This window comes from Myotis nattereri (assembly GCF_964212035.1).
Source record: "Myotis nattereri genome assembly, chromosome: Y".
NCBI lineage: Eukaryota > Metazoa > Chordata > Mammalia > Chiroptera > Vespertilionidae > Myotis > Myotis nattereri.
The window spans coordinates 38023642-38095730 of record NC_138094.1 but is presented as its reverse complement, the minus strand read 5'-3'; the positions used below and the strand labels follow the sequence as shown (position 1 = coordinate 38095730).

The 72089-nt window shown below is 45.4% G+C and overlaps 1 protein-coding gene across 1 annotated transcript; it reads right to left on the bottom strand.

Moving 5' to 3' along the window:
- Positions 1–52892: 52892 nt before the first annotated feature.
- Positions 52893–57915, bottom strand: LOC308512485 (cyclin-Q-like; the record flags this gene model as incomplete). Its single annotated transcript, XM_081082216.1, has 2 exons — positions 52893–52914; positions 57158–57915. The coding sequence occupies 2 exons, from the start codon at positions 57913–57915 to the stop codon at positions 52893–52895; spliced, it is 780 nt and encodes a 259-aa protein (XP_080938342.1).
- Positions 57916–72089: the final 14174 nt, after the last annotated feature.

Genomic DNA, 72089 nt, shown 5'->3' with positions numbered 1-72089 from the left:
TATTCAGAGTCCTAATTTCCATTATTTCCAACAGCAGCCAGACCTTGTCACCTTCCTGTTCCTTGTGCACAGGATTCCAGTTGTTCTAAATCCCCAACATTTCCTGATGTTTTCCTCTTCAAACATTGGAACCTACTTAGGAATAAAGTATCTCATTTTAGTTGATTGGCACTTCCCTAATGACCCATCCTTTCATGAGCTTGTTAGCTGTTTGTGTATCTTCTTTGGAGAAATGTCTCTTGAAGCCTTCTGCCCATTGGCATTTTCCTATCTGTGTAGTCAGAGTGTGTCCCTGTTCTGTATCTTAGAAGGTGATTTCAAAATACTTCTGCTTTATTTCCTTCAGTTATTCCTGCAGAGCTGATCCAGGTTCCCGAGTCAGGAAGCATTATGGCCCACCATCTAGGGAGGATGCACACTGTGACCATGGCCTTTCAGGTTCTGGAGATAAGCACTCCTGTAGGAGACACAGGTGTTTAAAAGCCTTCTCTCTTTTTATCTAGTAGCACACTGCAGTTGTTAACTTGGACAAAATTAATACCGTGTTTTTTTAACGTAGTGATCGTGATGGCTGTGGCAGCAGTCCTGGTAGATATTATTCTGAATATCGAACTGGAGGCTCTTACAGAGGTTCCTATGAGAGCTATGGTAAGTGTCCAGACAGACTGTGTGTAAGTGACAGGATTGGATTTAACAGGCCGCCTTGTGATTTACTCTAATTTTACTTCCATTTGCCACAGGGAGGACTATATGCAGTATGGGTTTTGTATTATCTGTGAGGTCTTGTTTTCTTTTGTTAGCAGCTCATTTGGAACAGTGCAGTTCTTTCAGGGGTGAAGGATCACACTCATTTATTGTCTTTATTAAAGAAACAAAGTACAACATTTTCTTTTTTTTTTTTTTTTCTCACCTGAGGATATATATCATTGACCTCGGGAGAGTGGTACGGAGGGAGTGGGGCTGAGAGAACTCTACATCAATGTGAGAGAGATACTTTGTTTCGTTTCTTCATGTACAATCCCCATCCAGCGACAGGAATGGACCCTGAAAATCAGGGTCATGCCCTTGACCTGGAGTCAAACCCGGTATCCTGCAGTGCAAAGGCTGGTGCTCGACACACTTAGGCACAACATCCAGGGGGTTCTTTTCACTGTTTTCTTTTTCAGAAGGAGAATTTGACAGTGTGAAGCATAGAAATAATACGAAGGTCAGGCCTTCGTATTTCAGCCTGTTTCCAGAAAATGTGCCTTCACATATATTCATAAACAATTATTTCAGTTAAAACATTATTCTTCAGCTGTATTTTAGATAAATGTAAGCTCCCTTGCCTGCCTCAGCAATACTGACATATTTTTAGCACAGGTGTATGTATAAAAGCATAGGTTTTCCAACTATTTAAGGCTTTACTAGGGTCATGTCATACTGACTTAAAATTATTCGTTAAGATGTTAAAGTATTGTTATCTGGTCACTGACTTTCCAGGAAGCTCAGGTGGAGCACCACCAACATGAGGGCCCCTCTGACTTATGGTGGAAGGAGTCGCTGGGATGATTATTACAGCCGCAGACGAGATGGATATGATGGAGGGGGAATAACAATTACTGCAACAGCCGATGGGACACCCGTGTAAGAGGTCCTGAGCGTGGTGCTGGCGGGGATCATACGATTCACCATCTGCGCAGGAGAGAGTGAATCATACAGTGCAGTAGCTAAACTATTGGGCTCCTCTGGAGGTGTCATAGGGGAAGCCCCTGTGACAAAGGAAGTAGACACTGAAATAAAAAATAATGCTAAGGTTTGGTTGACATTTAATTTGTAAGGACATTGTCTTCTGTTATTTAAGAATGACTAAAAGCAAACTGTGGGATGGGGAAGAAGCAAGAATTATCGACACTTTATGAAATTTCTGCAGAGAATGCAAAATTTGAATTATTCAAGGTTTTTTCATAAGTGTTAATTTAATTACAACATACTTAAATGTTTAATTTGAATACTTGTTGTGTTAAAATTTTCAGAATAAAGTTTCCCACAAAATTGCATTTGTCTGACTTTACTACAAACATACAAAGCAATGTGCTTGGATGGTGAGTTATATTCATGGCCCAGATTTCCCAGGGTGTCTATGACCATACGTACATAAAGTCTTGAAGTGAACTGTATACAAAATGAAGCACTGTGTTTCTGCTTCAGGGCATGCTGCCCTGTTTTCCAGTTAGGGAGGGTACACAAATGAGGTATTCTCCTTGGAAAACCTAAATGGATAAACGGATTGAAGAACCTCTGACAAGGCTGCAAAACAAGGATTCCTCCAGCTCTGTGGCCCACACTTTGCCCCCGAAGATACTGATAAGGAGCAGGCCGATCCCACTGGCCCCAGGAGGAAGAGGAGACCTTGGGGAAATAGGAGATGGTGATGAGCAGCAATAGGGCAATGTGGCGTGGCAGCGCATCAGCCTAGGCCTCGGCATGAGGAGGATTTGCAGACACCTGTGGAAAGGAGTATAGGAAGAACATGTCATGGCAGCCCCTGTTGAGGGCCAGGTGGCAAGGCCTGAAGGTGCTGTGGGCGGCCTAGAGGGAGAGCTCAGAGGAGTGGCTCAAGGAATCTGCTTTGACTCTGAGTGACAGTGGACATGCACACTCCCTCCTCCTGCCTAAGCCCCCCTGCCTGAGCTGGAATTGCACTGCCCTTGTTGTACTGGTAGTTCCTGTCTCAGGCACACACCCTGCGGCCCTGGTGTCACAGGCTGTATCCCTCCCAGCATCCAGGTGTCCCTGTGAGAGAAAAGCAATGGCCCAGGAACCTGGCAGCACACCGGGGGAGACCCAGGCGGCCCCTCCTCACCCGTCCTGTCCGCTCACTGGGGGCCATCGCCCACTCATAGTTCTTCAGGGGGTTGAGCCACAGGTCCTTGTTGATGATCTGGTAGGGCAAACAGACCTGGGTTAGGAGAGCACAGGGACCCGAATAGAATCCCAAGCAGCAGGCGGACACAGGAAGCTGTATGCTGGCATGGCCAGCAACATCCCACCTCAGCAATCCTACCAGATGCTGCCACACTGTGGTCAGAGAACTAGTAGAAGAAGCTGGGGCTCCTGTCCTGGTGCCTGTGCATGGAGTCTTCTCATTCACAATGCTGGTACCACTGAATGGGAGAGGAACAGGACACCCTGTATCCTGCAAGAGAGGGGTCTGTGAAGCTGGGCACAGCACCTTCCAACCGTGCCCACCACCAGCTGCTATTTTCATTGGGCTTGGAAATGCCCTGGAGAGACCCAGAATGAAGCAATGCAGATTTCTGCTAGTGCTGGATCTTGGGATGTTTTTAACATTTTTTTCTGATGCCAGCTGCTGCTTGTTTGATAGGTGTTAAGAGAGTCTGAAGCCTGAGCCAGGCCAGGCCATGCATATGGAAAAAGCTGCTACAAACAGCTTGGCTGGAGCTACTAATTAGATGGGGTGCGGACTCAGGAAACCACTCAGGTGGAGGAAAAAGTGTGGGCCATATATATTGATTATTAAAAGTTATGCAAATGCCCCCTAGAAATAAGCAAAGTTTTACATGTCTCCCATATGATGAGAGATTACATGCATTGCCCTCTCTTCATTTTTGCATTGTCAGCTTTTATGCATTTTAAAGTGTGCCCAGGTGGTCAACAAGTGTGTACTAGCTTGGAAATAAAGTATTGAATCATTCGTTCAGAGTGATTTGTTATTTTACTTATAGTCTGTATTATTTTTATTATTTCTCCGGTTAAAATGCCAGAAGTAAAAATTCTCCATTTGAATTGCATTCTTTGCTTACAGTTTAAAATGATTTCATCTCTTCTATTATGAAATAGAATCATTACATAATCTATCGTATGTTTACATCACTCAGCTATTTTTACTTAAATGGGTCTATGAATATAACATTTTAAAATCTTGCATTTTCATTATCATAAATGCTTAAATTCGCTGATGTCCCAAAGTCAAATTGGCTGTGTAAACATAACTGATGGGATAGTAACTGATGCACATAAACAACTTCAGAAGGAAAATTTGGTATTACTTTTGTAAACAAATCCCAATAAAATTTCTGCCACACAGGGGCCCTGATACAAAGTGACAGCCATAAGAGCCATTCACATATTCTGGTTCTAAAATATTCCCTCAAGATCTACGCACCTCTGCCACATCCCCAACATTCAAGATTTAGCTAATACCCTTGGTTCCCTTGATTTTTTATGAATAAAAGCGTTTTCAAGTGCCCCCACTGATTCTGCCTAAATTACCACCCTTATTTTCCTTCTCAACATTCTTGTGCATAATAGTACTTACTTTCTTTTCCTTGAATATCTGTTGTCTTTACCACAAAACTCATTGCTGAATAAAATATGGTGTTTCTCGTACTTAGCACTCAGAAGGCACACGTGTAAATATCTGTTGAAAGAAGAAATTGAGGAATAACGTCTACACAAACTACATTTTGTTGTGCTTAGAAAGTAGCAAAAAGGGAATGACCATCAATTATTCTTCATAAGTCAAATAAATGGATCTTTGAACTCAACAAAAATTATGAGGCAAATCTAATTATTAGCTACTACAAAACCCTAAATATGAACGTAGAGTATAAAGGTCAATATGTAAAGAGCACGTTCAACACACCAGAAACCAAAAGGACACTGAGCAAATTAAAAGGACAATGAGGAATCACCTCACTCCTGTCAGAATGGGTACCATCGACGAATGACAAGTGCTGGCAAGGTTGTGGAGGAAAGGGAACCCTAGCACACTGATGATGGGAAAGCAGACTGGTGCAGCCATAATGACAAACAAAATGGCATGTCCATCAAAAAATTGAAAACGGAACTCCCATATGACCCTGCCATCTCACTTCTAGGAATATATTTTAGGAAACCCAAAACACACATCAGAAAGGATATATGTTCCCCTATATTCATAGCAGCATAATTTACAATTGCTAAGATTTGGAAAGCACCTAAGTGCCTATCAACAGGTGAGTGGATAAGACAAAGAAACTGCTGTACATTGACACAATGGAATACTACTCAGCAGAAAAAAAGGAAGAACTCTTTCATTTGCTAAGCATGGGTGGACCTATAGAGCATTATGCTCAGAGAATAAGCAAGCCAGAACTACACAAGTATCGTGTGATCTCACTCTTATTTGGAATCTCATGAACAAAATACATTGATTTAAAAATCATGGAGGCGGAGACATGGAAGCATGGACAGGCTGTGGAAACTCACAGGGAAGGCAGGGGAGGGTGAGTGGGTGATGGCTGAGACATAACCAACCAAGGACCTTGTGTGAATGTATGCACAACCCACAGAAGCAGACAATGGGGGTGGTCAGGGCCTGGGGAAGGGAGCTGGAGTGGCCTGGAAGGGTCGCTGGGGGGAAGGAAACAGACATATGTAATACTTTCAACAATAAAGATTTTTAAAAAATAACTGCCATGAAAAAAATAATGGAAAGAAAAAGGACATGTTATACGTTTTCAGGGGACAGGGGCTGTGTACACTTCAGGAGGACAGGGGCCTGATGTTAGCTCCCGGTCCATAGCTTCTCAATACCTTTGACTTGGGTAGTCACTGACATTGCAATTTTCTCAGACACCTACCCTTGTCAGCACAGAAGACAGGTGACGTTTTCTAGTTGCCATCACTGCTAAACCAGAAGCCGTGGAACTAGACCCAGAAGGTAGCAAATCTGATCGTCATGGTTCGCTGGTTTGTGGATAGCTGACATGAGCTAACCTCTAGGCCAAGCTCCATGGGATTCTCATTACCCAGAGACCTGTGGGGAGTCGATAGTTCCATGCTCTGTCAGAGGTCTTCTCTGGGCATCAGAGGTGGCTTCCATCCCCTCTAAGTTCCAAGGTGTTCCTACCAAGGTGGGGAAACCATTAAGGAGAGGGTGCTGCTGACACATCTCAAAATGGACTGGGGTCTGTGCGAAGGTATATCCTTGCTTTCAAAGAAGAAAGGCTTTACCATGGGCGACACATCTTTGCCCAACATAAGCCTTTCTGGCGGACTTTAAAGGATCATGAATTGGATCAGAGGGGCCCGGGCCCTGGTCATGAGCTGGGGAGGGAGGACAGGAGTAGGAGCAGAGCATGGTGCTCCGTATTCACTATCTAAGGCCGCAAGGGGTCAGCAAGGGCCTGTAGTTGGGAAAGGTACTTTCCTTGTTATCCTTTGCTGTGTAGAGTCTCATTAGCTGCATGCTGAGCCATTCCTAAGTGGGACACAAAGAATGTTTACTGTTTATATCAATGTTGATTGTGTCAGGATAATTCCTTTTCTGGAAGTGCCAGTAAGCATCTCCCAACAGAGCGAGATCAAGAAGGGGTTGAGGGAGAATTTCCAATCTCCAGCTCTGCCCGTGGTCCCTGAGAAGGGCAGGATTTGGATCGCCCTAACCCCAGCCATCCTGTGATCTTCTTGTTACCTTTGTCCCACACAGCAATGGGGGATGTCCTATGATCCTCTGCCTTCAGCACTGTAACTCCTGCAGTAGGAAAGTAAGGACACCTTAAGGCGGGCTTGATTCCCTCGGCTCTGTCATTGGGCTCCGTCTGTCCTGACTCAGAAACACACGGATGGGGCACAGGCAGGTTTACAGCTATGAGTATGGGAAACACAGAGTTTATGCCTGTATTATTATTTATTAATCATGGTATTCTTTTCCACATGAACAACTGTTAAGCTACTTTTGCTCCACCCTGGATATATAAAATAGGCTCTCACATGGTTATTGATTACTGAGGCAGGAAAGTCCCAGGAGCTGCCCACTAAGCTACAGAGACAGGAAAGCTGGTGTTGCCACTCAATTTCACTACAAAGGCCTGAGAACCAGGGGAGAAGATTATGTAAATTTCAGTCTGAGGGCAGGAGAAGGTGAGATGAGATGTCCCCATTCAATCCATGAGACACAGGGGGGGTCAGATCCTTCTTACCTGGCCTTTTGTTCTTCTCAGATCCTCAGCGCGTTGTTTGAGCTCAATCTCACGGGAGGGCAATGTGTCTGCTAAACTGAGTCAGCCAGTGACATGTCGGTCACAGCCAGGAACACCCTCACAGATACACCCAGATATAATGTGTAATCCCAGAACCCCGTAGCCCACTCGAGATCACCATGAAATTAATCTTCACCATGAACACCTATCCTAATTGCCCTGAGAATGAGGACCTTGCTAAGATATACGCTTAAAGTGCTAAAACCGGGGAAATCCTGGAAAAATGGCAAGAATCGGTCACAGTGCAGTTTTCCAGTGCTTCTGCCAGGCTGATTGAGACATGCAAACAGTTCTTGGCATTGTATATACACAGCAGAAATACATATATGCCAGGTAGAAACTCATCGACGTATTGCAGACCCCTTGAGGGTCCTTGCAAAGAGGGCACACACACACCCGGTATCTCTTCCCTTGTGGGGAAAAAGGAGCCCTTTTGGAAAGAGGCCAGGTGATAAGGAGACAGGCATTGTGAGAACCGCCTCCAGATTAGGAGTCCATTGCTCTAAGGGAGAGGACATTCTCCAAAAACAGAGTTGCAACTCCAGACCTTTACTGCTCAGCCTCCTTGGATATGGTGTCACAATGAGGTATCCCAAAAAACTGAGAGCACCTGACTCTCCTCAGTCCCTCAGCAACACAGTCCCCTTTTCTCAGTTGCTCTTCTTTCAGCAACGGGCCCAGAGAGGGACCACCCACTGAGGAGGGCCATCCTGCCAAGAGAGCCTGGGCACTCAGAATTGAAGTGGGCAACAATAGAAGAAAATCCATCTCTGGCACTCTGCTCTGCGGTAGTGATGAAAGCACTTAAAGTGGAGATTCTCCTGAGAATGGTAAAATGGCCCCATGCATGCTCGCCCTCTTCTCCCCATGGCTGCAGTTGAAGAGGTGGAAAGAGTTGCATGTTCTGGGACTCTGACACACAGGTAAAGAGGAAACTGTCACTGTCCCAAAAGAATAAGGGAGGGATTTTCAATCCCAGCAACAACACAGCACCAGTAACTAACTATTGGGCAGCCAGCTCTGGGCAGTGAGCTTCCACTGGACAGAGAGGCCCTATAGCCTCAGAGGCCAGCCCCAGAACACTGCCACCCAGAGGCTGACCCACAAACTGACTCTTTGCTAAACACAAAATAAGGCAGTCTGGGAAACAAATGCGGCTTGCTTTAAAATAAGGACTGTGGTTTACAACACAGAGGAACAGTGTATCGCAGGGAAACTCAACACTCTCCTGAATACCTGGCAGGTCTAAGGCGAGCCACACTGAAGAATAGAAGAACCGAAGGACCTTTACTACTGCAATTTTTTTTCTTTTTTCACCTTTTCACTAAGAAACCATTTTTTTTTCTTTTTTTTTCTTTTTTTCTTTTTTTTTCTTTTTCTTCTTTTTTCCATCACCTGATTTTACCCTTTTAATTACTACCTTCTTATTTTTAACCAGTATTATTACTGCTACCATTTTACCATTTTTTTTAAAGTGCTATTTTATTTTCTCTTTATTTTATTTTGGGATTAGTGTTCTCCATTCTATTTTCATCGTTATATTATTGGTTGTTTCTAGTTTGCATTCATCTCCAGGGAGCTGTTGCTGGAATTTGTTGGGATTAATGGCTGTTCTATAGGAGTATTCTCCTCATATAAAAAAGTCTCTTCCCCTCTTCCACTTCATTCTCTCTTTTCCCTCTTTTTTTTTCTTTTCTTTTCTTTTCTCGCTTTTATTTTCCCCCCTCCTTTTTCCCAATTTCATTTTTGCACTCCTTTTTTTTGGTCCCTACTTTTCTTTTCTTTTCTTTTTTCTCTTTTATCTTTTTCTCTTCCTTCTTCCTTATCCCCTAATTCTCTTAATTCAGGTGGTCACCTTTTTGGGGGGTTATTAATATCGTGAATATATTTGTGTATAGTGCCTGGTATGTGGTGCCTTGTTGTGTTGTATTTTGTGCCTTTAAATCAACGCAGCAGATCCAAGCAACAGCAACCTCCTGAGCACCAACAACCTCTGCTGAGGAACAGCAGCTGTACGTGAAACCTCGCCCCACCAGCCAGAAGAGCCACCACAGCTGTGAACAGCACCCACCAGAGGAGCTGCTGCCAACTGAAGAGCAGCTGCTACCACAACCGCCCGAAGAGCAACCACAGACCAAGGAGTCACTGCCACCAAGGGAGCAACCACTGAACGACACAACGTATAGATATGTCAGTGAGATCAAACATGGGTAGACAAAGAAACCCGCAAAGGAAAGAGAAGGAGGACTCCCCAGAAAAGCAGCTAAGTAATACAGAGGCATGCAACATGACAGACAAAGAATTCAGAATAAGGGTCCTAGAGTGCATAAACTGAATGGAGGAAAAAATCGACAACCTCTGCAAGAAGCAAGAAGAAACAGATGAAAAAATCAACAACTTAAGTAAGACCCAAGAAGAAATGAAGAGTGATATAGCTGCAATGAAAAACTCCATTGAAAGTATCAACAGTAGACTAGGAGAAGCGGAGGACCGAATTAGTGAATTAGAAGACAAGGAAGCAAAACACACCCAAAATGTACTGCAATTGAAGAAAAAAATTAAAAGACAGGAGGAGAGCCTAAGGGAGCTTTGGGACAACATGAAACGAAACAACATACGAATAATAGGGGTGCCAGAACAACAGAAGGATGAACAAGGATTAGAAAACGTATTAGAAGAAAGGATATCAGAAAACTTCCCTGAGGTGGGGAAGAAAAAAGTCACACAAGCCCAGAGAGTCCCAAACAAGGTGAACCCGAAAAGACCCACACCAAGACACATCATAATTACCATGGCAAATGTTCAGGACAAAGAGAGAATCTTACAGGCTGCAAGAGAGAGACGGAAAGTTACATACAAGGGATCTCCCATGAGATTGTCAAATGATTTCTCAACAGAAACACATCAGGCCAGAAAAGAATGGACATAAATTTACAAAGTGATGCAAAGCAAAGGTCTGAATCCAAGAATACTCTATCCAGCAAGGCTATCATTCAAACTTGAAGGGGAAATAAGAAGCTTCACAGACAAAAAAAGCGTAAGGGAGTTTATCACCACCAAGCCAGCAATGCAAGGAATGCTAAAGGGACTGGTATAAAAATAAGAAATAAAAAGCAAAGAAAAAAAACAGCCACACAAAAACAGAAATGGCTACAAACAAGTACCTTTCAATAATAACTTTAAACGTAAACGGACTAAATGCTCTAAACAAAAGACATCGAGTGGCTGAATGGATAAAAAAACATGACCCATACATCTGCTGTCTACAAGAAACCCACCTCATTAGAAGGGACTCACACAGACTGAAAGTGAAAGGATGGAAAAATATCTTCCAGGCAAATGGAAAGGAAAAGAAAGCTGGGGTAGCAATACTTATATCGGACAATATAGACCTCGAAGTGAAGGCCATAACAAGAGATAAGGAAGGCCACTTCATAATACTAAAGGGATCAATACAACAAGAAGATATAACTCTGTTAAACATATATGCACCCAATGCACGAGCACCCAAATTCATAAAAAAACTCCTGGAAGATATCAAAGGAGAGATCGACAACAATACAATCATAGTTGGGGACTTTAATACACCACTGACAACACTGGATAAATCCTCTAGACAAACAATCAGCAAAGAAACAGCAATCCTAAATGACTCACTAGATCAGATGGACTTAACAGACATCTTCAGAACACTTCACCCCAAAGCCAGGGAATATACATTCTACTCAAATGCTCATAAGACATATTCAAAAAGTAGACCATATATTGGGTCACAAGCAAAGTATCCCCAAATTCAAGAAGACTGAAATCATAAAAAGCGTCTTCGCAGACCACGATGGCATAATATTAGAAATAAACTACTATAAAAACAACCCAAAATACTCAAACACCTGGAAGCTGAATAGCATGCTATTAAGTATTGATTGGGTTACCAATGAAATCAAAGAAGAAATTCGAAACATCCTGGAAACTAATGACAATGAAAACACAACAATCCAAAACCTATGGGACACAATGAAAGCAGTCCTGAGAGGGAAGTTTATAGCTCTACAGGCCTATCTCAAAAAACAAGAAAAAATGGTAGTAAATCAGCTAACTCTACATCTCAAAGAATTAGAAAGAGAGCAACAACAACAAAAAAAACCCAGAGTGAGCAGAAGGAAGGAGATAATAAAGATTAGAGCAGAAATAAATGACATAGAGACCAAAAAAACAATACAGAAAATCAATGAAACCAAGAGCTGGTTCTTTGAAAGGATAAACAAGATTGACAAACCTCTAGCCAGACTCACCAAGAAGCAAAGAGAGAGGACCCATATAAACAAAATCAGAAACGATAGAGGCGAAATAACCACAGACCCCACAGAAATACAAATGATTGTTAAAAAATACTATGGACAGCTCTACTCCAACAAACTAGACAACCTGGAGGAAATGGACAAATTCCTAGAAAAATACAACATTCCAAAACTCAATCAGGAAGAATCTAAAAATTTCAACAGGCAAATAACTATGGAAGAAATTGAAGCAGTCATCAAAAAGCTTCCAGCAAACAAAAGCCCAGGACCAGACGCCTTCACAGGGGAGTTTTACCAAACATTCAAGGAAGAACTAAAACCTATCCTCCTCAGACTACTACAAAAAATTCAAGAGGAAGGAACACTTCCAAGCTCATTCTATGAAGCCAGCATCACCCTAATAGCAAAACCAGGTAAAGACAACACAATGAAAGAGAATTACAGGCCAATATCCCTCATAAACATGGATGCCAAAATCCTCAACAAAATCTTAGCAAATCGGATCCAGCAGTACATCAGAAAGATCATACACCATGACCAAGTAGGATTTATTCCAGGGATGCAAGGATGGTACAATATCCGCAAATCAATAAACGTGATACATCACATAAACAAACTGAAAGAAAAAAACCACATGGTCCAATCAATTGATGCAGAAAAAGCATTTGACAAAATTCAACACCCATTTTTGATAAAAGCTCTCAGCAAGGTGGGAGTAGAAGGATCATACCTCAACATAATAAAAGCCATAGATGACAGGCCCACAGCCAACATCATACTCAATGGACAAATCTAACACCGTTTCCCCTAAGAACAGGAACAAGACAGGGATGCCCCCTCTCACCACTCCTGTTCAACATAGTACTGGAAGTGTTAGCCATGCAATTCGGCAAGAAGAAGAAATAAAAGGCATTCAAATTGGAAAAGAGGAAGTAAAACTATCCTTACTTGCAGACGACATGATATTATACATACAGAACCCTAGAGACTCCATCAAATCCTACTAGACTTAATACAAGAATTTGGCAATGTAGCAGGATACAAAATTAACCCCAAGAAATCTGAGGCATTTCTATACACCAATAGTGAACTTTCAGAAAGAGTAATTCTAAAAACAATACCGTTTACCATCGCACCAAAAAAATTAAGCTACCTAGGAATAACCTTAACTAAAGAGGTAAAAGACCTCTACTCAGAAAACTACAGGACGTTGAAAAAGATATAGAGGAAGACATAAACAGATGGAAGAACATACCGTGTTCATGGATTGGTAGAATCAACATCATTAAAATGTCCATACTACCCAAAGCAATCTATAAATTCAACGCACTTCCCATTAAAATACCAATGGCATACTTCAGAGATCTAGAACGAACTCTCCAAAAATTCATCTGGAATAAAAAAAGACCTCGAATAGCTACAGCAATCCTGAAAAAGACCAAAGTAGTTGGGATCTCAATACCAGATATTAAGTTGTATTACAAATCCACTGTTCTCAAAACTGCCTGGTACTGGCACAAGAATAGGCATATAGATCAATGGAATAGAATAGAGAGCCCAGAAATCGGCCCGAACAAATATGCTCAATTAATATTTGACAAAGGAGGCAAGAACATACAATGGAGCCAAGATAGTCTCTTCAATAAATGGTGTTGGGAAAATTGGACAGATATATGCAAGAAAATGAAACTAGACCACCAACTTACACCATACACAAAAATAAACTCAAAATGGATAAAGGACTTAAATGTACGACGGGAAACCATAAAAATTCTAGAAGAATCCAAAGGCAACAAAATCTCAGACATATGCCGAAGCAATTTCTTCACTGATACAGCTCCTAGGGCACTTGACACTAAAGAGAAAATGAACAAATGGGACTACATCAAAATAAAAAGCTTCTGCACAGCAAAAGAAACCATCAACAGAACAAGGAGAAAACCCACTGTGTGGGAAAACATATTTTCCAATGTCATATCTGATAAGGGCCTAATCTCCAAAATTTATAGGGAACTCATACAACTCAACAAAAGGAAGATAAACAATCCAATCAAAAAATGGGCAAAGGACCTAAATAGACACCTTTCAAAAGAGGACATTCAGAAAGCCAAGAGACATATGCAAACATGCTCAAAGTCACTAATCATCCGAGAGATGCAAATCAAAACAACAATGAGGTACCATCTCACACCTGTCAGACTGGCTTTCATCAACAAATCAACAAACAACAAGTGCTGGAGAGGATGTGGAGAAAAAGGAACACCTGTGCACTGCTGGTGGGAATGCAGACTGGTGCAGCCAGTATGGAAGACAGTATGGAGTTTCCTTAAAAAACGGAAAATGGAACTCCCATTTGACCCTGTGATCCCACTCCTAGGAATATATCCCAAGAAACCAGAAAAACCAATCAGAAAGGATATATGCACCCCTATGTTCATAGCAGCACAATTCACCATAGCTAAGATCTGGAAACAGCCTAAATGCCCATCAGTAGATGAATGGATTAGAAAACTGTCGTACATCTACACGATGGAATACTATGCTGCTCTAAAAAGGAAGGAACTCTTACCATTTGCAACGTCATGGATGGAACTGGAGAGCATTATGCTAAGTGAAATAAGCCAGTCAATGAAGGAAAAATACCACATGATCTCACTCATTCATTGATAATAGAGACCATTATAAGCTTTTGAACAATAATAGATACAGAGGCAGAGCTGCCTTAAACAGATTGTCAAACTGCAGCGGGAAGGCCGGGGAAGGATGGGGGGCAGGAGGTAGGGGGGTAAGAGATCAACTAAAGGACTTGTATGCATGCATATAAGCATAACCAGTGGACATAAGACATTGGGGGATAGGGGAGGCTAGGGGACTGTCTAGGGCGGGGGGATAAAATGGACACATATGTAATACCCTTTGTAATACTTTAAGCAATAAATTTAAAAAAATAAAAATAAAAAAAAGAATAAGCTAGAGAGACAGTTTGCGTGCCATGGTGAGAGAGGCTCCTGCAATGTTTCTCCAGCCCATTGTGAATGAAGGCTGTGGAAGCATCTTCAGGGCACGAAGGGAGCCTTTGAGTACAAGGCCAGTTGAATTTCCACTGTCTCATGAGCTGGCTCCACTGTGTAAAGAGTGTCACTCCTTGTGTGTGAGCAACAGTAATGATCAGCCTCGTCCGCCAACTGCAGCCCAGGCATGGTCAGCATGGCTGTGTTGCCAGACTTGGGGCCAGAGAAGTGCTCAGGGATTCCTGAGGGCCAGTGTGACCCCATAAATCAGGAGGTTAGGGGCCATGTCAGAGACATAAACGGTACCAGGAGACATAAATGTAACACCCAGTGCCATCACTTCTTCCAGCAAGCAGATGGTGACCTACTTTCCAGGTGTGCCGGACAAGGCACAGGACCCTGAGGGCAGACAAGGACACAGGACCCTGAAAAGACCAAGAACACAATCTGGTGAGCCAACCTGAGAGAATGGGAATAGTTTGAGTGTTTCTTCTTACTCAGGACACACTGAGACCTGGTGACTGGATCCAACCTCGGATGTCCTTGTCTTTCCTCCTGTGGGCATCAACATGGTACTTGACTGAGGAATTGAGGACTTCCCTCATGTGACATTGGGAGGAAAGTGCGGACAGTGACTGAGGTTGTCTCGGAAAACATCCAATCGCTTGGTTACTCGAGAACCATGGACAAATCTGGACTCTTTTATTCTTTCTCAGCCATTTCCTTGACACTCTCAGTTGCAATGAGTCCTCATGCCCCCCTTGTCCCAATCTGCATAGTGTCTGATGCTCGGGGCCCGTTATTGCCACTTCCAGAAGTAGAAATATCGGGAAGTTGAAATGTTGGGACACAGCACACACAGGGCATACCCCTCTGTGGCAGACACAGACTCAAGAGAATCTCCTGTTAAACACCAGTGAGGACTTCATACAGGTCAGGGGTAAACCACAGCAAACTTCCTCCCCATATGAGGACAGCGGTGCCCCCTGATGGCCTAAGATGATTCAACCTGAGAGTCAGAGAAGGCAGCTGAGAGGGAGGTGGCAGACTCTGCTCTGTCTGCTTCTCTTACTCTTTCAAGTCCAATCCAGCTCAGTACCTGGCCCCTCGATAACTCCTACATGCATCTGAGCCCAGTTACCTTTGTATCCCACTTCCTTTCGCATGGGCTGTCACCTGCCACAGGAGGTGGACCAGACCCTCCCCTTAGGACCATTTTGCTTGTTTCTAGGTAGTTTTGGCAGAGGGTTAGTGCTCCTGAGGTAGCTCTTTTCCTTGCCTGAGGAGACAGTAGATGTTGAGTAAAATCAATTGCAGGAGGGCAAGTGGGTGAAAAGAAAATGGGATCAAGGGAAGACAGAATGACTTCCCACAACGTTGAAGGTCACAATACCCATGATGGAGAGAGCTCAGTAGGATTGATTGCACTGAGAGGAAAACATGAAGTGGGATCCTGAGTTTGAGATTCAGGGAGGTGACTTGGCAAGAAACCTAACCCCAGGTCTTCTCCTAAGAGTGTGGCAGGATCTCAAATGGGGCACACCATGTACCCCCTTCATGTACCCCCTACATGATCCACTGGGAATCCTCACCTCTGAGCCATGTGACTTCTGGTGGCAAAATCTGCCTCATGCACAGAGAGATGGTTGGCGGGGTGTATTCTTCTGGAAAGAGTTGGATTTGGAGAACAGACAAGTCAGAACCGAGTGGTCCTTGCCAGATTGACATGGCACTGTACTCAGGTAATGACTGGAAGTCCTATGGATCAAGATGCTCCCACAAAGCTAGGACACAAAGTTTGTATTATTGTTCATACCAAAGCACAGACATTCTGAAGAGCAAAGCGTGGTGACAACTTGGCTAAGGGAGGTCAGACATCTGTGATGGAGTAGAGCCGTGTAAATTGGATATGTTAGGCGGTGACAATATTCTATGTGATACCATGGCTTCAGTGTCAGTGCCTAAACCTGTATGTGCTCCATTAAGTCAGTTTCCACAGTAATGTCTTTGGTGTGAGATAACAGTGAAATGGTACTCATCCCTGACCTGTTCTTAAATCCATCAGCTGGACCTGTGGGCCAAGTAGACTGAATCCTCATCTCCTGGGAAAAGTGTGGGAAGCCCTAGGCACATTCCAGTTATCCTCATCCTTCCTGCAGGAAGCAGACCTCTGACCTTCATGGATTTGCACCTTGTCCTCGTTCATTGCGCCTTGTTCTGTCAGGACCACAGGGACCCAGGGCCAGTGCTGCAGGAGTAACCACTCTCATTTAACACCATCCTCTACCCGTGTGCCCACATGATAACACGTGACGTAGACATGCTAAGCATGATGGATGCCAGAGCAGGCAAAAGGACCACTTGCAAAAATAGTTAATAACCAATAGAGCTAAACAAATACATTTAAACACACTAATATTAATTCCCAAACCCATACTTTCAGGTCAAAGAAATATAATAATTTCCTTTCAGAATGCCAACTAGGGAGAAAGATGAAACATTCGGAAATAGTACATGATAAAGAGAGAGGCACCTGACACGGAGGTTCTGTGACACATGAAAGGTCATGCTCTGTGGTGCTGAGTCTCTGACTGAATCTTATGGGAGAAGAGTGATGGGTACATTGGCCATAGTGACACCTAAAGCACTTCTAATCCCTTCCATCAAAAATGACCCTTCTTCCACATCCAATAAAAATTAAACAGGTGTCCAATGGTGTTACTTGAGAAATGCAGGGACCATGTCTACCATCTGAGACCCCAAATACCCAGGGAACAATGTGCTTCTTACTCCAGCAAGGTCTCATCAGAGAGACCCTGAGCACCCAACAGCTTGTCCTGGTTCTCCTGGTAATAGTCCCTCTTTTGAAATAGTGACTACCTTCTTAAAAGGAAATGGTGGTCCACCTTTGAGGAGAAACACTAGAAGGGCCAGTGGGGGCTCCCACAGTCCTATGAACATCGAAATAACATGCAACCTATGGGCCCTGCTGTTACAGTCAGGAGCCACAACCAATCTCAGATGCCACGGTGGAGGGTCAGCAGAGCCATTACTCTCTGGTTCGTACTGGTGTCCAGCATAGCGACATTGCTCGCCCCCCGCCCCCTCACACACACACAAACACACACACACACACACACACACAAACACACACACCCTACAGGCAGGCTCACCCTTCTGACCAGCTTTACACAGATGTGGGGCTGGGACTCAGGATCTTCTCTGCGTCTTCATTAGCAGGGACTCTTTCCCACTGCGCTGTGACACAAGTGGAGAGGGTCTACATGGGTCACTGTTGCAGCTTGGACGATTAAAGCATGATGGTAAACAAAGCAGTACTTGGGAAAATGTCACCAAGTGACTTAAATGGAGAAAATTATAGCAAAGACTTAACTTCCAGGTAGGGTGATCATCCATGTCATTTCTAAGAGCTGACATCTGCAGGGCTGGAAGTCAGAGATGGCTTACAGCCTTTGGATCATGAGGTCACACACCAGGGCTTGTGGCACCTTGGCCCAGCTTCCTTCAACAGTCCTGAACTTCTTGGCCTGATAGTTATGTGTACTTTTACTGTTTGATGCACTTTAACTGGGATTATCACTGGAAATGTGTTGCAGCATCACGGAAATCTTTGGGGACCCCTGAGGAATGGGGCCACCTCCCACAGATTCTGCAAGATCCAAGCAGCCATGGGCTGCTTTTAGAAGCATCCTTTAGATACCTGAGTGCAGAGGTGATTCTGAGAGGACACAGAACCTTTCACTCAAAACCCAGCCTCAAAACTTCCTAGGTTCTGGGAAGTATTGGGAGCATAAAAGACAGAAAATCAAATTGGAAGGAGGGGAGAAAGGAAGAGAAGGAAATAAATTTTTTTCCTTTATTTTCATTCCCACTTCATTTGTGGAGAACTGAATCCAGGTGGTCTGCACAGGTATGAGAGTGTTATGCCCAGAGCTCGGGGTCCCCAATAATCCACCACCAGGAAGCCTCCTCCGATGCAAAAGCAACGAGTCTTTATTGATCAATTCTAGAATTGGCTCCCAGCCTCTATCCGGCACAGCGGTGAGGCGAGAGAGAGTGTCCCAGGACAACAAAGGTTATATAGGGCTAGCTATTTGGGGTGGGCTTTAGGGGTGGCGTGAGTTACAGAGATTGGTCAGGGTTTTACAGCATAAGGGTCAGGAAGTGACCAGCATATTCTGAAGGTTCGAGCCGTCCTCCACTGTAGCCTTATTCGGACCGTAGCTACATTTCTGAAGCTTCATTGGTCCACTCAGGTGGGTGGTTGGGAGAGTAGGGACAATACCAGCATTCTTGTGGTTACTCTCGGGGGGTGGGGGGAGCGGCTTGGGCTGAGGGTCCAGCCTTGCAAGACAAGATAGAGGAGAGGGAGAAGAGTATGTCCCTGCTTCATCCTTGAAGAGGGAGGAGGGTGCATTTCTGCTTAGTTCTGCTTAGTTCTTTCAAGTTCCGTTCTGTCCCTTCATTCCCCCCTTGTCTTGGAACTCATGGCTCAATCATGAGACAGACTGCATTTCTACCTCTCCCTCTGTCGCTAGAGGCCGGTATTTAGCTTGTAAGACCATTAATTGAACTACCCCTATGCGTTCCTTGACAAATTGAACTAGCTTGTTAATAATGCAGGGGCCAAAAGTTAGCAACATTAGGAGGATTACAAGGGGCCCGGCGAGGGCAGAAATGAGAGTGGTTAACCATGGGGACCAATTAAACAGGGATTTATACCAAGACTGAGACCGCTCTTTTTCCAACTTCCGCTTCTGCAATCCTTCCCTTATGAGGGCCATAGACTCTTTAACAACACCTGAGTGGTCAACATAAAAACAACATTCCTCTCCCAAAGCTGCACATAAGCCCCCCTGCTGCAGGAATAGCAAGTCTAGTCCTCTTCTGTTTTGGAGCACTACCTCAGATAAGGAGGTGTGAGAATCCTGTAAATGGGTAATAGATTTTTCAATTGTTTCTATGTCTAGGTCAATGGCTGCTCTTAGCGCTCCATAATTCTTGTCTTGTATGACAAGTGAGAATATTCCAGTCCCTGCTCCCGCTAGTCCCAATCCCAAGAGGGCGGCCATAGTTAAGGCTGTGATGGGCTCTCTTTTATTTCGGGGATTGGCAGCGCTGAATTTGTTAAGGACCTCTTTCTCTGAATGGTATATCAACTTGGGAATTAACTGCACGAGCACACAAAAGCCCTCCTTCTGGGAATTAAGGACCAGGGAGTGGACACAAGGAGCGAGGCCACTGGAGCAGGCCCACCATGCATTCTTGGGAGGCAAAAGGTATACTGCCTCTTCAGGGATAGTCAGAGTTTCGTTGCAGAGATGCAACTGCTCAGGGGGTACGTTGCCTACGCAGGCCCCCTGCCCCATTACTGCCTGGAGGGTTAGCCTTGCAACAGTTTGCTGCCACCTGCAGGAGCTGACAATCGTGGCGGTTGTATAGTTACCCTTAACCGCGATACCCTCATAATACGGTGGCTCAACGTCTAGACAGAGCCAGCAAGATTTGGTCAGGTCAGGCCTGGAGGCGTTTAAAACATAATAAGCTCCTATAACCATGCTTATAAGTGGGTCTACTTCAGGCGGGGGGGTATGACTCAGAGTCAGGTTCTTCGTGGTAGGTGCAAGTAGGGTGTTAGGCAGTGATGCCGGGGCCCATGCTCCTTCAGTTGTAGATACCCGGGGAGTGGTCAGCTGAGGTTGAGTAGCTAGTACTTTGTTGGGCCCCATTCCCACAGGGGAATGATAGTGAAGGGGGGTATTTTGAACCCGGAGGGTGAACAACATCCCAGGGTCCGCCCTACGCAAAGCCCCCCTGCAAGAATAGATTCGGAATCCCCAAGTCTTTCCGGTGTCCCATCCTGTTAACTTTCTACCCTCTTTTGTGAAGGGAATGCTCACGGGGTTGCAGTAGACACGGCCACTCTGGGGACACGGTGGAGCAGCCGGTCGCCCAACGGTGATTAGGTCACCCTTCTTGGGGGCCTTCCACCAGATGTGTCCGGTTAACACACATGACCAGGAAGCACAGAAGTAGTCTCCAGCACTTCCACAAGGGTCATTTCCCCGGGACTGAGCTTGTGAGTGTCCGAGGAAGACATAAAAATAGAGGGTTCTCCTTGGTTTTGAGTCCTCAAAAGCCTGGCGTATTGCCGCACCCAGGCAGTAATCGCTGGTGTCGAGTGGGTTGGGAAGGAGAGTTAGGAGGTCTACTCGCAGTTCAGGGAACCAGGTGTCTTTGGGATGGATTTGAGAAGTCTGATTAAGGATCACCCCTGAGTTAGTGTCTATGATCTGCCAGGTGATATTATAAGGAGTGTGCGGGCTCCCGGTGGCAGGAGTGTTCACGAGTAAAGTTACCAACATCAGGTAGGTCGAGTGCACCGCAGCTTGAGCTTGAGCGGATTGCGCTGGTCTTGGTCGATGCTCCATTGTGTGATGAAGTCTTCCTGGATTGCAGAGGGGTCAGCTGGGCGAACGTGGGAGTGATGGACCCAAGTCGCGATGCCGTCTACCTTGAGAGCGGTGGGTGTAGTCAGCACGACGATGTAGGGGCCTTTCCAGCGTAGTTTGAGGATCTCCCGGCGGTGTCTTCTGATGAACACCCAGTCACCTGGCTTGTACTGATGAGGCGTCGGGATGGGGCCAGCCTCGTAGATGGCGCGGAGGCGCGGCCAAATGTCCTCATGCACCCTCTGCAATTCTCTTAGGAAAGAAGATATCTCCTGATTTTCAAACTCAATAAGAAGTTCAGCTTTTAGATTAGGGTTGATAGGAGGGGGCCTCCCAATCATGATCTCGTAAGGGGTGAGTCCCAGGGTGTAAGGAGAGTTCCTCACCTGGTAAAGGGCATATGGAAGGAGAGCCACCCAATCCCCACCAGTCTCCATGGTTAATTTGGTAAGGGTCTCTTTTAGAGTTCTATTTATTCTTTCTACCTGCCCTGAACTCTGGGGCCTGTAAGCACAATGCAATTTCCAATCCGCCCCTATGACTTTGGCTACTGCCTGTGTTACCTGCGAAATAAAGGCTGGCCCGTTGTCGGAGCCTATCATAGCAGGAAAACCATACCTGGGTAAGATGTCTTCCAGCAGCTTCTTGGCCACCGTCTGGGCCGTCTCATGCTTAGTTGGGTAGGCCTCTACCCAGCCAGAAAAGGTATCTATGAATACTAAAAGATATTTATAACTATACTTCCCTGGTTTGACTTCAGTGAAATCAACCTCCCAGTTTGCTCCTGGTTTGGTGCCTCTGAGCCTGGTTCCTTGTCCACCTGACCCAGCTCTTGCATTTGTGAGTTGGCAGGTCTTACAGGAGGTTATAATTTGATTGATTTTGGAGTCTTGTTGGTGGATCTTGATTTTGGCATGCTGAATTAAGTCCTTTAACTTCCAGGCTCCCAAGTGGGTGGACCGATGCATGCGTTCTAATACTGTGACCCCAAGCCAGTCCGGTAGTATGAGTTTCCCATCTGAGGTGTACCACCATCCTTTCACTTCCTTAGCGAGGGGGAGTTTTCTGATCTGCTGCAGCTCTTCCTGAGAGTATTTAGGCTGATCTGGTAGAACTGGGGCCCCGGGGTCTGGTAGTTGCATGGCCATTGCAGGGACTGGCGTGAAGGCCGCTGCCTTGGCTGCCTGATCAGCTTTTTGGTTACCTTTTGCTACTGGGTCATCTGCCTTCTGGTGCCCTTGACAGTGGATAATGGCTAGCTTCGTGGGAAGCCATAGGGCCCCAAGCAGGTCGAGAATCTCCTGTTTGTTTTTCACTGTTCGTCCTTCTGCTGTCAACAGCCCTCTTTCCTGGTAAATCGCCCCGTGAACATGAGCCGCAGCAAATGCATAACGGCTGTCTGTGTAAATGTTGAGCCGCTTCCCCGCCCCCAGTGTCAGTGCCTTGGTGAGAGCAATGAGTTCTGCTCGCTGGGCTGATGTCCCAGGGGGCAGTGCTTCTGCCCACACAGTGTCTGTGTCGGTGACCACCGCTGCACCCGCGTACCTGCATCCGTCCCGCACGAAGCTGCTTCCATCCGTGAACCAGGTGGCCTCTGCATCAGGGAGGGGCCGGTCGGTCAAGTCCTTCTGAAGTCCATGTACCTGCTCCAGGATCCCCGCACAGTCGTGCAGCGGGGCATCTAGGTCGGGGTCAGGCAGCAGGGTAGTGGGGTTGAGAGCCTCGCTGGGATGGAACCGCACTCTAGGAGGGTTGAGCAATAAGCTCTGATAGTGGGTCATGCGTGCATTGCTCATCCATCGGTCAGGAGGCTGTTTTAGGACTCCCTCAATAGCATGCGGGGTTGTTATCCAGATTTCCTGTCCCAGGGTCAATTTGTCGGCATCCTTGACTAAGAGCGCGGTTGCTGCAATGATTCTTAGGCACGGTGGCCAGCCGGCGGCTACGGGGTCCAGCTTTTTGGACAAATACGCTACCGGGCGGCTCCAGGGGCCTAAAGCCTGAGTTAAAACCCCTTTTGCTATTCCCTTGCGCTCATCTACAAAGAGGCGGAAGGGTTTTGTAATGTCTGGCAGGCCCAGGGCTGGAGCAGCCAAAAGAGCTCTCTTTATCTGATTAAAGGCAATTTCCTCTGTCTCAGTCCACTCAAAGGCCTTTCCCTCTTTGGTAGCTTCATATAGGGGCCTGGCGATCTCTGCAAAACTTGGGATACAGAGGCGGCAATAGCCAGCTGATCCTAGGAATTCCCTTACTTCCCTCCGGGTGGTGGGAATAGGGATTTTCAGGACTGTCTCCTTCCTAGCGTCCGACAACCGCCGCTGTCCGCCCTCCAGTATGTACCCCAGGTAACTCACCCTTTCTTGGCATATCTGAGCTTTCTTCGCAGAGGCCTGGTACCCTAAGGTCCCTAGGGTGGTCAACAAGTCTTTGGTCCCCTGCTCACAGTCCTCGGCAGTGTCTGCAGCAACCAGGATGTCATCTACATACTGCAGGAGGGTGAGACTAGGGTGTTCTCTCCTGTACTCACCGAGATCCTTGTGCAGTGCCTCGTCAAAGATGGTGGGCGAATTCTTGAACCCTTGGGGTAACCGCGTCCAGGTTAATTGTCCACTGTAGCCGCCCTCTGGATCGTGCCATTCGAAGGCGAACAGGGGTTGGCTTTGAGGCGCGAGCGGCAGGCTGAAAAAAGCATCCTTCAAATCCAATACAGTGTACCACACTCTAGTGGGTGTTAAAGAGCTTAGGAGAGTGTACGGGTTAGGAACGGTTGGGTGTATATCCATAACTCTTTTATTTACTTCTCAGAGGTCCTGGACTGGTCGGTAGTCATTCGTGTGGGGCTTTCTGACTGGCAGGAGGGGGGTGTTCCAGGCAGATTGGCATGGAACCAGTATCCCTAGGCTTCGCAGTCTTCGGATATGAGGCTGAATCCCCTTCCGGGCCTCCTGGGGCATTGGATACTGTTTGACTCTTATCGGACTTTCCCCTGGTTTTAACTCTACCAGGGTTGGGGCCCTGTGAGCGGCCAGTCCTACTCCCCCCCCATCTCTGCCCAGGCGGTGGGGAATTCTTGTAGCCATCTGTCCATATTGTTCTCTCCTGGGGGCGCCCCCTGGTGGAGGCGATATTCATCCTCCAGTCTCAGAGTCAGAACCTGGATGGGATGGCCTTTGCCATCAGTGACCTGGGGCCCCCCTTGTCTGAAAGTTATTTGGGCTCCGATCTTGGTCAGCAAGTCCCGTCCTAATAGGGGGGTAGGGGCACTCCGGTATTACCATGAAGGAATGGGATACCCGGCCCGTTCCTAGATCTACTGTTCTTCGGGTAGTCCATGAATACTGGCTTATGCCAGTTGCCCCTTGCACCCAGGACTTCTTGCTGGCTAGCTTCCCTTGAGGTGTGCGTAGGACCGAATGTTGTGCCCCAGTGTCGACAAGGAAGTTAATAGGCGTCCCCTCCAGTCTAAGAGTTACCCTGGGCTCGGGGAGGGGGTCCGAACCCCGACTCCCCTAATCACTCAGTCCTCCCAGCTCCAAGACCTCCACCTGATCTGTCTTGTTTCCTTTTTAACCGGCCTTCTTTGTTCATTCCCGGGCCCAGTGTCCTATCTCTTTGCAGTAAGCACACTGGTTCCGTTGCAGCTTCTTCTTCCCGCCCCGGGCGGTCCCTTTACCTCCCTCTTGGTCATCGGCAAGCTGGCGAAGGTGGCGGGTCCGCTCCTCAGGGTTCTCCGTGGTGGTGGCCAGCAGAACCTTGGCCAGGTTTCGGGTCTGCTTGTCACTGGCAGCCACCATGGCACGGGCTTGCCTATCCTCAGGAGAATCTCGGTTGTTATACACCTTTTCAGCCACCTCCAACAAGTCCCGAAAATCTTTTCCACTAATCTATCTATCCTCTGCAGTTCCTTTCTAATGTCTGTGGCTGACTGGTTTATAAAGCTCATGACCACAGCCGCCTTATTTTCAGGAGCTTCTGGATCCATGGGGGTATAGGTGCGATATGCCTCCATGATCCGTTCTAGAAAGGCAGATGGAGATTCATCCCTTTCATGTTGTACATTCCCTACCTTGGCCAAATTGGTAGGCTTCCTAGCAGCCATACGAAGACCCCCCCCCCATCAAAGTCTGACGGTAGATTTTGAGCCTCTCCTTACCTTCAGCCGTGTTGAAGTCCCATTCAGGCCTGGTTAAAGGGAAAGAGACATCTATCTGGGCCTGGTTGGTAGTTGGATTCCCATCTACGCCGGGAACCACCTTCTTCTTTTCTGCATCCTGCAAGGCAAGTATGGGTGCCGGCTCTGGAGGGCGTGAAGCCAGGAAGGGCTTGAGCCAGGAGGGAGGGTCCTCCACGAGGTCCTGCCAAGTAATAATGTAAGGGAGTTGATTGGGATGACCCCCCTTCGGCCGAGCTACGACTTCCCTGACCCAGCGAATGGTGGGGAGGTCGAACGTCCCCTCCGGCGGCCACCCGGCATTGAGAGCCGGCCACTCGCTGGAACAGAAAGTCTGCCATTGACCCTTCTTCACTTCTGCACTGAGGTTGTTAGCCCTTCCCTTAACCTCTTTAAAATGATCAACCATAATGCTTAAAGGAGTAGTTTGAGTCTGTCCCATAGCGTCCGTCAAGTGAGTCCACAAAATCAAAGGAAAGAACACAGACACCAAAGAAACAAAGACACCTAAGAACAGCCTTCCGACCCCGCAGAAGAAAAACTGAAAAAACAAAAAAAAACAGATGGGGGCTTTTACACCCCGCCAGATGGAGGTGCAAGGCGTCTGTTGCCTCCTCCTGCCCGAGACCCGCCAGTGCGTCCACTTAGATCTTTATCAGGCCAGATTGCAGAAGCGAGCTCGCATAAGACAGAACAGATAACACATAGACACTTACCGCGGACAGCAGACTCAGGGAGTGGGGTCCCTCGTGGGTTTTTCTTGGGGATCCCGGACGCGGCCCCAAAATGTTATGCCCAGAGTTCGGGGTCCCCAATAATCCACCACCAGGGAGCCTCCTCCGATGCAAAAGCAACGAGTCTTTATTGATCAATTCTAGAATTGGCTCCCAGCCTCTATCCGGCACAGCGGTGAGGCGAGAGAGAGTGTCCCAGGACAACAAAGGTTATATAGGGCTAGCTATTTGGGGTGGGCTTTAGGGGTGGCGTGAGTTACAGAGATTGGTCAGGGTTTTACAGCATAAGGGTCAGGAAGTGACCAGCATATTCTGAAGGTTCGAGCCGTCCTCCACTGTAGCCTTATTAGGACCGTAGCTACATTTCTGGAGCTTCATTGGTCCACTCAGGTGGGTGGTTGGGAGAGTTAGGACAATATCAGAATTCTTGTGGTCACACTCGCGGGGGAGCGGCTTGGGCTGAGGGCCGAGCCTTGCAAGACAAGATAGAGGAGAGGGAGAAGAGTATGTCCCTGCATCGTCCTTGAAGAGGGAGGAGGGTGCATTGCTGCTTAGTTCTGCTTAGTTCTTTCAAGTTCCGTTATGTCCCTTCAAGAGGCTAAGGGATTTAAAGTGGGGATTTCCCAGAGGATTGTGGGAAACCTACCCAATAAGCACACCAGGGGCCTACTTGTGGCTGTTACAATGAAAGGTTGAATGAGTGGTCATCTGGAAGCACAAAACACAAGTAAAGACAACCAGCTAGTAACGGAGAGTTTGCTTTGGGATTGTGTGTGAGAGAGAACACTATCTGAAGAAAACAACTGTGCTCTCAATGCTTTGTGAGAGGAGAAAGGACAGAGAGAGGATGAATTTTCCTCAGAGCCATGTTGCATGAGCACCTGCTCGGGGTGTTGAAGCATCTTCAGAGCAAGGAGGGAGCCTGTGAGCCCAGGGCAGGTGTTGGTCTCACGTTCCCACCAACAAGCACCACTGTGGATTGTCGAGTGAGACTCCCTCCACGTTCTGCGTGGAGTAGGGTTCGGTATCTGAAAGAGGAGCCACAAAGCAAATGAGAGAAAAAGACGCGAGATAATTTTGCAATATTGGGGGACCAGGCGGCAAGTCCCGAAGGACTTCCACCTTGCTCAGGCCGCTCCAATCTTTTATTGATCTGGAGTAGCCCTTAGGGTAAGGAGGTTTCAATGACACACAGATCAGCAGAAAATTTCCAGGAATAGACAAAGTATCTGATTAGCCCATCAATAGATTTCTGGGAGTATCTGATTAACAATAATCAAGAAGGATCTACATAAGTATCTAAGGAATTAAGGGAACTAAGGTGGGGATGCTTCAACTATTATTCCCTAAATTAACTGAGTGGTTCCTAGATTAACTGGGTGGTGCACAGCCCTGCCCTTTGCTAGGACTTTCAAGCCCTGACCTTTACTAGGACTTTCAAGGGCTACTAGCTTTTGGGGGGTCTCTGTCTAAACTCAGCTAGTGAAGACAATGAATGGACTCCGGCAGTGGGTAGTGCCATGGCTCATGTGAAGAACAACAGTACTAATCAGCCCCATCCTGCAATGGCAGCCCAGGCCTGGGCAGTGTAGCTCTTTTTCCACATTTTTATCAAGAGAATAAATAAGGGATCAGTGATGGCCATTTTTGGATTTTATAAACCAGCAGTTTAGGGCCATGCCTGGTCATTCTTTTTAATAGGAGACATGATCATAACAACTAAAATCATCGCTGTGTCTGGCACAGGTGGAGGAGACTGCCTGTCCCAGAGCCCTGGACACTGAGTGAGGCTGAGTCAGGGCAGACTGGGCCAAGGGCCCTGAAAACAGCAAAAGCACTCACTGGTGGGTGCAGTGCTGGGGACCTGGTGAGCCTGAAGAGGAGGCAAAGAATCAGGCCAAGGTGAACCCACGGTCCCTTCCACAGAGGCCTCACCTGGGCCCTGAGTGAGGAGGGTGAGCAGGAGCAGAGGCCAGGTCATGGTGGAGCTACACCAACAATGCTGCCTTCTGACACCCCAAGCCTGAGCCTGGCTCCACACACTTCTCTTATCCACTCCCCTGCCTCAGAGGAGGGAGGGGCCTCCATGCAAATCTGCTTCCTTCACCTGCCTCAACACATTCCACTCCATACTGACCTGGAGTCTACATACACCTGCAACCCTGGAAAGAAGAGCTTTCCCAAGAATGAAGCTCTTGCCCTAGCTGGGTGGCTTAGTGGGTCACAGCATCATCCTGGTATGGCAAGGTTGGGTATTTGATGCCTGGCCAGTGCACATACAGGAATTCATTATGAGTGCTTAGGAAATCAGAACAAAACCTCCACGTCCTTCTCTCTCCTCCCCTCTCTCCCTAAATTCAATCAGTAAATGCTTTCAAAACAGTCAAACTCTTTCATATACTCTAAGTAAGGTCAGACAGAGCCCAGGACAGCATGCAGTAATGGAGCCAGTCAAGGGATACCTACCTTTTCTCTTCAGGGAGTCCTGGTGTCTCCTGGATGAGCTATCCCAGGACTTCCCTTTGTGTGGTGTGGGCAAAGGTAAAGACAGCTTGACTGAGACAGGTTCGGGCACTCCATTTCCTGGGTGTCAATGGCAGAGCTGGGGTCTGCATATTGCCCTCCACTCCTTCTTATTCCCCTTAGTGAGGATGGCTCCTCTGCATGGCTCCATCCTCTGTCTTTGCAGTGATTTTATTCTGAAGCAGAGCCCTTGAATGTATTAGCTCTTTTTAGAGATGATGTATCAGGCACAACAGTTTGGGGACCTCATGGGCTTGCAGGGAAGCAGCACTTCAAACTTCATCCCAGGACAGCATAAAGCCCAGCAAGTACCTTCCCCACATCCAGGCTCTTGTGCCCCTAGGGTCCTAAGACTATACATCCCCCTGGGGTCCCAAGACTGCATTCCTCAGGGAAGGCAGCTGAGGGGGAAGGGACAATTCCCAGATTAGTTCCTTCCCATCTTCTGTCCCTTCCAGCTCAGTACCAGGTTCCTTGACCCCTTCTATTTCCCGGTGAGCCCATTGCCCTTTGTCCATCAACTTCCTCTAGACTGGAAGGTGTTGCCTGCCACACCAGGTGGCCCAGATGCTATTATCAGGGCTTATTAGTATGCCCCACCATAGACTAGGCACCATGGTGCTGCTTGTGAGGCAGCTCTTGGCTCAAGGCTGAGGACACATTACCTAAAAACACCGAATAACAAGGTTGGATGAGAAACATGGTGCCAGGTGAAGACACACTGACTTCTCAAATTGTGAGGAGAAAAATATTGTACAAAGAAGCAAAGGCTCTGTGGGATTGAGAAGACCCAGGGGCTTAGAATAGCAGAAGTCAAGGTGAGAGATGCGCTGGTTCCTTGTGGAGATTCCAGGGAGAGTCTGTTTCCTGGCTCCTCCAGTTGCTAGGTCGCCAGCATTCCATGGCTGTAGCAACATGACTCCAATCTCTGCTCTGTGGTCCCATCTCCTGCTCATCTTCTGTCCCCAACTCTGCATGCACACATTGGTAATCCACTGTATTAGTCAGGGTTCTTCAGAGCAGCGGGAGGATATGAGGACTTGGCTGGTGTGATTCCAAAGACTGAGAAACCCCAAGATCTGCAAGCTGGGGGCCCAGGAAAGCTGTTGGTCTAATTTGGCCTGAGACTAAGGACCTGAGAACCGGAGGAGCTGATGGTTTAAGATCCAGTGTGAGGACAGAGGCCTGTGAGATGGGATGTGATGTCCCAACCCTACAGTGATTCATGAATATAGGGGTGAGTTCCTCTTTTTGTTCTAGTCAGGTTCTCAATGCATTGATGCTGTGCACATAGGGAGGGTGATATCCTTTTAGGGTCCACCCCTTCAAATGCTAATCTTCTCTTGAAACTAGCTCAGAGACACACCCAGAAATCATGTTTAGGTTGGGCTGCTGTCCTGTCCTGTGGGCTGTGAAACCAAGGCATACAATTAACAATCCCAGTCCCCATCTCAAAGCCTTCATCCCATCTGCAAACTCCCTTTTGCCTTATTAGGTAACATTCCCAGATCCCAGGGATTAACACCAGGATATCTTTGTGGCCTCATTACCTAGGCTCTGGAACCAGCCTTCCAGTCCTGAACAGTGACACACACACACACACACACACACACACACACACACACACACACACACGGCTCTGAGAGGCTGTTCTCAGGATGTTTTGCACAGTAGCACATGGAGGTGTTCCAGACACAGGAGCTACCCCAAACCAACTTTTAAACAGCGTTTAAATTGACCTGGCTGTCCTTTTCTTGAAATACTTTTAATATTAATGGAAACCTGAGAGTCTGTTCCCACTGCTTAGGACTGCACACAAAGTAAGGGAAGGACCTAGAAATATCCATCAGTATAATCTTGCTCACAGTCTAGCGTCTGTAGCCTTCACTAGTGCTTCCCATTGAATTATGCCTTACCATAAACCAAAGAGGACATTTTCCTCCTACAATCAAAGACATTTTAGGACGTCGCTTATGAATTCCCACACTGGTTCCCATGTGGGTCTTTGTTTAAGGAATTCCTTCCCTCCCATCACAGGCAGGAAGATGCTTTCCGTGTGGAGCCTGGGTGACATCCATTGGCACCTCTCAACTTTCTGCCCTTTCCTTCCTTGATGTCTAAGGAGGCACTGGGCACAGTACCTACCTGGCATTACAGAATTGAAGGACAGGTGATCAGGGTGTGACTCCACCTGAGAGAGGAGAGGCTCCCCCTGGTCCCTGTGAGGCTCTGCTCCAGGAGGGGCAAGGAGATTCCTCAAGCTGGGACTGATGGCTATACTCTGAGTTTGGGAAAATACAGAAGAGAGAAGAACCGGGTACACAAGGCTCCAGAAGCACAAGCCCAAGTTTGTTCAGAAGTTCCTCATAGACTCCACATTCATGACACCTGTGGGTGGATGAATTTCTTCATGCTTTCATCCTGGCAAATTAGGTGAATGCAGTTAGGAGGAAGTTGCTCACCAGACAAAGCCCCATGCTATCTTTTGATAGATGGGGCAAAGGAGCCAATTGGGAAATATTTCATCAAGATGGAAAGGACACTGTGCCAAGCTTGGTACGAGGGCAGCAGGTAGGGCCTTGGGGGGGGGGGTTAGTTCTGTACAGTGCACAGGATTTGTCCCTCCAACTCTCCCCCAGCTCAGTCCTCATGAAATATTGACTGATTGTTGTGTCAAAGGAGACAGAGAGCCTAAAGGAAGTTCTCATCTGTGGTGTCTCTTGTGGTACGCTTCTTTTTCAAGGGGCCACCAAACTGGAGTAGGTTCCTCGTGTCCATGATGAGAGGTGAGAGGAGTTCAGAGAGAACTCCAGCCATGGAGACATAAATGTCCCTGGACACAGGAAAACAGGAATTCAGTGAGCAGGAATCCTGGGAGCTCAGGCAGGTTTGCTCTCATTTCCCCCAGTTCCTTGAGGCACTGTGGTAAGTGCCACAGATGGGATATGAAACAATGACATCACCCCCCTTCCACGCTGGAGCCTAGAGATGATCACAGAGGCTGGAGTGCCGACCAGTAGCCAGAGGAATGGTCTGAGATCCCTGAAGGCTACAAACTGACAGGATCCATCAGAAGTTGAGAGGCAGTGGCCCTGCCTTATTGGGGCTAGGCCACCTCATTATAACCCGCACTCCTCCCCACCCAGTGTCACTGGCTCTTCTGGAGCTTCTGCTTCAGAGACCTGAATGCTGAGGGAGGTTGAGTCATGAAGAGAGAGTTCATGAACTTGAAAATGAAGACAAAGGCACAGGCAGATTGCAAGTCCAGGACCATGGCTCCAGTTGAGCCTCAATGAAATAACTGGTCACCCAAGAAACAAACTATGCCTGTGCAGGAATCAAGGGTGGTGAGGAGCACAGGAACCCAGACATGCTAGAGGCTCTCAGAGTGCCTCCTGAGCCCAGAGCTGGACAGGGCAGCCTACCCCTGGGGTTATTGGTCTCAGCAGGCTGTCCTGTGTTGGCGGTGGAGGTGGGAAGGTGTTCATGCCTATTCATTCAGAGGCCTTCTCTGAGCCTGGACTGTCCTCACTGTCCCCCCTCACTTCAGACCCCTAAAGGTGGGACCTCAAAGAGTGTCCTGCCTCCTTGGGACCTGGCCAAGAGGGTGTGTCTGGTATATATGTTTAAAAATAAATCTGGGAGGGGCTCCCCATGGAGACAAGGCACCTGAGCAGAGTTATTCAGGGCGAAGTGCTGAGAGCACAGGACCCAATAAGTGTGAGACAAGGTTTGTTCCAAAGTTCCACAACTGTCTAAACCAGTGTTCTCAACATTCCTAATGCTGCGACCCTTTAATAAATTTCCTCATGTTGTGGTGACCCCCCACCATAAGATTATTTTCGTTGCTACTTCATAACTGTAAATTTGCTACTGTTATGAATAGTAATGTACATATCTGATATGCAGGATGTAGTTCCATTGTTCCTGACTGAGAGGTTGACAACAGCTGGTAAACAAACATTCATGATACCTGCGCATGATTCACTTTCTCATCTATGGGTGCAAATCAAATATAAGGAGCAGTTTAGGGAGCCCGGAGCCTCACCCCACACCCCCCCCACACACCCCACTTGGAGGTTTGCAGAGCCCAGAGACCTCTGCTCAGCACAAAACTTAGTGAGCCCTGGACTGAGGTTGGGGACACTGCGGCCCAAACAAAGGTTCCCTGCTGTGTCCCTAATTGTGGCTGCAGCTGCCACACAGGCAAACAGAGCTGCAGCATCTACCCTTGCAGTGTCTTCCCTTGACCAGTGCTTGCAACATCTCCCCTGGGACCAGTTTCACCAACAGCAGTCCCTCCCCACCCCTGGAAACAAGGTACTCAGCCTTGTAGTACCTCCTGTGCTGCACATAGCAGATGGTCAGGGCCTCCCTGTCCAGTACGGTAGCCACCAACCCCATGTGATGATTAAGCCCTTGAAATATATGCAGTGCACTTGAGGAGCTGAGTTTTTATTTTAATCTATCAAGGTAACATATACTTTGGTTATTGTTTAGAACACCTTGAGTGTGTCAATGAATCTATTTTATCAAATGTTAGGGAATGCAAATACAGACTCAGCATTCCTGATTTAAAAAGATACAATTTAACACTCAATCCTTAGTGAGATGGCCTGTGAGAGACATCAAACTAAGAAGACTTTGTGCAAAACTTGAAGGTAAAATACCTCATTAACATTTTTTTCCTTTTTTTTGTTGCTTAAAGTATTACAAAGAGTATTACATATTTCTAATTTTTCCCCCCACCCTTGACAATCCCCTGGCCTCCCCTACCCCCCAGTGTCTTATGTCCATTGGTTTTGCTTGTATGCATGCATACAAGTCCTTTATTTGTGGCTGCTTGGTTCTTCTGGGCCAGGCGAATAGACAAATTAACACACAGAGATTAACAGGAGAACATCAGGGGTTAGTGCATGTGCAAGAAGGTTTCACATAGAATTGACGTAGCCATAAAATTACAAACACATTGAAGCAACATTGGGTATATGACATTTTTAAAGTTTTTAAAGCAAGTTTTTTATTGATATCAGAGAGGAAGGAGTGGGAAAGAGAGGTAGGAACATTAACGATGAGAGAGAATCATTGATCCTCAGCCTTCCGTGGGCACCACCGTGGGGATCTAGCCTGAAAACTGTCATGTGCCCTGATAGGAAAATGAATGCTGATGCCTGGCTCATAGGTCCATGCTCAACTACTGAGCCAGGCTGATTGGACTATGTAGTATATATTTTGAACAAAGGAGAACGGGGGGACGTTATTTTTCAGAAGTGAGAATGGGCAATTAGCAGGTAGTTGAGGAAGAACAGAACACACGTGTCAGGAAAATTAAGAAACCATGAGACACGGGTTATCTAGCCAACTGACACCAGTCTGAACCCTCTTAGCCAACGGTTAAGAAATAAAGGAAACCAAGTTTCTGCCACCCTGAAGCTTCTTTTGGGGATATTGATTTTCAGCTGTTTATTAAGTAGCCAAAGTGTCAGAGAGCACCTTTGGGCACCCCAGCACCCTCCTGGCCAAAAGAGAGAGAGGGAGAGACCTTCTTCAGAAGGTTGTTGCCTTTGCCTGATTGGAGTGAAACATGGTAAACAAGAGGGCTTCAGCAGATGTCTATTAGCTAGATACCCCTCCTCCCCTGTCACCATCAATCAGCAGTGTGGGAGCGGTTCCCAGACATTGTTGGTCCCAGGAGGCAGGGTTATAAATTCCAGTGGCTGCTGTGTCCAGTACTGGAAATGGTGGCAGTTCAGCTCACCCAGCACACCTCGTAGGCCCACAGCTGGACAGGGCAGAGGCTGGGTCCAGGATGGCTGGGCCCAGGGCCTGGAGAAGAGGGGGAAATGCAGAGGAGAAGAGGGGGATGACTCAGGTGAACCTGGAGGGGAGGGAGAGGTGTCAGTGCAGGCACCCACATGAACTTGCCTTGGGAACGGTCACGTGTGTCCTGAGGAGAAAGAAGGGAGTAGAGCCCAGGCCATGGGGGAGACCTCGCCCGGACAAATAATTGCCAAATGCATCTAGGAAAGAGGTGGGAGAGCTAGGCTGAATATCTAGTTCCAATCTACACTAATAAAAGAGAAACATGGTAATTGGCGTACGACCGCTACCCTTCCCATTTGCTAATCAGCGAGATATGCAAATTAACTGGCAGCCAACATGGCCGCCGGCAGCCAGGCAGTTGATGGGAACAGGGAGGCTTGCTTGCCCCAGCATGAGGATGCGAAGGTTCCCCATCTGCAGCTGGGGGGCTTTGAGCTCCTGAAGCAACAACTCCAAAAGATACAATGTTTTAATTATAGAGGCTAAAGGATGGCGGTTAATTTGCATACTCAGGCTGCAAGCTGAGGGAAGCCATACAGCCCTTAAGCAGCAGGGCAGAGAGGCCACAGGGCCCCGGGAACAGTGGAGCAGACAGGCCTCCTGGCCGGGGATCAGGGGGGCCAAGAGGCGTCAGGACCCCGGGATCAGTGGAGCAAGAGGCTTCAGGACCCCGGGATCAGCGGAGCCGAGAGGCCTCAGGACCCGGGGATCAGAGGAGCCGAGAGGCCTCAGGACCCGGGGATCAGCGGAGCCGAGAGGCCTCAGGACCCCGGGATCAGCGGAGCCGAGAGGCCTCAGGACCCGGGGATCAGAGGAGCCGAGAGGCCTCAGGACCCGGGGATCAGAGAAGCCGAGAGGCCTCCCGGCACCAGGATCAGCGGAGCCAAGAGGCCTCCCGGCCCAGGGATCAGCAGAGCCAAGAGGTCTCAGGACCCCGGGATCAGCAGAGCAAGAGGCTTCAGGACCCGGGGATCAGTGGAGCCAATAGGCCTCCCTGTCCAGGTTATCAGCTGAGCTGATAGACCTACCGGCCCCTGGGATTAGCTGAGCTGAGAGGCCTCCCTGTCCAGGTTATCAGCGGAACCAAGAGGCCTCCCTGTCCAGGTTATCAGCAGAGCTGAGAGGCCTCCCAGCCCCTGGGATCAGGGGAGCCGAGAGGCCTCAGGACCCCGGATCAGCGGAGCGAGAGGGGTCCTGGCCCCGGGGTCAGCGGAGCAAGGAGACCTCCCGGCACCGGGATCAGCGTGACAGGGGGAGCGACCAAACCCCTGATCGCCCTGCAGCTCTGTGCATGACAGGGGGCGGCGCCCCAACTCCCCAATAGGCCCTGCTCTGTGCATGACAGGAGGCAGCACCCCAACTCCCCAGTCGGCCCTGCTCTGAGCCCGACCAGGGGCTGCACCTAGGGATTGGGCCTGCCCTCTGCCACCCGGGAGCAGGCCTAAGACAGCAGGTCATTATCGCCCGAGGGGTCCCAGACTGCAAGAGGGCACAGGCCGGACTGAGGGATCCCCCTCAACCCTAAGTGCACAAATTTTTGTGCACCGGGCCTCTAGTATAAAATAATAGAGTTGGTTCTTGTTTGTTTGTTTGTTTGTTTCTGCTTTTTATCTGCTCTGCTCTAGGTGACAATCCCAGATCCACTGGGGCTGAGAGCAGTCGCCTCATTTGTCCACATTCCTCCATCTATGTAGCTGGAAACCTTAAACTCTGCTAGTTCATAGGCATGGGGAACGTCTGGAGGAATGGCAGGGTAGGGACACACAAGAAGCCAGCCTCACCACCCTGCTGTAACGCTCCGCCCCCACGACCTCCCCACAGCCTATGGTGAAGAGATGCAGGCTCACCTGCATGACAGGGACACAGTGTCCTCTGCCCACTCTCCCTCTCAGATAAGGTCTCACAGTTTGCAGAGTCTGAATATTCCCCAAGTCTGAGTGAGGAAGAGAAAGGCAGCACAATGTGTCTGAGGCTGCCTGTCACTCCTTGAGCCAAGTTAAGCAGAGAGAGGGTTGAACCACACAATGAGCGTTTATCCAAGGATGCGGTCAGTATGGGGAGAGCAGTCCCTCACCCTGGAAATTCGGCTCTCAGCCTCTTGGGGAGAAGATAGCTACCTGTAGCTGCCAGCTGCAAGTGTCACATGCAAAGGGGAGGGGAGGGCCTACTATCTGTGCTTCAGAAGCTCAAAGGCTGACCACAAGGTGGCTAATCTCCCAAGACTTTAGGAACAGCTCAGCCCTTTCCTGGGATGAGATTGGAATGGTCAGCCTTCCTGAGGAAGACCCCAGGAGGGGGACAGGGTGCAGCACAGCTGCCAAATCAAAGCCTGTCCTGTGCCTGGTCTCTTCGCAAAATGCAGTTCTTTTCTGAGTAATGGGCCATGGAGGCAGCCTATGTTTTCAGTAGAGCCTGTTTCATCCTCCAGTGTCCCAGGGCCTCGTATTTATAGTTTTTAAGTAATGATTAAACAACTGTGGCTCTATTCTTATTACAAGCCCTTCCTCACTAAGAGAAGCTGATTTCCAAGGACGCCCAGGAGATGCCTCAGGCCAGCTTGGATGACAGGGCTGGGCCTCAGCTTTGCTCTTCCCCTCTCCCTCTCTCCTCACAAGCCTGACTTTTGTCTCCTAAAGAGACTATGGAAAAGCAGGCAGCAAAACCTGCCAGACTGAGCATGCCAGGCCCCCTGTGTGCCCTGGAGGCGCCACCTGAGAGGAGAACCCTGGGTTAAGGTTCAGCTAAGGGGCAGCTCTGCCAGAGCCTGAGCACCAGGCTGTGGCTGGTGCCTCCCCACCTCTCCTCAGCTTTGTTGGCCTGCTCCTCCTCAGGAGCCTCCTGCCCAGTCGTTCTGCTTTCAGGCCCAGGTGTGACTTTGCCAAAGGGATTTGTTGGTGAGAGGAGAACCCCTTCATGAGGGGGGAGGAAGGCAGGGAGGCTGCCATCACCTGAAGGCTTAGGGGAGGTGAGCAGAGCAAAGGCTGGATTCCAGGCTTGTCAAAGAGCTCTGGTGACCCATACCCCAGGGGTAGACTGAGGAGGGCACCTGTGGAGAGAGACAATGTAATTGCATCTGGCCAGCTCTCCTCTGCCCCGGGGGTTACTAAAATGTCCCCATCCAGACAGTAGGGACAGTGGGCTAGCCCAGGGCAGGGCGCTCTTTTCTAGACAGAGGGCTGCGGTGGGGTGGGAGTGGGGCGCCAAGCCTGGCCCAGGGAACAAGGTAGGTAAGTGGCAGCCACAACCACAAAGGAAAAGGGGTCCACAGACACACAGACCAGGGGTGGCGAGCAGGAGGTAAGCTGGGGGTCATGGCCTCCTTTTTCTCCCTCCACTTCCGCGACCGCCCCCACCCTCATGCCTGGAAGCACAGGGTCTCCCTCACAGTTCCCCACCCTCTGCCACCCCTTGCAGCCTGGTGGGTGTGGCACAGGCGCCCCTGTCCCCACCTTCTCTGGGCCTGTTAAAACACGCCCCCCCTCCTGCCCCCTGATCTTGGTTTGTTCCTGATCTCCTGATCCCGCGAGATTTCGCCCTGGCAGGAAACAGGGCGCAGTCCCAGGAACCTTCCCAGGCGCATCCCCCCACCTCTTCCTTCCTGCCAGCCTCGCTGCTGTACAGGAGTCCAAGTGATGAGGAGCACGGCCTGTGGAACAGGTAAGCGCACACTCTGGGTTCTTGCTGTCTCAGGGGGTGAACATGCTGTCTCCAGGGGTGAACTTGCTCTAGTCACTGGCAACCCGCAGCCACTCCCCAGTCGGCTTTTTCCATCTGGAAATGAGTTCCCACCTGGTTGTCCTGAAGGCCTGAGGTCCAAACCTGGCTCGCTGGCGTGAGGCCTTCCGCTTGCTGTGCCAGAGTGGGAGCTCGCAGAGGAGACTTACACGGAACAATACATGGAATTCTGGTGTCGGCCTTTATTGGGTGACCTCAGCAGGCCGAGTTTGCAGTTGACCAAGGGGACCCCCACAGCCCCCGGCGCCAACTCCCCCGGGATCTGGGTCCTCAAGTCTGTGGGCTCTCAGGCCAGCCCAGCCTTGCTAAGCGCGTGGAGGGCAGAGAGGGGGCAGAAAAGTGGCTGCTGGACAGTGGGCAGTGTACAGGAGGGAGAGGTCGCTTTCCGCAGAGCACCAGGGCCGTCACTCATCATTGTCCTCTGGTTCAGCTGGTGAGAAAGCGGTGGTCAGGCTGGGACATAAGAGGTGACTTCCACTGAGAGCGGCAGAGCCCTCTCCTGGTGTGAGTGTGCGTGTTCCTGAGTGTGCGTGAGTGTGAGTGTATGAATTCTCACCTGATGATATGTTCCTGGGTTCCTTTTCATTCCTATTGCTGATTAAGGTATTACATATGTGTTCTTATCCCCTACTACCTCCACACCTCCACCCCGACCCTGCAAGCATGCCCTCACGCTCACCCCCTGGTGTCTGCGTCCATTGGCTAGGCTTATAGGCATGCATACAAGTCCTTTGGTTGATCTCTCCCCCTTAGCCCCACCCTCCCCTACCTTCCCTCTGAGGGTGATGGTCTGATCCATGCTTCTCTGTCTCTGGATCTGTTTTTGTTCATTGGTTTATGTTGTTCATTATAATCCACAGATGAGTGAGGTCATGTGATATTTCTCTTTCTCGGACTCACTGACTGACTAGCTTTGCTTAGCATAATGCTGTCCAGCTCCATCCATGCTGTTGCACATGGTCACTGCCCCTTCCTTTTTTGTGGCAGCATACTATGCAGTGTGTAGATGTACCACGGCTTTTTAACCCGCTCATCTGCTGACCAGCACTTAGGCTGTTTCCAAACCTTAGCTATTGTAAATTGTGCTGCAGTGAACATAGAGGAGCATGCATCCTTTCAGATTGGTAATTCTAGGTTCCTGGGATATATTCCTAGAAGTGGGATCACTGGGTCAAATGGGAGTTCCGTTTTTAGTTTTTTGAGGAAACTCCATACTCTTCTCCATAGTGGCTGCACCAGTCTGCATTCACACCAGCAGTGAAGGAGGGTTCCTTTTTCTCCCCATCCTCACCAGCACTCGCCCTTTGTTGATTTGTTGGTGATAGCCATTCTGACAGCTGTGAGGTAGTACCTCCTTGTCCTTTTGATTTGCATCTCTTGGGTGATCAGTGACTCTGAGCATGTTTTAATGTGTCTCTTGGCCTTCCTTTTGTCCTCTCTGGAAAAGTATCTATTTAGGTCCGTTGCCCATTTTTGTGATTGGGTTGTTTATCTTCCTTTTGTTAAGTTGTATGAGTTCCCTGTAAATGTTGGAGATGAAACCCTTATCAGAGAGAACATTGGCAAATATGTTCTCCCATGCAGTGGGCTTTGTTGTTGTGTTGTTGGTGGTTTCTTTTGCTATGAAGAAGCCTTTTATTTTGATGTCGTCCCATTTGTTTGCTTTAACTTTATTTTCCATTGCCCCAGGAGCTGCGTTGGTGAAGAGATTGCTTCAGCATATATCTGAGACTCTGCTGCCTATGGATTCCTCTATATATTTTTCTGGTTTCCAGCTTTCTGTTTAAGTCATTATCCATTTTGACCTTATTATTGTGCATGGTGAAAGTTGGTGGCCTAGTTTCATTTTCTGCATGTGTCTGACCAAATTTCCCAGCACCATTTATTGAAGAGACTGTCTTAACTCCATTGTATGTTTTGGCCTCCTTTGTCAAATATTAATTGAGCTTATTGGTTTGGATTGGTTTCTGGGTTCTCTGTTTTATTGCATTGGCCTATATGTCTATTCTTGTGCCAGTGTCAGGCAGTTTTGAGAACAGTGGCTTTGTAAAACAGCTTGATATCTGATCCTGAGATCCCTCCTACTTTGTTCTTCTTTCTCAGGATCGCTGCAGCTCTTTGGGGTTTGTTTGTTTTTTAAATATATTTTATTGATTTTTTACAGAGAGTAAAGGAGAGGGATAGAGAGTTAGAAACATCAATGAGAGAGAAACATAGATCAGCCTCCTCCTGCACACCCCCTACTTGATATGTGCCCCCAACCAAGGTACATGCCCTTGATCGGAATCGAACCAGGCACCTTTCAGTCCGGAACCGACGCTCTATCCACTGAGCCAAACCTGTTTGGGCTCAGGGTCTTTTTTTTAATTAAAGATGGATTTTTGGAGAGTTCATTCTAGGTCTGTGAAATATGCTGTTGGTGTTTTAATGCGGATTGCATTGAACGTATAGATTGCTTTGGGTAGTATAGCCATTTTAATGAGGTTGTTTCTACCAATCCATGAACAAGGTATGTCCTTCCATCTGTTTATGTCTTCCTCTATCTCTTTTTTCAACATCTTCTAGTTTACTGAGTGTAGGTCTTTTACCTCCTTAGCTAAATTTATTCCTAGGTGTCTTAATATTTTTGGTGGGATGATACATAGGATTCTTTTTTCAATCTCCTTTTCTGTAAGTTCACTATTGGTGTGTAAAAATGCCATATATTTCTTGGCGTTAATTTTGTAGTCTGCTACATTGCCAAATTCATTTACTAAGTTTATTAAATTTTTGAAGGAGTGTTTGCGGTTTTCTATGTACAGTATCATGTCATCTGCAAATAATGACAATTTACTTCTTCTTTTCCAATTTGGGAACCATTTATTTCTTTTTCTTGTGTGATCGCACTGACTAGGACTTCCAGTACTGTGTTGAACAGGCGTGATGAAAGTGGGCGTCCCTTTCTTGTTCCTGTCCTAGAGGGAAATGGTTTTTGTTTTGCACTTTGAGTATGTTGTTGGCTGTATGTTTGTCATATAAGGCTTTTATTATGTGGAAGGATGATTCTGCTATTCCTACTTTGCTGAGTGTTTTTATCAGAAAAGGCTGTTGCACTTGGTCACATGCCTTTCCTGCACCAATTGATATGATTGTGTGGTTTTTCTCCCTCAAATAGTTTATGTGATGTTTCACGTTCATTGATTTGCAGATTTTGTACCATCCTTGCATCCCTGGAATAAATCCCACTTGGTCATGGTGTATGATCTTTCTAATGCAATGCTGAATCCAGTTTGCTGAATTTAGTTAAGGATTGCAGCATTAATGTTCATCTGGAATATTGGCCTGTAAGTCACTTTCTTTGTAGTGTCTTTTTCTGGCTTTGCGATTATGGTAATGCTGGCTTCTTAAAAAGAGCTTGGAAGTATGCCATCCTCTTGAAATATTTGAAATAGTGTGAGAAAGTTTGGTTTTCCTTCTTCTTTGAATGTTTGGTAAAACTCCCCTCTGAAGCCATCTGGTCAAGAGCTTTTGTTTTTTGGAAGCTTTTTGATTACTGTTTCAATTTTATCAGTATTTATCGGTCTGTTCAGGATTTTTGCTTCTTCCTGATTGAGTTTTGAAAGCTTGTCTTTTTGTAGGAATGTGTCCATTTTATTGAGCTTGTCCAGTTTGTTGTAGTAGAGTTGTTCATTGTAATTTTTTACAATCCTTTGTATATCTGTGGGGTCGTTTGTTACTTCACCTCTCTCATTTCTGTTTTTGTTTATTTGGATGCTCTCTCTTAGTTTCTTGCTGAGCCTGACTAGAGGTTCATCAATGTTGTTTATTCTTTCCAAGAACCAGCTCTTGGTTTCATTGATCTTTTGTATTATTTTTTTTTTCATTCCTACGTCATTTATTTCTGTTCTGACCTTACCTTTATTACCTCTTTCTTTTTGTGTACTGTGGGCTTTTTTCTCTAATGGAGAGGCACTCTGAAGCCCAGGACAAAACAGCTTTTATTTACTTGAATACACATTTGTCCTTTAGCAAAGCAAACAGGCATATCAATGGTAAAGTTTGGTAAACAATTGAAGAATTTTCATGTTAGGAGGTTGCCTTCAGCCATTTTTCCCACAACAGGATAACAAAATGCTGATTTTCTGCCATGCTGAACATCAAAGTCCATTCGCCTTCTGTGGGACTTCTCCCATTGATATGTTAACTACTTTTGGACTTTACCCCACAATTTCCCCCTTTTTGTTTTCTTAATTAATTTAGAAAGGTGTATGCCATCTTCTGGGCTCAGATTCTTTTAATACTTGTGATTCTGCTTCTTCAGACTGGAAGAAAACATAGAAGAACAAGAAAGAGAGACAATATTGGTTATTCTAAAAAGCAAATGTAAGGAGATTCAATGAAAAGGATTGAGTTCTTTCATGTCCTTTTAAATATCGTTTTCAGGTATTTAAGGAATTTGTCCATAGTAGGCTTCTTTTTGGGCTATCAGTTCTTTATGGGTCCCTTTCCAGTCACTGTTCCCTTGTGACATGACAGCAATGATGTTCGAGTTCTGGATGGTGGGCAAACGGTGAGAAATGACAATGCAGGTCTGACCTCTTTGGGCTTTGTCAAGAGCCACCGGCACCTAGGCACAGCTGATGACTGCTAGCGTGGCAAGGCATGGTCACCATCCCCCATCTCTAGATGTTTCTCCTCTGTCTCCTCAGCATGTTGCTTGGGGCACTGCTATCTGTAGTTGGAGTAGTCTGGTCAGTTCCTCTCTCAGATTCATGTTGCAGGAATCCACAAAGGCTTGGAGGAGTTTTCTGGAAATACACAAGCATATCCTTGACCAAAGATTAATAAAGGGACCCTTCCTTAAACCAGACTCGGTACCTTTCCATTTAACCAGACCATTTTGCTTTGGCTTATTCTGACACCAGTGTAATTCTATGGGTGTCTTGCCATCAGCATTACAAGGGTAAAATTTAAAGTAATTAAGGCTTGGTGTGGTCTACTTACAAGAGATGTCTTCACTATTCCGCCACTTTTGTTTTCCAAGTTGGGATTTTAGAGCCCTTGTAGTAGATGTAACATGCAAGGAGGGCATTTCTTCATAATCTGTTTTGCCGGCTATACAATATTTTGGCAGGCTGGTGTAAAAGCTTGTGAAATTCTGTGACTTGTTTAATAAAATAACTAACTGACAGGCATATTCATTTCCTTTTGTTAAAGGACCAGGACTTGTTCAAATAGTATAGAAAGGCTTCGGTCACTGAGCCATTGAAATTGAATAGTTGCAGTTCTGTTTACCAAGCCAGCAACATAAGCAGATAAAGAGAGAATATGAAGAGGCTTTTGGAAATCCTGCAAGTCAACCTTGGTCGTTGCTAATTCGATTCTTTGCACAGAAGTATGACTGGTCTGCATGACTTGGTCTGAATTCATTGCAGTATAAGCAGCTTTACCATGAGATGAACTATCAGTAAAAACAGTGACTTCTCCAGGAATAGGTTTCTGCCTATTCCAACTATGTTCCCCTGAATATTCTTTTATTTCCATTTGCTAATTTAAATCAGTCTAAAACAAGGCTTATTTCCTATCTTCCTTTCTCATTGGGTGGGGACAGTGAATGACACTAATTGGATTTCTGCTATCAGTCTTTGAGTATATTGACATAATTTTTTTTTTAGGAAAGCATAATGCAAGTTGTTTTCTTTTTGAGGACTGATACATTTATTTTTATATGCAGTTTTCTAGATATTTAAAGGGAATCTCCTTCCGTTTCTTCTTCCAGAGAAATTTCTAGGCCACAGTTATGGAGTTTCTTTTAAAAGCCTTTTTCTTTCTTTTAAATAGTGCTACAAACTTGGTTTCTTTTCGGAAATACCAATTGGAGAGAGATATGCTGGCCAATGCTGTAATGCATACAGATTAAGTAAAACTATCTTTTTACTTATCGTGTCTTATTAATGGTGAGATTTAATGCTTGAATGAGTTTTTTTGTGGTTTTTTTTTTAAGATATTTTTATTGATTTTTAACAGAGAGGAAGGGAGAGTGATAGAGAGTTAGAAACATCAATGAGAGAGAAACATCAATCAGCTGCCTCCTGCACAGTCCCCACTGGGTATGTCCCCGCAACCAAGGTCATGCCCTTGACAGTCTTCTTTTTTTGCTCTGGTGAGACTTCTTCTCCAGATGTCCCACATTGGGCGCCAGAATGTTGCAACCTTTTGCTGCAATGATTCAGGATCTGGGAAAGGAGCTGCACACAAATGAATACACTAGACAACAACTATAAATTTAGAAGGCATTGGGGAGCCAGACGGAGACCTTTTTCTCTTGGGGAGAGGCTCTCTGAAATGCAGCACCCATCAGCTTTCATTTACTTGGCTGTAGGTTTCTCATATATGCCCTTTAGCAAAGCAGACAGGCATATCAGTAGTCAAGTTTAATCATCAGGTTAGCAAGATTGCCTTCAGCCATTTTGCCAACAGCCGTGTAATATAATGCTGATTTTCAGCCCTGCTGAATATCAAAGTTCATATCAAAGTTCATTAGCCCTCCATACGTACATACACACACACAAACACACACACACACACACACACACACACACACACACACATACATACACACACACATATACACACACACATACTACTGTTGGTCTTTGCCTCAAGCACTTTACTCTGAGGTTTGACAGTGTGATCAATGCTTCTTTGTGTCTGGATGTCTTGTTGTTCATCAGCTAATGTTGTTCATTATATTCCACAAATGAGTGAGATAATGTGATATTTATCGTCCTCTGACTGGCTTAATTTGCTTAGTGTAATGCTCTCCAAGTCCATCCATGCTGTTTCAAATTATACGAGTTCATGCTTTGTTACAGCAGTAGAGTATTCCATTGTATAGATGTTCCACAGTTTATTCATCCGTGCATCTGCTAATGGGCATTTAGACTGTTTCCAAATCTTAGCTATTGTAAATTGGGCTGGTATGAACATACAGTTGCATATATCTTTCCTGATTGGCCTTTCTCATTTCTTGGGATATTGCCGGGAGCCGGTCCATCCTTGCTGTTTCAAGGGACCTGGCATATATGGCATGCTGTTCTTAATATGTTTGCTCACCTTCTTGGCGCTGTGTTTTAACCAAGTTCTCTGAGAAAGGTTGTTTTCCCAGGTAGGGATTTTCCCCTGAAGTTAGGGAGGGAATAAAACCTCTTAACTAAGTGCCAGGTGGGTAATTAATCACTTTAACTACGAACAATCATGCTTAAGCTACATAATCCTTACTCCCTGGAATGGAGATAAGAAACGCCCTAACCTTTGAAATAGAGATTGATAGGATTGAATCAACTGGTATAAATACAGATGTAATAAGACAGCAAGACACAGATGTAAGGAGACAGAGAGAGAGACAGAACCTAGGCACAGAACCTACACAGAGCGTTCTCTGGGGACAGAAGAACTTCGCTGGAGAGAACATGGCAAGGGATCCTGGACAGAGTCTGGCCTCAGAGCCTAGAGACAGAACCTAGCGAGAGAACATGGCAAAAGATCCTGGACTGAACCTGACTACAGAAATTGGCAAGAGAACCTGACTAGAACCTGGTAAGTGAACCTGGCTGGAGAACCTGGACAGAACCTGGCTAGAGAACCTAGTGAGGGAACTTGGCTACAGAACCTGGCTGGAGAATCTAGCAAGACAACATGGACACAGAACCTGGCTAGAGATCCCAACCAGAACTTCACTGGAGATCCTGACCAGAACTTGGCTGGAGATCCTGGCTAGGCTGCTGATCAACTGAACGCTGTCTCCATGTCATTCCTTCTTCGCCGACTCTGTCTACGCCTTTGGGGACCCCTGGACCCGCTGGGGTTGGACTCCGGCAGGATATATACCTAGAAGAGAGAACACTGGGTCAAAGGGGAGCTCCATTTTTAATTTTTTAAGAAATCTCTATATGGTTTTCCACAGTGGTTGCAGCAGTCTGCATTCCCACCAGCAGTGCACAAGGGTTGCTTTTTCTCTGCATCCTCACCAGCACTTGTGGTTTGTTGATTTTTTTCTGACAGCTATTCTGACAGGTGTGGATGGTACCTCATTGTCGTTTTGATTTGCATCTCTTGGACTGTTCGTGCCTTTGAGCATTTTTCGTATGTCTCTTGGCCTTTTATAGGTCTCCTTTTAAAAAGTGTTAATTTAGGTCCTTTGCCCATGTTTTGATTGGATTGTTTATCTTCCTATTGTTAATTTTTTGAGTTCCCTGAAAACTTTGGAGATTCAACACTTATCCGAGATACCATTGGCAAATATGTTCTCCCTATGCAGTGGGCTTTCTGGTTGTTTTCTTCAGGTTTTTGTTTGCTGTGCAGGTTTTATTTTGACGTAGTCCACTTGTTTATTTTCCCCTCTGTGTGCATTGCCTTTGGAGCTGTATCAATAAAGATACTGCGAAGACATATCTGATATATTGCTACATAGGCAATCTTATAATTTTTTTTTTTATAGATTCTCATCTGATGTTTAAGTAGATCCATTCTGAGTTTATTTTTGTGAATGGTGTAAGTTGGAGGTCTAGTTTCATTATTTTGCATGTATCTTTCTAATTTTCCTAACATTTATTGAAGAGACTGTCTTGACTCCATTGTATGCTCCTTCCTCCTTTTTAAATTAATAATAGAGCCTAATGACTTGGGTACACTTCTGGGTTCTCTGTTCTGTTTCAGTGGAGTATATGTCTTTTCTAGTGCCAGTAGCAGGCAGTTTGGAGAATGGTGGCTTTATAATATAGCTTAATATCTGGTATTGTGAGCCCGCCAACTTTTTTCTTCTTCCTCAGGATTGCTCAGACTATTTTTACTCCATTTGAATTTTTTCGAGAATTTTTTTGTGTCTGTGAAATATTCTGTTGGTATATTAATGGAGATTACAATAAATCTATAGATTGCTTTGGGTAGCATGGACATGTTAATGAAGTTAAGGCTACCAACCCTTCAACATGGTATATGAATCCATTGGTTGATATCTTTATCTCCATTTCAATGTCCTGTAGTTTTCCAAGTGCAGTTCTTTTACTTTCTTTATGAGTCAATAAAAATGTACAGTTTTTAATTATAAACCTTGTTTTCTATCAAAATTACTTCTTGTGTGAATTGTGGGACACCCTTTACTTAGGCGACTCCTGTGAAAGGGCCATTTGACCCACAAAGGGGTCGCAACCCACAGGTTGAGAACCGCTATTCTAAAATGTCAATTAAATCTAATGGATCCAGTGTGTCCTTTAGAGGCTCTGCATCCTTGTTATTTTTTCATATGGAAGACCTATCCAGTGATGTCAGAGGGGTGATAAAAGTCCCTTACTGTGACTTTTCTTTTGTCACACTCTCTGTTAAAGTCTTCTAGAATTTTTGTTTGTTTTGATTTTTTGTTTATTTGTTTGTTTGAGATATATATATATTGAGGTGCTCCTATGTTGGCTGAATATATGATTACTAGGGTTATATCGTCTTGTTGGTTGGTCCCTTTAGTATCATGCAGTGACCTTTATGTCTCTTGTGATGGCCTTTATTTTAAAGTCTATTTTTTCTGTCATGCGTATTGTTACTTCGGCCTTTTTTTTCTTTTCCATTTGCATGGAAATTTTTCCCATTCCTTCACTCTCATCCTGTGTGTGTCTTTTGTTTTGAGATGGTGCTCCTGTAGACAGCATATACTTGCATCATGTTTCTGTATCCATTTTGCTCCACTACACCTTTAGATTGGAGCATTGACATATTTACATTTAGGGTTATTATTCATAGGTATTTATTTATTTTTTTTAATTTCGTTTCTGTGTGGCTAAGTTTCTGTCTCTGTTTCTCCTTCTCATTACAGCAATCTCTGTAGCATTTCTTGTAAAGCTGGCTTGGAGATGATGTACTCCTTCAGGCTTTTTCTGTCTAGGAAGCTCTGTATTTGACCGTCTGTTTTGAATGAAAGAATTGCCAGATATAGTAATCTTGGTCTCAGATCATTGCTTTCCATTAACTTGAGTACTTCATGCCATCTTCTTCTGGCCTGTAGAGTTTCTGATGAGAGATCAGGAGTCAGCCTTCTGGGAACTCCTTCATAGCTAAGAGTTTTCTTTTATCTTACTGCCTTGAAGATTCTCTCTTTGTCTTTAATTTTTGGCATTTTAATTATGATGTGTCTGGTCACGGGTTTGTTAGGGTACTTATTCTTTGGGGTTCTCTTTGGCTCTTGATCTTGTGTGGGATTTTCCTTTACCAGGTTAGGTAAGTGTTCTGCCATTGTTTTTTCAAAGACCTTCTCTATGCCTTTCTCCCCTCCTGCCTCTTTTGGCACACTGGCTATTCTAATACTGTTATGTAAGTGGCCCTCCTGTTTGTTTGTTTGTTTGTTTTAAATTTTAATTTTTCTGTCTTTTTTTTATTGGGTGATATTTTTAACTCTGTTCTAAATCAGTGATTGGATCCTCAGCTTTCCCTAATATCTGCCTATTCCTTCTAATGTGTTCTTTATGTGTATTATGTCATTTTATATCTTCTTTTCATAGTCACTATATCTTTTTATATGCTGTTGAACTCTTTTACCTTCATAACTCTGAAGTCAGATTCAGATAAATGTCTTCTCTGTGCTTCATCTCTCTCTATATCTGGAGAATTCTCTAGTTCTCTCATTTGGGGGTTGTTTCTTTATTTCCTCTTTCTGGCTTTCTGCGTGGGTTTGTGGTGACAAGTTAGGTAGATCCTCTGTGCCTCTCGGTCTCTAGTGCAGAACATTGTTAAAGGATGTTTCTGACTAAGTAGGTCAGGCAAAGAATCAAAACCTCTAGAGACAGCCTCTGTCTATAGACTGATAGGATTCCAACTTAACTTGCTTCCAAGGCAATGGTCCTCAGGTTATAGCAAGGGTTTGTTTCAACAGGGTGGGGCAGTTACCTCTGTGTGTAGGTTTATTGTTATTTATAATCTCTTAAGTGTCTTCAGGGCAAGGTGTTTCCCAGTAGTGTATGTTAATTGCCTCTCCTCCAGGAAAGGCAAATGTCTGCATGGGAAAGATTTTCTCTGCTGCATGAGGAAATGACTCCTCCCAGGAAACTTGAAGTGTCTGTCTTCTGTGCTGGAACCCTTGACTCCCCAGTTCTGGCTTTTTCTTTCACAGCTCCAGTCCACTTCACCCTCCCTTTGCCAGGGCATAAGGTGTGTGGCTCCACAGGGAAATTTTTGCGCTGGCTCTTTAAGAGGATACCTGAATTTCTAGCTGTCTCTCCCTGGCAGACAGTGCCCTGCTGCTATTCACATCCACAGGTTATATGGGTACCCTCCTCAGTTCTGGTGCTCTCTGCTAGGAGGCCCAGCTTGGGGATTAGACCCAGAGTTCTCAGTGGCAGTCCTCCACAGCTGAGATATCTCTCCGAGACTTCAGTTGCTGTCTGTGGGTGTCAGGCCCGCCCCTTCAAGCCTCCTCTCCTCCTACCAGTGTCTAAGTGGCCTCCACCTTCGGTCCTCGGGTGTCAGGGTTCTCTCCTGTGAGTTTTCCATTGATTATTCAGGAAGTTGTTCTGTATTTTAGTTGGAATATCAGTTTGTTCCTGGGAGCATGTCCCTGTAGCATCCACTTATTCTGCCACCATTCCTTTAAATATATTTTTATTTATCTCAGAGAGAAACAGAGAGCAAGTGAGAGTTAGAAACATCAGTCATGAGAGCGATTCATTGAGCAGCTCCCTCCTGCAAGCCCCAGAGTGGAGATTGAGCCCCCACTCAGGCAAGTGCCCTTGACCTGAATCGAAACTGGGGCCTTTCAGTATGAAGGTCGGTGATCTGTCCACTGTTCCCAACTGGCTAGGGTTCTGCCACCTTTTTCAATCTTCTTCAGAATCCCTCTGCATTGTAAAGTCCCTGCTAACATTCTTGTCCAATACGCCCCTTTTCATGTGGTTTCAGGATGGAGTTGTGCATGAAGGCCCTAATGTCCTGTGAGTGCACATTCTGATCAATAGCACCGTCAGGAAATGTGCACTGAGGCATGCTCAGTAGGCATATAGTAACAGAAACCTGCCATGTATCTTACTGTTTCTGTTTCTGTTTGGATCATGATGGAGCTCAACTAAGGCTCTTGTTTCAAGTAGGGGTAGGCAGGATATACTCTTCATTTCAACCCATATTCTTCTGAGAAACTTTGGTAGTCGTGCCCTACTCTAATATGTATTAGGCCATTCAATTATAAGGCCAGATCTTTTTGTAAGGACAAGGCATTTATTTTTATTGAGTGAAAATTCTAATTAACACATTAATATATAAAGATATAATTTGTACTTTCAACAATCATATACGTATTGAAGAAATATGGAGACCAAATAACTACATCTTAATCAATAGGATACAAGTTTAGTAGTTCCTCGCGTTACATTGTTGACGCGTTCCTGCAGTGGGATGTAATGCAATATTCGCGTAAGTCAGAACCCACCTACATAAGCACATATGTCACTCACATGGAGCACACATACACAGCAGTAATGGTGTGCAACAGTAAAAAAAAAAAAAATTAGAAGAAAGATAACAATTGCTGACCTTTCTTGTGGTAAATGAATAATAAGAAAATATAAAGCACATATGTACATACGTAGAAATATCAAACTTGTTTTTTAATAAATAAATGGGGAATGGCAACGTAACCACAAAACTTATGTACTTCGAGACCAACGTAACCCAAGGAATGTCTGAATTATCACAGCAGGCTGAAAAGTGATCAGTGTGGATTCAGATGGCCTGTTTTTAATGAAAAGAAGGGTGTAAAGGGACACTTGAAAGAGTCAGGCATTGAAAGTTGCTAAATCAGAGCGTGCACATAGTTGTGAAGAAATCAGGTAAAAGTGACTTATTCATATTAGTAAAGAGATGTTTTAAAGTCTAACATAGAGACCCTCACTATAAATTATGTTGGAAAATTGAAAGTATTGATAGCATCAGTGTAGTTAAGAAGAATATGCCTCTGCACTTGAATATAGACAAGCAGCCTTCCCATTTCAATTTTGGATGAGCTAGTGAGCAAAGAAAATTAGTGAAAGGCTCCCTTAGGGGCATTAGTGGAAAGAATTAGCACTGAAGCATAGTACTGTTTGTGGGACATGTAATAGTTCTCATATTTTGAGGGAGATTAGTGCCCTTCATATAAGCCATTAAATAATACCGCTAAAGAGCAGTAAAATCTGAATGGCCATCATTACCAAAATTCAGGTTATACCTTTAAATTATTCAGCATTAGAAGAGACCTATGCTAAATCGGTGATAAATAATAAAATGACTAGAAGCCCGGTGAACAAAATTCAAGCACCGGTGGCATCCCACAGCCTGGTCTGCACCCTCACGCAATCTGGGACCCCTTGGGAGATGTGGGACTGCCAGGTTAGGACTGACACCTCCTGAGGGATGTAGCAGTGTACGAAACGGCAGGCAGCCGGGCAGGAGCCCAAGCTGGAGCCAGGTGCTCTGTTCCCGCTCATCCAAGCCCCACTCCACCTGCCACCACTGCTTCGTAGCCTTGTCTCATAGGCACATAGGCAGCACAGGCTCTTGCTGTCACAGCTGCACTTTCCAGCCATTAGCCCGCCTTCTGGCTGAGTGATGCTCTCTCTGTGGGAGCGCCTTGACCACCTGGGGGAAGCTCCTGTGTTGAGCATCTGTGTCCTGGTGGTCGGTGTGCATTGTACCAACCACTGATAATGTCACTTACGCTGTTATATATATAGATATGTGTGACCAATTTGGCATGTCCTGGCCTAATAGAATATTAGTAGTCACCGATGATATCTTGCCACTATTAGAATACCAGTGGCCAGGTGCATGGATTTGTGCCCATTGAAAGGAGATTAATTAGAAGAAATATTTTAGTACTGCTATTTGCCCTTTCTCTATAATAGCAGTGTCAACCAAATTCAGATTGACAATGACGATTTGAAACACATGCATGCAATTGGCGCCAGCAAGAGCTTCAAACGTATGGCACATGCACGAGTCACATTAGCCATATAAATGTGTGTGTGTGTGTGTGTGTGTGTGTGTGTGTGTCTTTAGATAGAGAATAAACTTGCTTAATTAGACCTGCTTTCTGATTTAGCTCAACTATTTCCAACCCATTGAATCACCTTAACTTCTCTTCCAGGTAATTGTCAGCAAAACAGCAGTAAATGTCAACACAAAGCACATTATTATTGTAGTTCATGCGGGGAGAACAACGGGTAAAACATTTCACTGCAGCAGTGTTTGACTTCATTCAGCACAGTGAGAAAACCTGAAGTCATTTTCAAGTTCCACCATTTCTTTCTTCTTTTCAGTCAGGTCAAGATTCTCAGCTTTCAAAATCTCCGTTTTCTGGCTAATGAAGAGATAAGAGGATACCTCCGAGTTACCATCTACCTACACCAGATCTTTGAGTGAGGGGCGGGGTTGCGCAGGGTGACACCCACTGCCCCGTCCGTGATTGGAGGAGGCTTTTGAGGAGCCCAACCAGAAACAGCAGGCTGGGCCTGGCCAGGTGCCTTCTGTACCACATGTTCACATGACCAGCGCCTGTGCATGAGCCCAGTGTGCACCCAGTCAGCACACCAGGGCCTGGTTGCATGCACCAGTGAGCAAGCACCTTGCCTGGACTCAGCAGGCTCTGCACCACCTGCTCCTTCACAACACCAGTCTCAGAGCCAGGGGGCATCCAGAGTCAGGCTGTGTTGGGATCTGAGGGGCTCCTGGGGGCAGCGCGCTTCCTCTCAGTTCTACTAGGGGGCCTTCAGCTGCAGGTCGCCTGAGGATTCACAGGGCTCCCCAGGGCCATTGCACTAGGAAGGACAGGGCAAGCAGGATGATCCAGGAGGCTTTTAGCTTCACCTCGGTGCAGGGAAGTGGTGATACCTAGGACACAAGGGCACAGGAAGTTCAGAGGGCAGCTTTGGGGCTGGAGTGGGAGGACTTCATGCAGGTGGGGGAGGCTGAGACCCTGGAGCTGAGGTTGGACAGAGGCCAGGATGTTGGGCTTGATCTTGAGTGCGGGAGAGGGGAGAACTGGGTGGCTGCAGAGCAGTGTGTGCAGGGAGAGGAGAGTGAGGTGCAGCAGGGAACCCTTGCTCCTCAAGGGGAAGACAAGGAGGGCCTGGGGGAGGAGTTCCAGGCACAGGCTCAGTTTATCCTGTGGACAGAGGGCCTTCTGCAGGTGGTGCCATGGCAGGCCAAGTGGGCAGGTGAGGAGGTTTTCCCAGATCTGCAGGTGGGGAGGCAGGAGGAGGTGGTGAGTGAAGAGCTGAGGCTGGAGGCACAGGCTCCAGGTGACCTGCAAGGGAGTGACCACCAGGAGGAGGGGTGGATGGAGGAGCAATTAATTGCAGGGGAGCAGTTTGTCCTGCAGGGGGAGGGGAAGTGCACCATGGAGGCAGTGGAACAGGTGGGAGAGGTGGAGCCTCAGTCCAAGGCCAAAGCAAAGCCAGAAGAAGAGCAGCCAGTGCAGCAGGAGCAGGCCCAGTCAGGGCCCGGGGCCAAGTTCACCTGGTCCCCTCTGGAGGTGCTCCAGGCCCTTCAATTGGAGATGGAGCCCATGAACGAGCAAGCCAGCAGGGCCTTCTCTCGGCTCAGGTGCAGGACTCGGCAGAGGCTCAAGCCCTATTTCAAACGGAGAAGCCTCAATATCCGGCGCATCCCTGGGTTTTGGCTCACAGCTGTATCCTTGAGGGTAGAGGAGCAGGATCACAAGGAGCATGGGACAGTGCAGGAGAACGGTGTAAGCGGGGATGGTTCCCCTAGAAAAGAACATTGAGGACAAGCTAGGGGGAGTGCGCCCCGGTCTGGCCCAGGATCCTGGAGACACCCTCTGTCTTATACAGGCACCATAGAAGCATTACCAGGGTGTCCAGGGGCAGAGCTCCAAGGCAGAGGCACGCATACACCAGGGGCTGATGCCCACAGACAGGGCTGTGTTGCACGGGCTGTTCTGGGACTAACTAATGCTGCCTTACAGGCCATCTCTATGTCCAATTCCTCAGTCAGAAGCAAGAATGTGTGATGTGTAACCTGTCAAGGCCCCAGCACAAAACAATCTGGTGGGCATCAGGGTCTGTCAGGAAACAGAGTGGTGCTGTGCCCCTTTCTGCCGTTTATGTGGAAGGAGTGGCCTTAAGGGAAGGAGAGGCCAGGCCAGGCTGCTCTTTCTAGCTGGTCCATGCCCAGCTCCCAGGTTGCAGGCTCCTTGACCCAAAGCAGTTTGTCAACCACCCTGAGTTGTCGGCCATGATCAGCGTCCAAGATGAAAATATGCTCGGCCATGTGATTGATTTGAAGGTAAGTGCACCTGGTCCAAGGAGTAGTGGAGGGCAGGTGGGGAAATGGCCTGTCCCTGAAAACAGCTACAGGCGGCAGCACTGGGCTGCGATTTCACTCCCTGGATCCACTTTCCTTCTGCAGGTGAGGGAAGTCAGGCATCCCTGGGGTTGCTGCACCATTAGCCTGTACTTCCGCAGCAACCCCTACTTCCGCAACCATGTGATTGTGAAGGAGTATCTCATCACCCTCACAGGTAAGAGGAGGCTCCCTGCATGGGCTGCAGCTGGTGGTGGGCAGGGATGGAAGGCGATGTACCCAGCTTCACATACCCCTCTCCTGCAGGATACAGGTTGTCCCGTGCCACTCCCATTCAGTGGTACCAGCATTGTGAACGAGAAGTCTACAGCCACAGGCTCCAGGACAGCAGCGCCAGCTTCTTCCACTGGTTCTCTGACCACAGTGTGACAGCATCTGGCTGGATTGCTGAGGTGGGATGTCGCTGGCCATGCCAGCATACAGCTTCCTGTGTCCGCCTGCTGCTTGGGATTCTATTCGGGTCCCTGTGCTCTCCTAACCCAGGTCTGTTTGTCCTACCAGATCATCAGCAAGGACCTGTGGCTCAATCCCCTGAAGTACTATGAGAGGATGATGGCCCCTAGTGAGCGGACAGGACAGGTGAGGAGGGGCTGCCTGGGCTCTCCCCTGGTGTGCTGCCAGGTTCCTGGGCCATTATTTTTCTCTCACAGGGACACCTGGATGCTGGGAGGGAAACAGCCTGTAACACCAGGGCCGCAGGGTGTGTGGCTGAGACAGGAACTACCAGTACAACAAGGGCAGTGCAATTCCAGCTCAGCCAGGGGGCTTAGACAGGAGGAGGGAGTGTGCATGTCCACTGTCACTCAGAGTCAAAGCAGATTACCTCAGCCCCTCCTCTGAGCTCTCCCTCTAGGCCGCCCACAGCACCTTCAGGCCTTGCCACCTGGCCCTCAACAGGGGCTGCCATGACATGTTCTTCCTATACTCCTTTCCACAGGTGTCTGCGGATCTTCCTCATGCTGAGGCCTAGGCTGCTGTGCTGCCAAGCCACATTGCCCTGTTGCTGCTCACCACCATCTCCTATTTCCCCAGGGTCTCCTCTTCCTCCTGGGGCCAGTGGGATCGGCCTGCTCATTATCAGTATCTTAGGGGGCAAAGTGTGGGCCACAGAGCTGGAGGAATCCTTGTTTTGCAGCCTTGTCAGAGGTTCTTCAATCCTTTTATCCATTTAGGTTTTCCAAGGAGAATACCTCATTTGTTTACCCTCCCTAACTGGAAAACAGGGCAGCATGCCATGACGAAATAACACACTGCTTCATTTTTTATGCAGTTCACTTCAAAGACTTCATGCACATATGGTCATAGACACCCTGGGAAATTTAGGGCCATGAATATAACTCATCATCCAAACAGACTGCTTTTCTGTGTTTGTAGTAAAATCAGACAAGAAATCCCATGTTGCAGAACACTTTCTTTTGAAAATTTTTTGTAATGTTAGTGTTTAAGGTTTTACAAAAAGTAATATATATGTCTCTTTCTTTTTTTCTACTGACCTTCCCTCCGGCTTCCTCTATCTCTAGTCTCTTGTTCTTGTCACCCACTCCCAGTGTCTTGCCTCTGTTGGTCTGTTGGTTGTGCTTATATTCTGAATATGTTAACAATACAATATGTAAAATTTAAACATTTAAATATATTGTAATTTAAATCAGCACTTAGGAAGCAACCTTGTACAATTCAAACCTTGCCTCCAATCCTGAAACTTCATAATGGTACCTACAATTCTTGATGCTTCCCCCAAACCTACCATTTGCTTTTTGTCATTCTTAAATAACAGAAGCCAAATTCCTTACAATAAAATATTGTCTGTACCGCATCATTTTTATTTTCAGTGTCTAATTCCTCTGTCACAGGGGCTTCGGCTCTGACTCCCCAAGTGCCCAATCAGGTGAGCTACTGTACTGCATGATTCACTCTCTCTTGCATACATGGTGTATCCTGTGATCGCCGCCAGCACCACACTCAGGACCTCTTACAGGGGTGTCCCATCGGCTGTTGCAGTAATTGCCGTGCCCCCATCATACCCATCTCCTGTGTGGCTGTAATAATAATCACAGGAACTGGGCCACCATAAGTCAGAAGGGGCCTTTGTGGTGGTGGTGCCCAGTATTTTATTGGAATGTTGATCTTCCTTTTGTTTAGTGGATGAGTTCAGTATGAATTTTGGAGAATAGGTCCTTATCTGTTATAACATTGGCAAATATCTTCTCCCAGGCAGTGGACTTCCTTGTTTTGTTGTTGTTGTTGTTGTTGTTGTTGTATTTGTTGGCCGCTTCTTCTCTGCAGAAGTGTTTTAATTTGACGTCGTCCCATTTGTTTCTTTTCTCCTCAGTTTCCATTGCCCTAGGAGCTGTATCAGTAAAGGTATTGCTGAGACAGATGCCTGATACTTTGCTTCTTCTAAGATTTTCATGGTTACCCACTTACTTTTAAGTCCTTTATTCATTCCCAATTTATACTTGTGTATGGTGTCAGTTGGTGGTCTAGACTAATTTTTTTTGCATGTATCTGTGCTATAAGTCCAACACCAATTATTATTATGTTTTTATTTTGGCTTTGTAATATCTTCAATGAAACAAAATAAAATTTCCTCTATGTTAATTGAGTCATACTTTCTCTAAATCTGGCCTTTAAAAAAATCCCCTGGGGCACAGTCCCATCCGTTCTTTGATTTTCCTTCCACTGATCCCAAACCTCGGCTGTAGTCTGTGTCCTTGCAAAGGACAAAAGCAGACCCGGAGGCCTCAGAGCTGCCCGCAGCACCCTCCTGCCCGCAGCACCCTCCTGCCCGCGGGAGGTGCAGCGCCCATCCCCATCTGGACCTTGGCTGCCAGGGACAGTCAAAGCCTGAGAATCAAAGTGGCAGCATGTCATCGCCTTCACCGGCCTGCCTCCAGCAGCACAAAACCAGTCCTCCCTGCCAGTGCTCTGGGGACCGGCCCTCAGGGCGATGTGGTGGTGCTGTCCCCTGGCAGCCGAGTGTCCCAGGCTTGTCTTTGGGGATCTCTGTGTCCATGGTATAAATGCGAGTGAGATCAGACACAATGTTATCAATGATTGGCTTGGTAAGGTCGCCACTAAACACCTGCCACCATGGCTTCTCGGCCATGGCCTCAGCGGGCACCTGGACCCCATAGACCTGCAGGGCCAGGTGGAGCACCGCCACCGCTATGTGCTGAGCCTGGAACCGGAAGCACAGCCCCCCGCGGTAGCTGTCCCGCAGCAGGGCCCAGGCAGTGACGGAGATGGGGGTCCGTTGCCAGCTGTAAGGATTCAGCCAGTTCTTGAGAGAAATCAGGTAGTGGAGCAGGTACCTGTGTGGGTGCTGAAAGGAGACTTGGAAGCGCAGTACCCGCAGCACAAGGAGCTCGCACTGCACAATGCTGTCCTGGATCACCCAGACTAGGGAGTCCATCTCCAAGGGCTCGCTGCCTGGGTGGAAGTACCTGTTGGACACGTTGATGATGTCACGGGTTCGCAGGGGCTGTTCTTCCACTTTGCCAGCCAAGTAAAGGGCAGACATGGCGACCAAGTAGGGGTCATAGGCGTCCAGGTTGATCTCGCAGAAGAACTTATGGTAAATGGCACAGGCGGTGGCGACGGGAATGGACTGCATCCCTAGCTTGACACCTGCCTCCATGATGAACCTTGTCACGCGGAAGTGCACCCTCGCCTGGGGTTCTGGCCACCCCTTGGCGCCTGGCGCCGCGTCCTCCTCTCTGCAGCTGTCCAGGCTAAGGTTCTCCATGGGGCCCTGCTGGGAGGCCCCAGACCCCGCGGGAAGGGCAAGAGTCTCCAGTGCAGTGCCTGTGCCAGCAGAGTCCTAGCCCAGTGCGCAGCTGCCCCGCCGCGCCCCGCCCCGCCGCGCCCCGCCCCGCACCGCCCCACCTACCCAGCCCTACCTAGGCCTGACTGCCTTCCAGGTTCCAACACCAATTATTGAAGAGACTGTATGACTCCATTCTATGCTTTTGCCTCCCTTTGTCAAATATTAATTGAGCATAATGGTTAGGGTCGACTTCTATGTTCTCTGTTCTGTCCCATTGGTCTTTTTGTCTGTTTTAGTTCCAGTAAGAGGCAGTTCTGAGAATGGTGGCTTGTAGTATAGCTTGATATCTGGTATTGTGATCCCTCCAAATTTGTTCTTCTTTGTCCAGATTGCTGTAACTATTTGGGGTCTTTTCTTAAATTCATAGGAATTTTTGGAAACTTTTTCTAGGTCTGTGAGATACGCCATTGACATTTTAATGGTTAATACATTAAAACTGTACATTGCTTTGGGTACTATGAACATTTTAATGATGTTGATTGTACCAAACCATGAATATGGTATGTTCTTCTATTTGCTTTAGTCTTCCTCTATCACTTTTTTTCAATTTCCTGTAGTTTTCCAAGAACAGGTTTTTACCTCCTTAGTTAAGTTTATTCCTAGGTTTCTTAAATTTTTGTTGCACTGCTAAATGGCATTTTTGTTTGTTTGTTTCTATTTCTGAGTTCATTATCCGTGTATCAAAAAGCCATAGAATTCTGGGTGTTAATTTTGTACCCTGCTACATTGCCAAATTCATTTATTAAATCTCCTAGTTTTTTTGGTGGAGTCTTTAGGTATTTCTATGGACAATACCATGCCATCTGTGAGAATTATGACAATTTTACTTCCTCTTTTCCAGTTTGCATGCCTTGTTTGACTTCTTCTTGTCTGACTGCATTGCCTAGCACTACCAGTACTCTGTCGAACAGAAGTGGTGAGAGTGGGCATCCCTGTCTTGTTCCTCTTCTTAGAGTAATTGTTTTTGCCCATTGAGTATGATGTTGTCTGTAGTTTTGTCACATAAGGCTTTTTTAATGTTGAGGTATGATCCCTCTATGCCCAGTTTGCTTAGAGTTTTTATCAAAATTGGGTGTTGGATTTTGTCAAATGCTTTTCCTGCACCAATGGATATGAATCTCTCTCAATTTGTTTATGTGATGCATCACACTTATTGATTTCTGGATGTTGACTCTTCCTACTTCCCCAGAATATATCCGCTTTGGCATGGTGTATGCTCATTTCAATGTAATGTTGCATCGCATTTGTTAGAGTTCTGTTGAGGATTGTAACATCTGTGGTCATCAGAGATATATTGGCCTGCATTTTTCTTTCTTTGTGTTTTCTCTATCTGGCTTTGGGATTAGAGTAATGCTGGCTTCATAGGAAGTGTTGGGAAATGGTACTTCCTTTGAATTTTATGGAATAGTCTGAGGAAGAAGGTTTTAGTTTTTCTTTGAACACTTGGTAAAAGTCCCTGTGAAGCCGTCTCGCCCAGGCTTTTGTTTGCTGCAAGTTATTTTTGTGACTGCTTGAATTTCCTGAGTAGTTATTGGCGTGGTCCTATGTTTTTTTCTTCCTAACTGAGTTTAGGAAGATTGTATTTTTCTAGGAATATGTCCATTTCTTCAGGGTTGATCAGTTTGTTGGAGTAGAGTTGTCCATAGTATTTATTTACAATCCTTTTTATATCTGTGGGGTCTTTTGCTATTTTGCCTCATTCATTTCTGATTTTGTTTACTGGGGTCCTGTTGGTGAGCCTAGCTAGAGCTTAGTCAATCTGGTTTATCCTTTCAAAGAAATAGCTCATGTCTTTATTAATCTTTTGTGCGGTTTTCGGTCTCTATGTCATTTATTTCTGCTGTAATCTTCATTATTTCCTTCCTGCTGCTCAGTTTGGGCTTTGCTTGTTGCTCTGTCTAACTTTTTAAGTTGTGGGGGTTAGATAATTTGTTAACTGTTTTTCTTGATCTTTGAGTTAGGCCTGTAATGCTATGAAGTTCCCTCTAAGGACTACTTTCAGTGTGTCCCATAGATTTTGGACTTTTATTTTTAATTTTCATTTACTTGCAGGATGATTTTAATTTCTTCTTTAATCTCTTTGGTAACCCAGTTATCTATCTTTGTACATAAAAGCCCTGTGACCGGAATGGCAGAATGACCAGAATAGCTGGTGGCTATGACTTGCGTTGCAGCAGCCAAGCAGCCTTATCTGGGCCCCAATCGGCCATATCCCTGACCAGCCTTGCTTCCCATCTGCCCCCAATCCCCCATTCGGGGCAGGACTGATAAGAAAACCACTCACAGCCTTTCCCCTGGTCAGCCCCACCCCCTATATGCGCTAACACCCAGATTAGAGGCATGGCCTTCTGGTTAACGGCCAATGGCCACTAACCGCTGCAGGCCTGGCCCCATGTGCCCCCATCTGGGGAGGCCAACCAGAATGCTTCCATACAGAAATTCATACCCTGGGCCTCCATTTATTTAATAAAAGACTATTTAGCCTCCAAGTATTTGAATTTTGTTATATCTTATTGTAGTTTATTAGCAATATAAGAGGCCCAGTGAACGATCTTTGTACACTTGGCGGAGTCCCTCACCCTCTGGCAGCCTGGGAGACCTCAGGGGATGTCCGAATGATGGCTTAGGCTTAATCCCAGTTGCCAAACATGCTTAGCGCCTCTGTGGAGGTGGGAGAGATTCCTGCCACTGCTGCTCCACTTGCCAGTCGTCAGCACAGGATCCAGCTGAATGGCCCTGCCCTGTGGGAGCTCACTGATCCCCAAGGGCAGCTCTTGCATTGAGAGTCTACTCCCTGGGTGTCAGAGCACATCATAGCAATCAGTCTTATCTCTTTTTTATGACCTTTACTTTGAGATTTATTTTTTCTCTCTTTTCTAAATTGTTTTATTGCTTAAAGTATTACAAAGGGTATTACATATGTCTCCTCTTTCTTCCCCGCCCTGACTATCCCCTGGCCTCCCCTAACTCCCAGTGTCTTATGTCCATTGGTTATGCTTATATGCATGCATACAAGTCTTTCGGGTGATCTCTCACTCTCCCCGCCTGCCCCCCAACCCTCCCCGGCCTTCCCGCTGTAGTTTGACAGTCTGTTCGAAGCTGCTCTGCCTCTGTATCTATTTTTGTTCATAAGTTTATAATGGTCTTTATTATCCATAAATGAGTGAGATCATGTGGTATTTTTCCTTCATTGACTGGCTTATTTCACTTAGCATAATGCTCTCCAGTTCCATCCATGCTGCTGCAAATGGCAAGAATTCCTTCTTTTTTACAACAGCATAGTATTCCATCATGTAGATATACCACCGTTTTCTAATCCATTCATCTGCTGATGGGCACTTAGACTGTTTCCAGGTCTTAGCTATGGTGAATTGTGCTGCTATGAACATAGGGGTGCTTATACCCTTTCTGGGCTCAGAGGTGTGGCAAGCTTTCCTGCCCAGATCCCTGGTTTTTACCTTACCAGCGGAACTCTGCCCTTCCTGGCTGTAAACTCTCTGACCACCTGAGTGTACTTTGCCAATTCCTGGTGGGTGTTATTAGTTTCAGCTGCTCACTCCATTTGCTCCAGGATGTGCCCTGGGACGTGTATGCCTATTCCATCGCCATCTTGGCTTCTTGAGATTTATTTCTTCAAATATAATTTTTGATCCCCTAGTTTTTTCCCCTTCTTTGCCTGTAAAGTATTTCTCTCCTTCCACTTTCGGTCCATGTGAGTCCTTATTCTGAGGTGGGTCTCTCATAGACAGCATATATATGGGTCTTGTTTTATTATAATTTTGGCCATTATATATCTTTTGAATGGAGTGTTTAGTCCATTTAGGTTTAAGGTTATTTTGATAGGTACTGATATGTTGCCACTTTTTTCTTTATGCCTGTGTTTCTTCTGTCTCTTCTATTCCTTCTTTTTACAACAGTCCCTTCAGCATTTCTTGCATTGATGGTTTAGTAGTGAAACACTCCCTTAGATTTTTTTTTTCTGTAAAGACACTGAATTCCCTATAGTCTTGAATGATTGCCTTGCTGGATAAGTATTCCTGGATTTGGTCCCTTGTTTTGCATCACTTTGTATATTTCCTTTCATTCCCTTCTGGCCTGATGTGTTTCTGTTAAAAATCATTTGATAATCTAACAGGAGAGCCTTTGTAGGTGACTCTCTGTGTCTCTCTTGCAGCCTTTAAGGTTCTGTTTGTGTCATTATTGTTTGCCATTATAATTACAATGTGTCTTGGTATAGGTCTTATTGGTTTCATCTTTTTTGGGACTGTCTGTGCTTGTGTGAATTTTTCTTCCAAGATCAGGATGGTTTTGTGATTATTTCTTCTAATAGGTTTCCTAATCCTCGTTCCTCATCTTGTCCTTCTGACACCCTTATTATACACATGTTATTTGTTTCATGTTATCCCCAATCTCCCTTAGGATATCCACCTGCTTTCTATTTTTTCTCTCAAGTCGCTGTTCAGATTGTGTTGTTCAGGGTGTGTTACTCTGCCCTGTCTCCTAAATCGCTGATTCAGTTCTTTGCTACTTCTAGTCTACTATTGAAACCTTCCATCGTATTTTTTATTGTAGCTATTATCAATTTTTTTCATTTGTCCTTGATTCTTATGTAAGTTGTGGATTTCCCATGCATCTGGTGTATGAACTTTATGACCCTTATTCTGAATTCCTTTCCGAACATATTGTATGTCTCCATTTAATTGAGTTCCTTTTCTGGCAATTCCTCCTTTTCTGTCCTTTGGGCATTGTTTGTTTGTCTCCCATTTTAGCTATCATGTCAGAACCCAGGTGCCAGGGTGTGATGGGCCAATGGCCACAGAGTGGATCCGCAATTCAATTGTACATTCCAAGACTCACAGGAGACAGTGGCAGTGGTGGGGGGCTGGAGTCCCGGTGTCCGTGGGTCTGCTGCTGCCGTAAAAAGGTCTTTGGCCAGAGTGGCTCTCAGGTGATGTGTCAGGCCCATCTGGGTAGAGGTGAGGCTGGGTTCCTAGTCATAGCAGCTCTCCCCTTCAAGATGGTTTGTTTTCTTAGAACCATATTTAACATCAAACAGTGCAGTAACATAAAAATACTAAAGATTGTGCAAAGAGCCGATTAAAAATAGAATGGAGAAACAAATCAGAACTATGTATACAGAGTTGCATTCATACTGGACATTGTTTTCTGTCATTTTAACTGAAGAAATAGTAAAACTAAGAAACCTGAGAAGTGGTAGAGGAGGAATAAAGTACCTAATCATTTTGAATGAATGATTGTTTGTTTTAAAAAATAAATAATTTATGTAAGCCGGGTGCACTGGAAAACTTGAAATAGATGTGTCAAAACATAAATGAAGTAACAGACACATTCTAAAAAGTAATCCACATTGCCCAGTCAGTATTGCTCAATGGTTGAGGATAGAATTGTGAACCAAGATGTCTCATCATCTATACTGGGTCAGGACACATGCCCAAGGTGCTGGCTGGTTTGCCAGTAGGAGCCATTTAAGGAAGCCGCTGATCAAAATATTTCTCTTTCATCTATGTTTCCATCTCTCTATCCCTCTCTCCAGATAACCAAGAATAAGCCTACTAAAAAACAAGAATGGAATTTATGTGCTTTCCCCTGGAATGTGAGACATTTTAGCCCTTATCTTTGGAGGACTTTTATTAACCAACATACATTTTAGTCCTTATTACTAGGGGTCTTTGGAGGAATTTTATTAACCAAAATATATGGTTCTGTGTTGAATACTTCCATGGAATATTGTTAATAATGAAGTGTTTCATAAACTTACCAGGAAAAAGGACTCTGTCATTTTTGAAGGAAACACTTGGTTTGGGAGAAGAATTTGAGGTAGATCTTGATTTTAGTTGCAATAATAAGTAGGTTTCAAACAGTTGCTCATTTGTTCAGGTTAAATGTTATGTAGTGTTGATATTATGTGTACTCATTTTAGTCTGTGGGTGGAAAAACAACTAAAGTAGACTACACCAAGAAATCATCTTTTCAAAGTGGGGGTGGGTAGGGGGCACCACTTCCATCAAGAAATAGAGGTGATGTGAGAAGTCTGAGAAGTCAAGAGGGGAAGTAAGAGAAGCAAAAGGCCATCCCTCAGGTGGAAAACACTTAGGTAATGTTTCAAAATCTAGGGATGGTAGGAGATCTGACTTAGGTAAACACATAATACAATATGCAAATGAGGTATCATAGACTTGTGTACCTGAAGACTATGTGATCATATTAACTTCCATAAATTCAATAAAGAGTGCCTATGTGATCATATTAACTTCCATAAATTCAATAACTTTAAATTCATAAAGTTACTGTCAGTAACTCAAATGTTTTTAAAAAATTAAAAAAAGATATGAGCATGAAACCATTATTTATGTGAAAACAGTAACATTGAATGAAGAGATACACCTCAATTTCATTCATATCAATCAAAGCAAAAGAAATGATACCATTCATTAGATTGAGAATGTATACTGATGATCAAGATGATTTGTAATTGCTAAAGAGGTATAGCACTTCTAATAATGAATGCAATATGTAATGTGTGAAACACTCTTAATGACCTTACAGGGATACGATTTAAACCTCAAGCTAAATTCAGTCTATTTTAGCATTACTGTTTGCCTCTAGTCACTTCAACTGTTCTCTGAAGAACTCAATTCTATTGATCTTATGTTAGAATGTTATACTTTGGGAACAGGAAGTCATGTAGGTTTAAAGTGAAGATTCATACTTATTGAACTACTAAGAATTTGTTCTGAAAGTACCCTTCTTTAGTCTCAAAAAAGGACATCAGTTCACCTTGGAAAATTCCCACTGAAATAATAGTTGGTCTAACTATATAAACATCAAGGACACACACTTCATTATTTAGAATTGGATTTGAAATACTAGTTTTGAGTATAGGAATGTGCAACCCTGTACTGTGTAAAATAATTAATATATTATTAATTTGATAAGATGATCTTGTACTTACGTTTGATGTAGAAAACTTTCCATTTGGAAACTACATAAGAGAAATGTCTATGGTATTAAATAGATTCACAAAGGGGTCTCTGACTCAGGAAAAGGCTAAAAACCAATGATTCACCAAGTTTATTGGTCTTTCTTTCCTTCTTTCTTTCTTGTATATGAGGAATATGAAACATGAATAAAAATGTTGACGAGCAATTTTCAGGGAGCTGTCTTTTAATTAATTTATCTATTTACTTATTTGACTGACTATGAAAGGAAAGCATATTCATTTCAATATATCTGTAGGAGGAAAAGTTGATTTCATATTAACCAGTTTTCCTAATTTCAAAGACTTAGTGTCCATTTGTGATAATTAGGTGTGTGACATTTCACTGGAAATTTCCTAGTGTTATTGCAGGGTTTGTGCAAGATGAAGGTGAATGTTCCTGTTTTTACCATCTGGGTGATACTGAGAAGAGTTTGCCAGTTCATATTTGGCCACATATGAGGATGCTCATAGTTCTTCTTTCCCATGACGAATTACAGAATTGGAAGATAAGCCTCTTTCCTATTTGAAAATGAAAACAGTGATTGTTAATTAAGTATTATTCAACATGTTTTCTTTAAATACTATTAAAATAGAGTGTAGTATTCTGATCAAAGAGTTATTTTATAAATGAACTGTAGGAATTATATGATAACATTCGTGAAATAACACTTTTTTGTAATGCATCATGTGTTGACTTTTTATATTTTAATTTTTAACTATGACATTACATGTTTTAAAAGCTTTTATTGAGATGAAATTAGTTTGAAGACTAGTTGAGACTGTTTACTTGTATCTTTTAAATAACTTCTTTCACTTAGTATATCTGGATTCTCTGCATTCAAATTCCGTTGTGTGTGTGTGTGTGTGTGTGTGTGTGTGTGTGTTTTGTTTTGTTTTATTGGCACGTATATATATAATTCTGCTTCAGTTCTTTCTCAGTTATCCAAACTGATTTTCAATAACTCTGAGCACTGTACTGAAGACATGTGAAGATAGAATTTTATCATTTTGTGCTAACCAGCATGCTTATGACCATGATCCTGTTTAGTAAATATTTATACACAATAACCAGACTTGACCATTTAACAAATGTTGACCCTACTCAAGTAGAATGATGTTATTTATGACACAGAGGATGGCGGACATACAATTAATCTTCACAGAAGTGGCTGCAGGGTGGATTCCCTTCCACTGAAAAGAACTCCATCTTCAAGAAGTTGGGATCCTCCACCTACAAGACCTGCCCATTCTAATCCAAGGCAAAGCATTACTGGGATGGGAAGTCAAGGTAAATGGTACAGTCTCTCATGGATTAGAGTAATGAGCTGTTTTAAAAGGAATGCTACACTTTAATTTCGGGAAGCCATGTGGAAAGTGAGTAGTGGATGGGCATCTGTACTCAACACTATCTTATTGTTTCATTGTTAGGAATAATTCTTCATCTTCTGATTAGTGAGGTAATAAGTAGATAACAGCAGAGTGAAGAATGCATTCCTTTTAATCCATGTTGATACAGTGTCCCTCTTTTTTATATTTACTTTTTTAATATTTTAAGAAAAATGGTTTTATTGTCATAATGTTACATTCAATAAATGTTAATATTTCCAGAAAAACTATTTTAAATGTAATAATTTTACATGCAATAAGCATTAATATTCCAAGAAAAACAATTTTAAATATAATAATACTGGAGACCCAGTGTACAATTCATGCATGGGTGGTGTCCGGCCTGCACACCCCAATCGCCGGGTTGGCCAAGGGAAGTGGATGCAGGTGTTTGGCCGGCTGGCTCCACCCAGATCGAGTGGGGGATCAGATGGGGGAAGATGAAGGCCAGGGGAAGGGGCTGTGGGCATATTACTGGCTGCCGGGTCCTCAATCATTGAGGGGGTGGAGGGGGGCCGTGGACAGAACAGTGTGGGGCTGCCTGGAGGGTGCAGCCTGGGATGCTAGCCAGACTGTCCCACCCCATGGTGGATCTCCTGGTCAAACTCCTGTTTGAAGGGACAATTTGCATATTAGTCTGTTATAATATAGTGTTACATGCAATAAGCATTAATATGTTAAGGAAAAAATATTAAATATAATATTACCAAAACAGTGCAAACCTATTTTATCACAAAAGTTGTAGGAATTATTAAATATATGAAAATAATAGGATTCCTTTTATTATATTCTAAAACATATATTTTTTACTCTGGCTCTATTTTATTCATCTGTTTATTCTTTTATTGTTTGAAATATTTTTTATTGATTTCAGTGAGAAAGGGAGAGGGAGAGAGATAGCAACATCAGTGATGCGTGAGAATCATTGATTCTCTGCCACCTGCATGCCTCACACTGGGGACCAAGCCCACAACCCAGGCATGTGTCTTTGGCCAGAATCGAACCTGGGACCCTTCAGTCTGGAGGTCAATAGTCTATCCACAGTGCCTAACCAGCTAGGGCTATTTTTTCTGTATTGATTAAGGTATTATATATGTGTCCTTATCCCCCATTTGTCCCTCCTACCTCCTCCTCATGTCATCACCCCCACTGCTGTCAGTGTCCATTAGTCAGGCTCATATGCATGCCTCAAGTCCTTTAGTTGATCTCTCTAACCCCACCTTCCACTACCTTCCCTGCAGCATCCTTTTGCAGCAAAGATTCAGAAACTGCAAAAGTGTATGAACTGAAATGAATACAATAGACAACAATTACATATTTAGAAGGCGTGGGGGAGCCAGGTGAAGACATTTCTCTAGTAAAGAGGCTCTCTGAAACCCAGGACCCATCAGTTTTTATTTACTTTAATACACATTTGCCCTTTAGCAAAGCATACAGGCATATCGATGGTAAAGTTTGGTAAACAATAAAAGTATTATTATGGTAGGAGGTTGATTACAGCCATTTTGCCAACAGCAGGGTAGCAAAATGCTGATTTTCTGCCAAGCTGAATATCAAAGTCCATTCGCCTGCTGTAGGATTCTCGCTTTGATATATTCACTACTGTTGGTCTTTGCTGGTCCGACATTTCCCCCTTTTTGCTTTCTTAATTAGTTTAGAAAGGTGTCTGCCATTAGCTGGGCTCAGATCCTTTTAAGACTTTTCATTCTGCATCTTCAGACTGGAAGCAAACATAGAAGAACAAGAAAGAAAGACAATAGCGGTTACTCTAAAAAGGAAACGTAGGGAGATTCGACGACAAGGATTGAGTTCTTTCATGTCCTTCTAAATATTATTGTCAGGTATTTAAGGAATTCATTCATAGCAGGCTTCTTTTGGGGCCATTAGTTTTTTATGGATCCTTTTCCCAGTCACTGTTAGCTTGTGACATGACAGCAATGATGTTCGAGTTCTGGATGGTGGACAAATGGTGAGAAATGACAATGTAGGTCTGAATTTTTTTGGCTTTGTCATGGGCAACCTGCACCAATGCACCGATGATGAGTGCTAGCATGGCAAGGCATCTTCACCATCCCCTATCTCTGGATGTTTCTCCTCTGACTCCTCAGCGTTTTGCTTGGTGCCTCTGCTATCTGTGGTTGCAGAAGTCTCGTCAGTTCCTCCCTCAGATTCATGTTGCAGGAACCATCCAGGCTTGGAGGAGTTTTATGGAAACACACAAGTATATCCTTGACCAGAGGTTAATAAAGGGACCCTTCTATAAACCAGACTCGGTATCTTTCCATTTAACCAGATCATTTTGGTTTGGCTTATTCTGACACCAGTGTAATTCTACGGGTGTCTTGCCATCGGCATTACAAGGAAAAATTTTAAAGTAATTAAGGCTTGGTGTAGTCTACTTACAGGAGATTTCTTCACTATTCCCCCACTTTTGTTTTTCAAGTTGGGATATAGAGGCCCTTGTAGTAGATGTAACATGCAAGGAGGACATTTCTTGATAATTTGTTTTGCCTGCTGTACAATATTTTGGCAGGCTGATGTAAAAGTTGATGAGATTTTGTGGCCTGTTTAATAAAATAACTAATTGATAGGCCTATGCATTTCCTTTTGTTAAAGGACCAGGACTTGTTCAAATAGTATAGATAGGCATCGGTCACAGACATTTAAATTGAGTAGTTGCAGTTCTGTTTACCAGGCCAGCAGCATAGGCAGATCAGAGATAATATGAAGAGGATTTTGGAAATCCTGCAAGTCAGCCTTGATCGTTTCTAATTCGATTCTTTGCACAGAAGTATGACTGGTCTGCATGACTTGGTCTGAATTCTTTGCATTATAAGCAGCTTTACCACGAGATGAACTATCAGTAAAAACAGTGACTGCTCCAGGAATAGGTTTCTGCCTATTCCAACTAAGTTCCCCTGAATATTCTTTTATTTTCATTTGCTAATTTAAATCAGTCAAAAATAAGGCTTATTTCCTAACTTTGTCATTGGCTGGGGACAGCAAATGACACTAATAGGGTTTTTGCTATCAGTCTTTGAGTATATTGACATAAGCGTTGTTTATGGAGGCAAAATGCAAATGGTTTACTTTTCTTTATGAGGCCTAATACATTTATTTTTAATTACAGTTTTCTAGATCTTTGAAGGAAATCTGCTCCTGTTTTTTCTCCCAGAGTAATTTCTAGGCCACATTTAGGGAGTTTCTTTTAAAAACATTTTTTTTTCTTTTAAATAGAGCTACAAACTTGGTTCCTTTTAAGAAATACCAATAAGAGGTATGCTGGCCAATTGTGCAATGCATACAGATTAAGTCAAAGTAACTCCTTTTTTTCTATGGTGTCTTATTAATGGTGAGATTTAATGCTCCAATAATAACTTTTTGTTTTCCTTGTAAATAGTAGAAGAAGAGATTTAAAAATTTCTCCTTTTTATTGAGCTTAAAATTTACTTTTGAACAGCATTCTTTTGGCTATTGCTCATTTGCATAGGTACAGAAATTTTACTCTGGACTGTGTTAGAACCAATTGCTAATAAAATATCTGCTTCTCGTATAACTGAGTTTATATGAGACCATGATTATATTGTAAAAAGCTAATTTATTTAGTGACTAAAGTACGCATCTTTATTGAGAAAGCAAAGTAAGTAAACTTATACATTTGACCTATGAAGTCCAGATGTTGCACTACCCCCGGGCCTATCTAAAGATCAGGCTGTCAGGGCTCCCATCTTAAAATTCTGCTGCTGAATAATCTGATGTTGCTTAAGAAGTATTCAGCAACTTTGTCCTGCCCTCCCTTAGAGGGTGAAACTTTTATAACATTTAAAATACGTGCATGTAAAGAGAACACAGTTATTAATTTTTATTTGATGAAGCTTCAAGTGATTTCAAGTATATTAGATCGGGGTAATTTGGTTTGAAAATATTTCTTTTCCTAAAATATTTCTTTTAAGAAGAGAGTAAACCCTTGAATTATTCCAGGGCACTTGAAAAGTTTCAAAGCTATCTCTTGGTTAAAGTCTTGAAATTTAACATGGAAAGACTATCACAAATATGTGTAACCCAAACATTACATTATACGTTTGTTGTAATTATGCTAAAATAGATCAATAAAATTTAAACTGGTTTTATATTAAAAATTTGGTTCAGACCATAGAATTAATCCTCTTTTTTAATCAGTCCAATAAAATAGTATATCCTAGGTTGACATTTTACCACGCATAGTACACATAAGGACTACAATATACTTTGTACTACTAAGTTTTTCCAGAGAAATCACATGAATTATTTTTCTTGATAATGAATTTCTAAACTTTATGCATTGTATCATTACGAGCACATAATTTCTCCCAATTTAATTTGAACTTTTAACTCTTGGAAGCCTTAAATTTTAGGTGGTAAGTTAAATACTTAGCATTTCTTAGTTTAGTAATACCTTCACATTTTTATGGATATATTTCCAATAAAATTAACAAAGACTTATTTAATTAATAGATTCAAATCTGTCCTTTGTTTTTTCATTCGAGTCAAACTCAAATTAATATTGCAAAATTTTGTTATTTCAAAAGCTTTAGAGTTTTAATAAGTTTTTTTACTTAATGTAAGCAACTCCAATTTTTTAAGTTACCAAAGACTTTGGAAAAGTATGTTTAGACATATGAGGTTGCCAAAGAAGTAGGGGGAGAAAGGAAGAAGGCCTGTAGCCATTGGAATTTTAAAACCACCACATTTTTCCTTCAGAGATAACATCTGAGAGTGCTTTTCCAGGTTCTCTGCTTTTACAGGGAGAAGATCCACTGGCCCTTTCCTCCAACAGAGAGTGCAGTCCGCCCTCTCCTCAGGGACTGCACACTCACCATCAATAAATTTATTTATAACTATGTGCCCGGTGCACGAAATTCATGCACTGGGGCGAGGAGGGATAGTGTCTCTCAGCCCAGCCTGCCCCCTCTCACATACTGGGAGCCCTCAGACGTTGACCCCCATCACCCTCCAATGGCAGGATCGGCCCCTTGCCCAGGCCTGACCGGAGGTGTCAGACCTGGACAAGGGACCCACATCTCCCCCCGATCACTGGCTCTGGCCCCCGCCCAGGCCTGAGGCCTCTGTCCAGGAATTATGCCTGGGCAGGGGACCCCCATCTCCCTCTGATCGCTTGCTCCACACCCCGCCCAAGCCTGACGCCTCTGACCCAGGCTTTAGGTTAGGCAAGGGGACCCTCATATCCCCCCAATCACTGGCTCCAACCCCCATCCAGGCCTGATGCCTCTGGCCCAGGCATCAGGCCTGGGCAGTGGGCCCCCAGCCCCCTCCAATTGCTGGCTCCATCCCTCGCCCAGGCCTGATGCCTCGGCCAGAGGAGTTGACCCTCATCACCCTCTGATCACCAATCACCAGATCGGCCCCTTGCCCAGGCCTGAGGCCTCTGGCAGAGGTGTCAGGTTTGGGCAGGGGACCCCCAGCTCCCCGCAGTTTCAGGTGGCTCTGCCCCTGCCCAGGCCTAACGCCTCTGGCCCAAGGCAGTAGGCCTGGGCAGGGGACCCCCAGCTCCCCACGATCTCCTGCTCTGCCCCTGCCCATGCCTAATGCCTCATGGGACCCCGAGCTCCCCATGGTCTCCCGCTTTGCTCCTGCCCAGGCCTAACGCCTCTGGCCAAGGCGTTAGGCCTGGGAGGGGACCCCCAGCTACCCAGGTTTACAGGCTCCA